This window comes from Botryllus schlosseri, chromosome 6 (genome assembly GCF_051294905.1).
Source record: "Botryllus schlosseri isolate E-star chromosome 6, Bs_hap1, whole genome shotgun sequence".
NCBI lineage: Eukaryota > Metazoa > Chordata > Ascidiacea > Stolidobranchia > Styelidae > Botryllus > Botryllus schlosseri.
Genome location: NC_137241.1, coordinates 2,907,229 through 2,979,317, shown reverse-complemented (window position 1 = coordinate 2,979,317; position 72,089 = coordinate 2,907,229). Strand labels below are relative to the sequence as shown.

Sequence of the window (72,089 nt, the reverse complement as noted above, 5' to 3'; positions counted from 1 at the left end):
AACGCCGCTCTACATCGACTTTTTGCGTACATCTGTTTTGCGGGAGCGTATAGCACGTACCTATACATAGTCAAATTTAATAACGGAATTACCATGCTTAACATTGAATCCCAACTCTAAACTTGATACGTAGTTGTAGGACATTATGGCAATGCACCATGCTAAATTTCATCACACATCTAATGATGGAACACCTTTAAAACTGACGCAGTCGAATACCGACTTTTACGCATATCTGTTTTGCGTGAACATAGCATATACCTATATGCATAGTCAATTTTAATAGCAGAATTACCGTGTTAAACATTGAATTCCCACCTTGAAAGTTGGTACGCGGTTATAGGACATTATAACAATGCACCATACCAAATCCCATCACACATTTCATGATGGAACAACTTTAAAACTAACGCAGCTCTACATCAACATTTTGCGTACATCTGTTTTGCGGGGGCGTATAGTACGTACCCATACATAGCCAACTTTAATAACGGAATTACAATGCTTAACATTGAATCCCAACTCTAAACTTGATACGTAGTTGTAAGACATTATGGCAATACACCATGCTAGATTTCCTCACACATCTAATGATGGAACACCTTTGAAACTATCGCAGTCGAATACCGACTTTTACGCATATCTGTTTTTCGTGAACATAGCATATACCCATACATAGTCAATTTTAATAACAGAATTAGTATGCTAAACATTAAATTCTCACCTTGAACGTTGGTACGCAGTTGTAGGACATAATATGAATGCACCATACCAAATTTTGTCAGGCATTTCATGATGTAACACCTCTAAAACCAACGCAGTTCTATACAGACTTTTGGCTAAATCTGTTTTTCCGTAGCGTAGCACGTACCTATGCATAGTAAACTTTAACAACGGAATTACCATGTTAATAATCGACTCCCCACCTTGAAACCCGCTACACAGTTGCAAGACATTATGACAATACACCATGTCAAATTTTGTTACACATTTCATGATTGAACAACTTTAAAACTAATCCAGTTCCATGCCGACTTTTGCGGAAGCGTAGCACGTACCTATGCATACTCAACTTTAACAACGGAATTACCGAGCTTAACATTGAATGCGCAACTTGAAGATTGGTTCACAGGTGTAGGACATTATGACAATAGAACATACCAAATTTCATCACACATTTCATGATGGAACACCTTTGAAACTAATTTTCGGTATATTTTTGCTAATTTTTCACGGTGATGATAAGTCATTCAGGACAGCGAAATGCATTGTAGGAAATAGATGAAACTGGTACAATTCATCAAGACCCCAGAAAAAAAAGTACATTACATTTCAACATTTTATTAGCAGGTAATCGAAATACCACAAACTGTGCCAACCTTTGGAGTTGCTAAGTAAAGAAGTACTCGTACTTTTTCAGAGTATACCAAGTAGGTTTTTTGCCTACATTCACCAAATACTCTCAAGTCCTTATGATATCGGAGTGCTTCAACTTCATGTTAGTTATAGTATTAAGCAGAAATATATCTTGAGTACTAACGTTTTACTTACTCGGAAATGACTACTTCTATCTTATTTTAAAGGATTCCTCGCTCGACGCGTAATTTTATGAGGTTTTTAATAATATCCAACATATAGGCTCACTTTGAAGGGTACTTCGTAAAACTCAAATATTGCACAGTGAGAGTTCGTAAATTCTCGATGTATTTTTGGTATTTTTTAATTGCGGTAAGTCATTCTGCGGCGTGATAATGCATCGTAGGATATAGATGAAACTGACACCGCTCACCAAGGCCACTGAAAAGAAGTACATTTCAACATTTTAGTAGCAGTAAATTCCTAGTAAAGGACAAGAAGTGATGATTTCCGAGTGAGTTAAAAAGCAAGTATTGAAGGTATAGTTTGCTCGAAAAACCGACAACTCTGAAATAGAAGTAGATGCAGTGTAAATAGTTAATCACTTGATTAAGTATAGAGTAAGTAGGCCAAACATATACTTGAGTACTCCAAAATGTGCAAGTACTTCGCTATCGACTCACTCCACGTAAAAAGTGACTAGGTTTTAGAGTACTTTATCATTTCTTGACAGTTTCAGTTTTAGACAAAATTTGGAATAAAAAACTAGCTCATTCACCCATTCGGAAATCTTTTCTTTAACCTGTACTTGAGTGTAGCAAGTAAATCTCATTTTATATTAATTCTACATGTACTTGTACACTTGACCATGTGTTAAGACTTACATAATTACTTTTCGCTATATTTGAAGTCTGTCAAATAGCAGTATATGTTACGGTGAGCTTCTCTTCGTTCTGTTTGATCATCTTGACTAACGATATTCATTCGACGAGCTCTTCAGTGATAGTCCGGGACTTGGAACAGTGTTATATGACATCATAGCGATACGAAGTTACGACAGTTTAAAATTATCTACCTTACGACACCAAATTTCGTTAGTTCATCTCCACCTTCAAATATCGTGTTATACAAATATTGTGTATACGGGACAAATACATATATGGCTATATTGTTGCAATCTTCAAAAAAGTACCTCCCTCAGTAAGCAATTTCTCGTAGGCTATACATACAAATGAGGACAGTTACATCAACGAGTGGTAACTTGTTGTATTATGTAGCTAGTAATTAGCGCAAGTAAGTCCGCAAGTACTGTTCAAGGCCTTTTCCTCGTTTTTACCAGGCATCCTCGTAAGGATAGACAGCCCCAATCAGCTAATATAAGTGTGTAGTGTGTATGTATGTATGAGGGGTCTTATGCCGCTTGACAAATGAAGTTGATCGTCCATTCTATTCCGAAATAATCAAGTTAGTGGTTTTTAACAGGACCTCACCTCGTAGAAACTTCAGTAGAATAACTCATAACTCCTCACGTTTACTCAAGTAAATCTAATTTGATAATCAAGTAGGCCTACAGTAGTGAGGATTGAATCGTTTGGTACCGTCCAATCAGAGAGCGTCACGTCATCCTAATTGCCACGCCCCTTTTCATGCCCAACCCTAATCACCACGCTTATATGACGCCCATTGCCACGCCTAGATATTCTAATGTTTTGTGAATTTCAATACCGATTTTCCATGTGTATTTAGCAATATGTATTGAATAACTTGCTTCCGAGAAATAAATATCATTCATTATACGTTAGAATTCAGCGCTTTTCATATCTTCTAACACTTTACTCAGTCTCCTTGAAATAGCATTGTATAGTGTACGAGTTCATTTTATTTCCTAAAAAGAGCATATCAATGATATCGTTGATCGTTATTGCGTCGATTCACTAGCTGAAATCCTCCAGATCGGTTGATGTTTCGAGGTACACCGCTTTGCTGCCGTCCGACACTGCGATCCGAGTTCTTGCGTTCGATCTGACCGTTTTGTTTGATGTAGCGATCACTGGCTTGTAGTATATACGATACGAGCGGAAGGTCGGGATTAGGAACAACTACGCTGGGCGAATAGATGACGAATTCATCAGCTCGCAGTATAACCGCTACCTGTATAATGTTTGCATGTCGAGTATAAGGGTATTTAACTCAGCACTAAAATGCCAACCGCTAGCCGCAGGGGTCCGGTTCTCGTTGCTATAATTAAACGAACACCTTCGCCGCAGGTACGCGATCACCGACGTAATAATGATAAGGACAAATTAGCCGCATGAAAGCGAGTCTAATGAATATAACGACAGACAACAAGTTAGTTGAAAAGTAAAACTAATCGTGACCGATGCAAGACGGCGTGAAACAGCGCTTTCGCTCGATTCTTGTAGTGACCACATTTCATACGATTCAGTCCTTTTCATGTCACTAGAATAAGGGTGAGTAAACCGACGGTGAAACGCCGCCGGCGTCTTATAACGTAATAATGTAAGCTGCGTCGGGTGCTGCTATAATGTTCGGAGCGAATATAGTAGAAAGTCCACGTCTGGACACCTGTATGCATATGCGCATACTACCGTAGTAAAACGCATAACAGAATGCAGGCAAAATTCGATATTGCTTTGTGATGATTTTGATGTTGTTCCATAGCGATTGGGAAGATAGAACTCCTAATTTCCTAACTAACTACAAAATCCCTAGTAACATAGTCGGACGCATAACGGAATTTACGCAAAATCGGTATTGCTCTGCGATAATTTTGACCACTATGTTTTGATAATAACTTGCTTCCGAGAAATAAATAACATTCATCATACGTTAGATGATACTTTTCCTTGATATTCTATTATGTGTATTTAGGGCTTATGCGACATCACTATGTTGGCGACAGGCCTGATTTGAACACACTAATTTTGCGAATTAAACTTATCGCTCAACACGGACACTCAATGAAGAGCACCCTGGAGACCCACATACATGCTCCACAATTCTTGACATATAATATACTGAGCATATAATAAGATGACAAAACCTATACTTGAGTACTCCGAAATGTATAAGTACTTTTCCTTTTCACGACGTTTTTGTAAGATGAATACTAATTTTATTGAAAAATGAAATTTATGTTCTCAAGTAGGTTTTTGTCTACACGCACCAACAACTCAAGTATTTATGACACAGGAGTGATTCATTAAGTATAGCGCAAGCAGGCCAAACCTATAATTGAGTGCTCCAAAATGTACAAGTACTTCGCTATGTACTCCCTCGACGTAAAAAGTGACAGATTTAGGCAAAAGTTGCTATAGAACTGCGTTAGTTTTAAAGTTGTTCCATCATGCAATGTGTGATGAAATTTGGTATGCTGCATAATCACAATGCCCTGGAGCTCATTTAGATACGTTTTTTTTTAATGTGGTTACACATTCTAGTTGTTTTGATGTAAGGAAAAAATCATTCGATAACTCGATAGTTAACACGCGTTGATGTAACTTTCCTCATTTGTATGCATAGCGTACGCGAAATTATTATTATGTCATGAATAAGTAGTTTACAAATTCATACGATTTTTCTTGTTGCGCTCCGGGATAAAATGTAATTTTTCGCTCTTTTTTATTTTTTCAATAAAATTAGAATTCATTTTACAAAAAACGTCGTGTAAAGATAAAGTACTTGTATATTTCGTAGTGCTCAAGTATAAGTTTTCAAACCATTACCGTGACAAAATTTTCAGAATAGCAACTTTTGCGTAAAGTCTCTGTCTTGCATTTAGTTGCCGGCTCTGAAAGCAAGCAAAGTTTGTGGTATTTGCGCAACATCGAAATTTGTACACTTCACGCGGGGCCTACGATACTTACGGCCTAATATGGCACATTACACTTGCTGGATATAAGAGGCCGACAGTCCCAACCAGACATCACGACTGACTCAATGATTGCTTGCGATCTCACTTCTCGATACCAGACGCCTCGCCATACACGTCTAATAAAGTATTATAACAGACAAAATTAGTTCTTTCATATGAAACAACCCATTCAAGAGCCAAGTGACAGCGTCGCAATGTATTTAATCGTTCAGGGAGACTTGAATCGTGATCCGGATCTCGTAACATAGTAAAATCGAGGTATGTAGTTTAATTACTCACTCACTACTCTATATGTTGGTGGTGGTCATACCCTGCAAACTTTTTTTGCTGCGAACGTAGTGTTTCACCTTACATCAGTTGGTTCAATGTATGTACCGGGTTGTGAAAACTGTCGCTGTTTTGACTATGTGTCACAATCAATACTAAATACGAGAATTCGTTACTCGTCGAAACGCCGCAGTCAGACATCGTTAACAGCGATTCCGTGTATGGCAATCTTGAGTTCAATTGCGGTTTTGTGATGTTAACCAAGCGGCTGTGTTTCTGCGGTGTGAAGACTGAATTCGTGTTGCTTCCCCGCAAGAGTGCGATGTCTATTTCACACCTAGAGCAATTATAAAACGCATCTTCGAAACTTTTGGTCTAGTTCATCCGCTTGCATTTCGAAACGGACCATCACGACAAGACTCTAACCCACCACATCCGAGGTTTCAGTTGATCATATCGAAGAATATCATGTCCATCCGTGTTACCACCCACAGATTTCGCCATCCCCACACGGTAGTGCTAAGACAAAGACAAGATGCGGTGGTGGAAATATTGAAAATGAGAAAGCAGACCTTGGTGTCATTTGATTTGGATTTTACACCCGATGAACCTACCATTCGTACTGCGCATTGGGATGAGGATTCTATCATTGATGTCGAGGGAAAGGAGATGTACAGATTTGTTGGTGTCGTGAATATTCAACGAAAGTCGGGGTATATGCTTGTGCATGGTTCGCGTATTTGTGAAGATATCGCTATACATAACGTGCTGTTCACCGTATCGATAGCACCAACGAATATCCGTGAAAGGGTTGTAATCTCGGTGAAATAGTGTGCGACACATTTTTCCACAATTCGAATGCATGTCGGTTCATACTAAGACCATGTTACGGTCAAATATGTGTGTTTTTCTGTCTCCAAGTCAGCTACCCCCACATTGAATGTACAGAGTCGGTGCATGTATGAGACTTCAGAACATGAATTTGTAATCAATGATGCTTGTAATGCCGGCCATGATGTTATCCATGATGTATGTAATGTCGCACACCTCGTTTACGCGAATACGTGGTATCTATGAACAATCGTGAAGTATACTGGATGTGTAATGTCTTGTTATTTTCATGAAAACACGGGGGTGTAACATGTTTGAATATTGTTCATTGGTTTGTCGATTCAGAGTTGATATCCGGATCCGGTTATTTGTAAAGTGGATAGAAAACTACACTGTTCCGATGCAGTAAAGACTCTTACACTCTGGATTTTGTGCAGTATATACTAATTTTACATTGCGGAGTATTCCATAAACGTTAATCCAGTGATCCTCCTTCTATTTTCAATCACGATCCGCTTATTATTCTAGGCTTTGAACCCCACACCCAGTACGTTTTATGGGGATTAATATTTTTAGATTAAATATAGCGTATCGAGACTTCGTGAAACTTACTTGGAAATAGTTATTTCTACCCTAATTTAATAGATTTCTCAGATATCGTAGCAACGGAACTGGCTTGAGCGAGCGGTTAAGGCGTTGGACTTAAGTTTCAATGAACAAGTGTTCTAAGTTACTCATGTTTTCAACACAACCTAAACGCAAAGTGCACTAATTTCCATATTGATCAAATACCACAAATTTTGCTGGCTTTCAGAGTTAGTAACTAAGCTCGTAACAGAATTTACCTAAAAAAGTCAGTACTCCAAAAATTTTGTAAAGTATAGCTTTTTGGCGTTGGACTTAAGTTCCAATGAACAAGTGTTCACATAGGTTCGAATCCCACACCCACTACGTTTTACGAGAAATAATATTTTTAGATTCAAATTTAGCGTATTGAGTACTTTTTCTGCCTTTTTCAGCGCATTAGAGACGTTTACACTATGGATTTCGTGAGCTTTACTTGAGTTTTATAAATTAACGTAAAAGTAGTCATTTCCGAGTAAGTAAAACGTTCGTATTGTAGGTTCATTTCTGCCTAATACTAAAATTATCATGGAGTTGGAGCAGTCCAATATCAAAAACACCCGAAAGTATTTGTTGCATATAGCTAAAAACCTAATTGAGTACCCTGAAGAAGTGCAAGTAGCACAGTTTGTGGTATTTCGATGGGTATTCGTTGAGTTGTACAAGCATAAAAAACATTCCCGCGCGCTCATAAACCTAATTTTTCCTAACCCTATCACCTAATCCTAAGACGCGCGCGGGAATGTTTTTTATGCTTGTACAACTCAACGAATACCCATCGGCCTGCTTACTACATTTTAGAGATTCTCTCCGCAATTGTGTATACAAGAATATACTTCTCTTAGTAACCAATTTCTCGTGAATTCTGAACCACATTGACGTGTGTTAACTTCTGGTATTGGGTGATAATATCATTTTCATGTCTGATAATGCCATGTCAAGGTAATAAAAACGTAAGCTAAGCAGTTTTTGATAATAGCACTTATCAAGGTGATACAAACGTAACCTCAAACTACTTTGAAATATAAAGTCCTAAAAGTGGGTAGTTTCTCCTGAAAAACCGGTAAGTAGAAGTGTAAATAACCTACGAACATAACCACCTATATCAATTACTTTTCAATCCCTAATTGTACTTGTATTCCAGCAAAATTACGAATCGTTGAGTGTCGAGCGATAGCCTCTATCATACTTGCGGAAAATAAAGATTTGGTACACGAGTATCAGATTAAAGTAAATTGAGTAAACTTGAGAGGTTATTAGTGATTCTGCTGGAGTTTATATGAAGGGAAGTCCTGATAAAACCTTGATTATTTCAGAAAAGAATAGAGGGCTTCTCTCGATATTTTGATAGTCTCCGTCGTACTGTAGGGTCAAGGCTGGTACTCAATGGTTCTGTTAGTAATTATATGGAATGTGTGGGAATCGAATTGGATCGTAAAGTATGCTCCTGTGGCATAGAGCCCTACGAAATGAGTCCACATACCCCGTAAAATTCCGCTCCAAGCGCTGTGGCTTAGCTCAAGCGAACAAGTATTTCGTACTTTAGGTGTCAAATCATCTTTCTTATGATTGATAAGCTTAGGGAGAATTATTCAGAAAATTTTGTAGAGTACCGTAGGCATCGATTCATTAAGTGAAATGGGCTTCCTTATCTTAAATTGAAACGGACAGAATAAATCGAAACAATTTGCAGAGTCCCGTAGGCGTCAAGACATAGCTCAGGCAGAGATTACAGCCTAATAACGCGCGGGAATCGAGTGGGATGTTATAGGAAGCAAGACGAATCATTGTAAAAGTGTTGCAACTTAATTAGGCCTACATATGTAATTCCATCACTAAAGTTGATCGGGCATAGGTAGCCTACGTGCTACGCTCCTGCGAACAGATTCACGCTAAGTTGGTATAGAACTGCGTTAGTTTTAAAGGTGTTCCATCATGAAATGTGTGATGAAATTTGATATGTTCCATTGTCATAATGTCCTACACCTGTGAACCAATCTTCAAGTTGCGCATTCAATGTTTAGCTTGGTAATTCCGTTATTAAAGTTGAGTATGCATAGGTACGTGCTACGCTCCCGCAAAAGTCGGTATAGAACTGCGTTAGTTTATAATTTGTTCAATCATGAAATGCCTAACAAAATTTGACATGGTGCATTGTCATAATGTCTTACAACTGCGTACCGAGTTTCAAGGTGGCGAGTCGAATATTAGCATGGTAATTCCGTTATTGAAGTTTACTATGTATAGGTACGTGCTACGCTACGGAAAAACATATTTAGCCAAAAGTCTGTATAGAACTGTATTGGTTTTAAAGGTGTTACATCAGGAAATGTCTGACGAAATTTGGTATGGTGCATTGTTATTATGTCCTACAACTGCGTACCAACGTTCAAGGTGAGAATTTAATGTTTAGCATGCTACTTCTGTTATTAAAATTGACTATGTATGGCTAGGCCTATATGCTATGTTCACGAAAAGCAGATATGCGTAAAAGTCGGTATTCGACTGCGATAGTTTCAAAGGTGTTCCATCATTAGATGTGTGATGAAATTTAGCATGGTGCATTGCCATAATGCCCTACAACTACGTATCAAGTTTAGAGTTGGGATTCAATGTTAAGCATGGTAATTCCGTTATTAAAGTTGGCTATGTATGGGTACGTGCTATACGCTCCCGCAAAACAGATGTACGCAAAAAGTCGATGTAGAGCCGCGTTAGTTTTAAAGTTGTTTCATCATGAAATGTGTGATGGGATTTGGTATCGTGCATTTTTGTAATGTCCTATAACCGCGTACCGACTTTCAAGGTGGGAATTCAATGTTTAACACGGTAATTCTGCTATTAAAATTGACTATGTATAGGTATATGCTATGTTCACGCAAAACAGATATGCGTAAAAGTCGGTATTCGACTGCGTTAGTTTTAAAGGTGTTCCATCATTAGATGTGTGATGAAATTTAGCATGGTGCATTGCCATAATGCCCTACATCTGCGTATCAATGGTGACGTACTAGTATAATGCACATTTCGGAGAGATTAAGTAAAGCAATGATCTCAGATAAATCCGTTAAATTAAGGCAGAAGTAGCAATTTACGAAGAAAGTTAGCATTCTAGGCCTATACTTCTGTTTCATACTGAAAATGTCATGAAGTTGAAGCGAACTGAAATCATAAACACTTTAGTATTAGGTCCATATACGCAATAAGCTACTTTAGTATTCTGATGGTTTGGGATAAAATGTAATTTTTCGTGCTTTTTTATTTTTTAATAAAATCAGTATTCATTTTACAGAAACGTCGTGTAAAGGTAAAGTACTTGTACATTTCGGAGTACTCAAGTAGAAGTTCTGGTTAGCTAAATTTCGATGTCATAGAAATACCACAAACTGTGCTACTTGCACTTCTTCAGGGTACTCAATTAGGTTTTTAGCTATATGCAACAAATACTTTCGGGTGTTTTTGATATTGGACTGCTCCAACTCCATGATAATTATAGTATTAGGCAGAAATGAACCTACAATACGAACGTTTTACTTACTCGGAAATGACTACTTTTACGTTAATTTATAAAACTCAAGTAAAGCTCACGAAATCCATAGTGTAAACGTCTCTAATGCGCTGAAAAAGGCAGAAAAAGTACTCAATACGCTAAATTTGAATCTAAAAATATTAATTCTCGTAAAACGTAGTGGGTGTGGGATTCGAACCTATGTGAACACTTGTTCATTGGAACTTAAGTCCAACGCCAAAAAGCTATACTTTACAAAATTTTTGGAGTACTGAATTTTTTAGGTAAATTCTGTTACGAGCTTAGTTACTAACTCTGAAAGCCAGCAAAATTTGTGGTATTTGATCAATATGGAAATTAGTGCACTTTGCGTTAAGGTTGTGTTGAAAACATGAGTAACTTAGAACACTTGTTCATTGAAACTTAAGTCCAACGCCTTAACCGCTCGCTCAAGCCAGTTCCGTTGCTACGATATCTGAGAAATCTATTAAATTAGGGTAGAAATGACTATTTCCAAGTAAGTTTCACGGAGTCTTGATACGCTATATTTAATCTAAAAATATTAATCCCCATAAAACGTACTGGGTGTGGGGCTCGAAGCCTAGAATAATAAGCGGATCGTGATTGAAAATAGAAGGAGGATCACTGGATTAACGTTTATGGAATACTCCGCAATGTAAAATTAGTATATACTGCACAAAATCCAAAGTGTAAGAGTCTTTACTGCATCGGAATAGTGTAGTTTTCTATCCACTTTACAAATAACCGGATCCGGATATCAACTCTGAATCGACAAACCAATGAACAATATTCAAACATGTTACACCCCCGTGTTTCCATGAAAATAACAAGACATTACACATCCAGTATACTTCACGATTGTTCATAGATACCAAGTATTCGCGTAAACGAGGTGTGTGACATTACATACATCATGGATAACATCATGGCCGGCATTACAAGCATCATGGATTACAAATTCATGTTCTGAAGTCTCATACATGCACCGACTCTGTACATTCAATGTGGGGGTAGCTGACTTGGAGACAGAGAAACACACATATTTGACCGTAACATGGTCTTAGTATGAACCGACATGCATTCGAATTGTGGAAAAATGTGTCGCACACTATTTCACCGAGATTACAACTCTTTCACGGATATTCGTTGGTGCTATCTATACGGTGAACAGCACGTTATGTATAGAGATATCTTCACAGTCAAATACGCGAACCATGCACAAGCATATACCCCGACTTTCGTTGCATATTCACGACACCAACAAATCTGTACGTCTCCTTTCCCTCGACATCAATGATAGAATCCTCATCCCAATGCGCAGTACGAATGGTGGGTTCATCGGGTGTAAAATCCAAATCAAATGACACCAAGGTCTGCTTTCTCATTTTCAATATTTCCACCACCGCATCTTGTCTGTGTCTTAGCACTACCGTGTGAGGATGGCGAAATCTGTGGGTGGTAACACGGATGGACATGATATTCTTCGATATGATCAACTGAAACCTCGGATGTGGTGGGTTAGAGTCTTGTCGTGATGGTCCGTTTCGAAATGCAAGCGGATGAACTGGACCAAAAGTTTCGAAGATGCGTTTTATAATTGCTCTAGGTGTGAAATAGACATCGCACTCTTGCGGGGAAACAACACGAATTCAGTCTTCACACCGCAGAAACACAGCCGCTTGGTTAACATCACAAAACCGCAATTGAACTCAAGATTGCCATACACGGAATCGCTGTTAACGATGTCTGACTGCGGCGTTTCGACGAGTAACGAATTCTCGTATTTAGTATTGATTGTGACACATAGTCAAAACAGCGACAGTTTTCACAACCCGGTACATACATTGAACCAACTGATGTAAGGTGAAACACTACGTTCGCAGCAAAAAAGTTTGCAGGGTATGACCACCACCAACATATAGAGTAGTGAGTGAGTAATTAAACTACATACCTCGATTTTACTATGTTACGAGATCCGGATCACGATTCAAGTCTACCTGAACGATTAAATACATTGCGACGATGTCACTTGGCTCTTAATTGGGTTGTTTCATCTGAAAGAACTAATTTTGTCTGTTATAATACTTTATTAGACGTGTATGGCGAGGCGCCTGGTATCGAGAAGTGAGATCGCAAGCAATCATTGAGTCAGTCGTGATGTCTGGTTGGGACTGTCGGCCTCTTATATCCAGCAAGTGGAATGTGCCATATTAGGTCGTAAGTATCGTAGGCCCCGCGTGAAGTGTACAAATTTCGATGTTGCGCAAATACCACAAACTTTGCTTGCTTTTAGAGTCGGCAACTAAATGCAAGACAGAGACTTTACGCAAAAGTTGCTATTCTGAAAATTTTGTCACGGTAATGGTTTGAAAACTTATACTTGAGCACTACGAAATGTACAAGTACTTTATCTTTACACGACGTTTTTTGTAAAATGAATACTAATTTTATTGAAAAAATAAAAAAGAGCGAAAAATTACATTTTATCCCGGAGCGCAACAAGAAAAATCGTATGAATTTGTAAACTACTTATTCATGACATAATAATAATTTCGCGTAGGCTATGCATACAAATGAGGAAAGTTACATCAACGCGTGTTAACTATAGAGTTATCGAATGATTTTTTCCTTACATCAAAACAACTAGAATGTGTAACTACATTAAAAAAACGTATCTAAATGAGCTCCAGGGCATTGTGATTATGCAGCATACCAAATTTCATCACACATTGCATGATGGAACAACTTTAAAACTAACGCAGTTCTACAGCAACTTTTGCCTAAATCTGTCACTTTTTACGTGGAGGGAGTACATAGCGAAGTACTTGTACATTTTGGAGCACTCAATTATAGGTTTGGGCTGCTTGCGCTATACTTAATGAATCACTCCTGTGTCATAAATACTTGAGTTGTCGGTGCGTGTAGACAAAAACCTACTTGAGAACATAAATTTCATTTTTCAATAAAATTAGTATTCATCTTACAAAAACGTCGTGAAAAGGTAAAGTACTTATACATTTCGGAGTACTCAAGTATAGGTTTTGTCATCTTATTATATGCTCAGTATATTATATGTCAAGAATTGTGGAGCATCTATGTGGGTCTCCAGGGTGCTCTTCATTGAGTGTCCGTGTTGAGCGATAAGTTTAATTCGCAAAATTAGTGTGTTCAAATCAGGCCTGTCGCCAACATAGTGATGTCGCATAAGCCCTAGATACACATAATAGAATATCAAGGAAAAGTATCATCTAACGTATAATGAATGTTATTTATTTCTCGGAAGCAAGTTATTATCAAAACATAGTGGTCAAAATTATCGCAGAGCAATACCGATTTTGCGTAAATTCCGTTATGCGTCCGACTATGTTACTAGGGATTTTGTACTTAGTTAGGAAATTAGGAGTCCTATCTTCCCAATCGCTATGGAACAACATCAAAATCATCACAAAGCAATATCGAATTTTGCCTGCATTCTGTTATGCGTTTTACTACGGTAGTATGCGCATCTGCATACAGGTGTCCAGACGTGGACTTTCTACTATATTCGCTCCGAACATTATAGCAGCACCCGACGCAGCTTACATTATTACGTTATAAGACGCCGGCGGCGTTTCACTGTCGGTTTAATCACCCTTATTCTAGTGACATGAAAAGGACTGAATCTTATGAAATGTGGTCACTACAAGAATCGAGCGAAAGCGCTGTTTCACGCCGTCTTGCATCGGTCACGATTAGTTTTACTTTTCAACTAACTTGTTGTCTGTCGTTATATTCATTAGACTCGCTTTCATGCGGCTAATTTGTCCTTATCATTATAACGTCGGTGATCGCGTACCTGCGGCGAAGGTGTTCGTTTAATTATAGCAACGAGAACCGGACCCCTGCGGCTAGCCGTTGGCATTTTAGTGCTGAGTTAAATACCCTTATACTCGACATGCAAACATTATACAGGTAGCGGTTATACTGCGAGCTGATGAATTCGTCATCTATTCGCCCAGCGTAGTTGTTCCTAATCCCGACCTTCCGCTCGTATCGTATATACTACAAGCCAGTGATCGCTACATCAAACAAAACGGTCAGATCGAACGCAAGAACTCGGATCGCAGTGTCGGACGGCAGCAAAGCGGTGTACCTCGAAACATCAACCGATCTGGAGGATTTCAGCTAGTGAATCGACGCAATAACGATCAACGATATCATTGATATGCTCTTTTTAGGCAATAAAATGAACTCGTACACTATACAATGCTATTTCAAGGAGACTGAGTAAAGTGTTAGAAGATATGAAAAGCGCTGAATTCTAACGTATAATGAATGATATTTATTTCTCGGAAGCAAGTTATTCAATACATATTGCTAAATACACATGAAAAATCGGTATTGAAATTCACAAAACATTAGAATATCTAGGCGTGGCAATGGGCGTCATATAGGCGTGGTGATTAGGGTTGGGCATGAAAAGGGGCGTGGCAATTAGGATGACGTGGCGCTATCCTGTAGGTGCGGCAATGGGCGTCATATAGGCGTGGCAATTAGGATGACGTGGCGCTCTCTGATTGGTGCGTACCAAAATTGCTTAGCCTTACTACTTATAATATCCTAAAACAAGTTACAAAACGACTGGTGGCAACCGGACAAGATTATGCGGCGTTGTACAAATTGGAATAAGACTGTAAGTCTAATTGGGACATGCCCAGCGTTTTCTTCTCGGGTTGTGCCTACCTAAAGAGCAAATACACAATAAAATGGGAGAAAGTAATAGAGAGCAAACATGCAGTCCGATGTATGCGATGATTTGAATATAGGTCAATGGTCCGCACGCGCGGCATTCATCACAATAATGGAGTATAGAATTGTAACTTATTCATATCGCCATATTTATCCAGCTCTGCGCTTTTTGATCGAATGTCATCAGTTAAGCGACTATTTTTAGACAAAATTTGCCAAAACTGCAGCGTTAGGTTACATTGTTTACATTGTTTACAAAATCAGAATTGGTTTTCAACCCGAATTATTTTTGTGTCGTCGAGGTTGCACTGTATACGAAATTCTAATTTTACATTTTACGCCTTTTAGCCTACTTTCTACAATTGTAGACGGTACATTGTCAATATACAGTGAACCGTTAAGTCCAATATCTGGGTCGGCATGGTCTATTGATCAACACACCTCGACATATTTTTCTAATTCATTTTGCGGCGAGGGTATGGAGCGAAAGCGCAACTATTAACCATACTATGAATTTTTTATAGATTTCAATATAGTAGTCTAAAATTCCATAACATTTTCAATATAACGCAATTGTGTGGTTCTTTTGAACCGTAGGAATTTCAATAAATTATTGACTAAATTACTTGAGTATCAGCAATTGTAACAAATTATCCCTAATTGTACTGCAATAATTGTTTCATTTTTAGAGCAAAATTTACAGGAGCAATTTCTACCCGACAAGGTAGAGTAATAGTGAAGCGTCCGGCTTCTTGATCGGTAGGTCGTGGGTTCGATCCACGGCCGGGTCAGACCAAAGACCTGATTAGTAACACTGGTATCCATGATTTCCCTGTTTGGCGCTCATGCATTACTGGGACAACGTGGAGAGGTGGCTATATCTGCACCTTCTTTGTCCAGCGGCATATGCGCATCATGCACTCATGGTATGCATATGCAGAGATCGTGTGTATGTATATCATGAGTCGGTGTATATACCGCAAAAACATCACGGAAAAAACTAAACTACGTCCTTTCCTTTCCTTTATATATTGGTCGAAAACTCATCTTCCTACCCATTAGAGTTAGTATACGCAGAAAACAAAATTCGGAAAATAGATAGGATTTTGCAGCTGTGACGTATCAACGACGAACAAACGATCTATGACAGGGGTAGGAAACCATTATTCAGAGAAGAGACATATTTGCCAAATACTTTCAATCGTAGCTCCGTATTGGCATGGGATTCGTAGTGTGCGTCATATTTTTCTTCCCACATGTGTAGGTGGAGCCAAACATGGCACATGTCGTCCTGGATAATCGAGGGAAATTGTGGAACCTTCAATGAATATTGGTATTTTATATCGCTGTTTATGAAAGACCAAATTTTAAACATTTATATTCTCAAAATCACGGAATTTTCATATTTAGTGTCCAAAAATAAAGCGCGAGAGGGGTGGTAAGACACAAACGATGCACAAGCGGGCCAAGACTCACCTGTGATAGCGCGACTCATTGTAAGTAGATTTATATAAATTTATATAGATTTATATAAATTTATAATCAATGATAATAAGCAAATGTAATTGTCGCGCTGATTCCGTAAATTCAAGTATTGATCGACTTTTAAAGTATTAGGCGTAACGTAACGTTGCGGTACACACCTATGTTTTTACGGCGGTGCTAGTAAGCTACTTTCGAATCACGAACATTGATAGCTATTGCATTGTTTTTAATTTTAATTTGTAATTGTGAATGTCACTTCCAAGGCAGTCCAATTCTCGGGCGTGGGTTTGGAATACAATGTGTATTAGAAAGCTGTATTGTCCTACCAGCGTTGCCATGTCTGTTATTCTCTCTGATCAACCAAGGTTTCGTGCAATCCAAGATTTCAAGGCGCGCACTGGTGGGTGGATCGAATTCGCGAGTGGTGTTGGTCGCGGGCGTGACAGAAACTTAAATTTGGGGATTTTGTAAAGAGGGCGGTACTAGCCCCTAATCCAGCATAGGGGCGATCCCACTGTCTTGACCTCTCAAAGTGTTTATGCTACCACAAGAATAATTATTCTGGCCGTCATATATAGCATTAAACGTGAATCAAATCTGCGAGCACAAACCTTACGTGTATTTCTCATGGGAAAATAGGTCTTCAACATTGTTTAGATTTACAAGAGCTAACTATCAGAATCGCGAATTTGGATGAATGATTTGATGTAACTCAAAATCGATATTACTGCTATTGGAAATTTCGGATGCGCGTGAATATATATGAGCTATCTGTAGGACTTTGCTACGTGTTGCTGGTACAGCCGTCCTTGCAGCTGTTTTCTTGTTTGTGATTTACCTCTCATTACTGTTGCTTTCCGGCAATCGTTCCTATAAACTGGGACTTCATGATCATGATAAAAGCAAATACTATTTTTAGCGTCTAAAAGGAGTCTATTTGTGTCAATAGTCTAAATCTCGGCACTGGTTACTATCCACACATCCGCATATAAATACAGTCTTGTCTTTCACACCACTCGTTTTCAAGCATCATTCAATCACGAAATATGTATTGAGGAGAGATTTCATAGTGATGCTTATCGAGTTGCATTCTGCTCCTGAAGACATTACTCGACCACGTTGTACCGAGAGATCTGAAACAAATATATAGGAATAATATCAGTATAGTTCATGAAATTGGTAAGTATTGCGTGGTCATTATTCATACATTACTTTGTTAACAGAACAAGGGAAATACGTTGAGTTTTAGTATATTTCAGGTATTTTATTGGCGTATCAATCTATCACATTGTAGAGATTCTTGTACAATGTACAATGTACATGGATATTTTGGATAACGTCAATTCAAACCTATTGTACACCAATGTCTTGAATATAAATGATCAATGATCAATGATGCAAGTTTCTGTTGTACTAAAATCCTGAGAAACTTGCACTTAATTTTACCAAGAGTTGCAGTAAAAAGTTGCATTTATATATATTTATATATTTAGTTATTAGGGTATACGAGATACGCGAAAGGTTCCGTTGTATAATCTAACAGTTTAAGATTTGCAGGGTGTCTGCTCGTTCCGCTTTCTTTCCGCAATTGGTGTCACGCACACTTTTATGTTCCTTAGGTTTGAAACCTACACGACAGCATTTCGCTGTCATACCCGGCAGAGCTGTAAAGTATGGCGGCACTTTTCCATTTCACGGTTGGTATGACGAGATCGCCGTAATTTACATTTCTTATATATATACGGAGCAAGAACATATTACAATACAGAAATAATTTTCCGTAAAAAGCCAAGCAACGAAGCGACGCACAAAACAAGCCATATACCACACCCCACAGCCCGAAGCTCTGCAAGATTGACTCTAGACATTGCAGCGAAACTCAGTGCGGACGGCCCTAACAACATCAATAGCCTGAGAAGGGTGGTCCAATGAAAATGTAATTTTCGGCGGTCTCGGCTGGGCAACCGTAACATGGGAAACTACCTAAATTTAGGTCTGAGAATAAATCAAGCGATATACTAGGTATAGTATGGGTTGTTTGACTTCTAGCTTGCAAGTCATTGCGCCATAGATAACATCCGGATGCAGCTAGTCCATCCCGTAGGTAGGCCTACATTTGTTATGCGTATCAAAGAGAATAAAATCATACTCGCAATAGTTTTTAAGAATGTTTTTACATTACTCCTTTACATTGTGCACAATACTTGATAAATGTTGCAGTAAACAGTTGCCAAAAAATCCTATAAACAGCTTGAAGCATCATATTAAATAAATTCTGAGTATTTGTAAAGCTGCCGGAGCCTGTAAAAGAAGTTGCAAGAGTTGCAAAAACCTTCTTTAAGGACTAGTGATTTAGTGACCGGTATACTTCAACTTCCGTACAACACGTATATCAAATGCTCCTATATATGTTAACACCTATCTAGTTCTATCGCTGTACTTTCGTAGGTTCAGGATCACGCTCATGTATTTTGAGTTTGAATCAAGTTAGCCAGATCCACAAATACTTACCCTAAAAACGAAACTCCTCTAGAACATATTTCCATCTCGACCGACGATAGGATGTCATCGAAATGAGTAGCAATGAAATCGCAGACGTGATATCGCTCCTTCATAAATCTTTCCAAGTGAATGGAATGGTAAATCTTCAAATTGATCTGAAATATCGCGTGGTGTCCGATATGTTAGCGAGCTGCATGCATGGAATACCATGGAATAATGGATGGTGGTATCAGAGAATGTAGGTGCGTTACAGGAGAATTTGAGGCGGACAAATGTATTCTATTATTGCCAAATCATTCTATATCCTATGCTTTTGGGGTGACTCGACTTTCGAGCGAGAGAGCGAATGAACAAATGAACAGATTATTAAACAGACTCATGAACACCGTATGACAACCCAGGGATTCACAGTACTGGTTCGTGGACATTTGGACATGCGACACATAAGCATGTAGGTTAACATTCCTGTTAGGAGTGTGTTGGGGTTAGATACTGTATAGGATGAGGTTAGGGTTAAGATATATATAAGGGTACATTTAGGTATTATAGTTGTGGTAAAGGTTATAGTTTGGGAGTTATAAAGTCAGATGCGGAAAGGTGTCCCATGCTCCAGGGCTATGGAGCCGGTGAATTTCACCACCTACTGTAACTCCGACTCCTAACATTTTCCGTATAACGACTCTGACTCCTACTATTTTCCTCACAGAACTCCGACTCCAACTACGACTGCAACAGTGCTACGAATTTATTTCGAAAATTCTATGCCACAGCGATGATTTGATGACTTTCATGTAACCATTAAACACATGCAAACATATTATGCACGATGACATGCAAAATTGTTAACTTCGTGGCACATCTCGAAATACTGCACGATTACCATGCAAGTATTTATTTCGAAATGTCCTTTCATTTTTCATATCTTAAAAGCTTATGTATCATAGACTAATATATTCTAATACAGGGGTGTCAATCCCAAGTGACGTCGCGGGCCGGATTCAACACTCCATATCGCTCAGGGGCCGCACCAAAATTCCTCAATCTCAAAATACCTCAAAATCCATGCTCTTCTTTTTGATCTGAATACTTCACTAACTAGATTATATACACAATAGTACATTCCATTCCATTACAGATCATAAGTGTTATATTCTAGCTGCAGCTTTGTTCGCAAACAGTAGAATTGGCGATAATACGATGGGCTTCTGGATACAATTATAAACCGATAAAGTGGCTCTAACGAGATGTAAGTTGGCATATTTCTATGCTCACTTTGTTTTAGTAGCCTGTATACTGGTATCAACCATGCGTATGCCTTGTGAGGCTTGCAATAGATTTAATTGTGAACGCGGGCGTTGGAATTCGCTTCATGTCATTATAACGCAGGGGTTATTAAAGTATGGGTCGCGTAGGGTATAAATTTGGGTCACGACCACACCACAGCGATATTTTAATATGTCTGTTATATCAGCTAGATTTCTTCTCGTTTCGCGCGATCTCCTGTGGTTATTTTGTACAGTTCAACAGTCACTGTCAATAAGTCAATAAGCGAGACTTGCTGCTTACGGCAATATGTCTTGATCATGGAAATGTGCCGATCCTTGAACTACACTAATCGGCTTGCTGCTATGATATTATTTGTCTGACATTGGCTTCTCTGGAAAGCCCATACTTGAGCGGTATAACAGGTACTTCGGGGCCGACCCTTTCTGCGTTAGGGCACTTGCGAACATAAAGTTTTGTGACCAACCTGCGGCAAATCAAAAAATAGGTGGCGATAAAATCTTGACCCAAAATGACGGTAGCTGGTTACCCAAGACCTTCGATATTGATATGTCCGATCGTTGAAATGGTTCACAAACGGAAAGCTGGATATTTCAAGAAAATTTTTGTAACAAAGCAAGTAAAACTTTGAAGATTGTCAAGGTGTATGCTCGTTTAGTGTTAATTTATTATGCTGCCAGTGCCATGCATAGAGTGGCCCGCAGTTGAAATACAATAAATTTGAACCAAAGATCTAATTATGAAATGAAAATTGCAATTTACCAAAACGGTTCACAGTGCAGAACCTACCAAGGTTCTGTTGTGAACGCGAACCTCTAAATTTACGAGGTTCACACACAGAACGCGAACGTGAACCGCCCGTTGACACCATCCCTACTACTAACCCGCATACTGGACAATTCTTCCGCGGTATCGTTGATGAACCGCAGATTCGTCCTCGGCGACGCAATGTACAAGCTGTGAATTTTGAAATCCCCATTCATCAGTAGTTTCGCTTTCGTGGCTAATCTGTCGGCGAAATTCTGACTCGTGTAATTCCGCGCTCTGTCGCACCTCTTCTTGTTCAATTCTTTCCTCTGACAGTGTTTGCTTGAATAAATATAAATTAGTCTCGTAATCTTCGACGTGTGATATCATGCGTAAATCAATTTTAGCGTAATGCAAGAATGTAGGTCATTGCAAAAAGCCTGTAGAATAGTCGCGTTTTATGTATTTGTAGAACAGTAAATATATGCCACAAACGTCCAATACGAATTCAAACCATTCAATCTTCAATAGCAGAATCACCAAGACGGGAAACAAGATAGGCTTAAGGGTGCAGAGAGTAGATAGACACGAGTCGTTCAGATCACGGAACACATGGTATAAGTACGAAACGAATCATAGATGTATGCTCGATCATTATAGAGCCGGGGTCGCGAACTCAAATTTCCATTCGAAAATTTTGCACAACCCCAACCTCAATTTAGCATGTTGATTATCAAAAAATCGTCAGCCCAAATTGACTCACGTCCATTAAGGGAAGCTGGTGACTACACGTGCGCAGCAATATCAACTATGCAATTGTGAGCGAGTCTACATCTGTGTATCCAGCCAAGGGGTTCTCAACCTTTTCAACCTTATCAAGCTCGACACAAATTACGCCAACCATGATTTCGGAAACGAAAAAGAGGATATATAAAGGGGAAATTTTATAGAACTAAACTATGATCGCTGATTAATTGACTTGAAAAAAGCCATTTTTCGACATTACTCTCAGAAGACTCACGTATAATCGGTGGGAGTTCACCTTTTTTTAGTCAAATTTCGAAGAATATCCAGAACAACCCGCTTTTCCCGTGCATTTCGTGCCCCTTAGTTAAATATAGATAACATTTTCGCCCCCTCCGTACGCTTTAGCCCCAATCTGTCATTCTTTATTTTGGCCTCCCTGTCTCTCAAAATCGCCCACTGTATGGCGATATCACCAATGTTAGGAACCATTGATCCAGACTATAGCACCGTCTATAGGTATTTAGGAAAGATTTCAATCTATATCCAATCAAAGTAGTGAGCTATAGTGCTACATTGAAATTATGCGGCACGCGAAATAGTCCTATAGACAACGATGCACGAGTTATCTAGCCGCGCCGACCGTGACTGAATGTATAATGTTAACACATAATACCGGTCGCCTGTAGTTCTCCTGAAAGCAGAAATTCCCGTTCTATTAATTTTCAGGCACCCGACACTTTAATTTTCATTGTGACGAGCTGCCCAAACACCAACCGTATTAGTTATAGTAAGTTGCGCTTTAAAACGACGCTTCGACTGCATAATCTGATACCTTGTTTGCCGGGCTCGCATTCCTCAGAGGTTATTTGTATTCTTCATTTTGAAAATTAACTAAAATGTTCAGAGATGAACTGCCAATAGCATCTGGACCCTAAGAGAATACGCGACCGACCCCTAGGTATAGGTAATCTCCGTTATAGAGAATTCCTGTTTTGGCAGATTGTTATTATTGGTTTCTAGCACAAATTGTGGGGAAAAGAGTACATATGTTTTGTGATACTGATAGAGTAAACTTATTGATACTACCACAGTAATTATAAATGTTGTTGTTCGGGTATTCATGGTGGTTGACTACTATAGTCGCTATCATTCCTCTTTTTCCGAATTGTAGCAGGGCTCACTGTCGTTATATAATAGAGGATGTTCACATCGGTGTTTTCTTCCCTGTCGTACGATAAAGTGTCGGTTCCGTACTTACTGTTCCAAAAAATCGCCTTCATTGTAACGCCAGTGTGCACCTAAAAATCCTTTCCCGCCAATCAAGACATCAATGAATTGAGACGCGATGTCCCGTACGTATGTTGGCCTTGGTACATGCCGAAATATGTCAGCCATTAGTGCAGTATCGGGCGGCACATTTTCACCTATTGCAAAGCAATATATGATCAGTGATCACTAAAATACGATATCAAAATTCCTGTATGCATGTAGCTGAGAGCAACAAGATATTAAGAAGTGATTTAAAATATATCGAATAGTAATGGTGCAAGAAATGAATGCGCCACATTACCGGGAAAGATCTTTGTAGATTTAGTTGGTCAAATAAATTCACGTCCATGCCTCAAATTACGCCATCGGTTGCAGCTGCATATACAGAATGAGTGTAGGCTGCATATTCTAATACCCATTGCGATAAATTTTGACAATGATATCATACATATCCTGCCCAAGAGGTGCAGACGAGGAAGGGGAAGAGTAGGGCATCAGGTATACCCAAGGTCTGTGAGACCAATTTCAAATATTTTCAGTGGTATTATACAGATTTCTTAATGTAGTTTTTCATTCTGTCGTATCCCCAAATCACACATTTCTATCGTGATGATCTTGCGGAACAAAAGTGAATCGTGGTTAGTCGATCGGCTGATTGAGATTTGAATGAAACTTTGCAAAAAAAAAACAATAAAGCTGGTCTAAAGATCGATATACCTTGGAATGCATTTTCGTCGAGTGTGCTTTGCAGTGCACGTGGCAATCCATCGTCCTCTTTATGCATAACATCGTAAAACGGGAAAGGATGAACAACGCATCTTGCCTGCCAAATGAACATATATATGCAGTATGGGAACTATACCTGTAGCGGACGCACGGGATACTATTGTCGATTATAATGTATTCTAGGTCAGTGCTGTTCATCATTGGGATGGAGAACCTGCAAAGTTGTAGCGTTACCTAATGCACCACTCTCAGGTCAAGCTACTTCAACTGCACGTGTCAATTATAAAAAAAAAGTCATCTGCCTGTGAAATTGTGTCAATATATCTTTACCCGACTAAATAAAGGCCGTCACTTTTATACAGAGGTGGTCAAAGTAGTCAAGAAAGCTACTCAAGTAGAAGTAGAAGTAGCGACGAAAAAATCTACTCAAGTACAAGTAGAAGTACTTCCTCCATAAGCAGCCTGAAACTACTTGAAGTAGAAGTAGAATTGACTGACTTTAAAAGTACTCAAGTAAGTAAGTAGTTGTGAAAACGATCCTAATTCGTTCACATGGATTGTAAAAAGGTGTAAATTGAGCTAGGCGTAAGGTGACGAGCTTGATTCATATTGATGCATACCAGCAGGTATCCAATTTTCGATAGCATAAGCATTCGTCCACATCATGGGATGAAAATGATAGTATGGATATGAAATTGCGATACTAATCCTCTTTTTTCTCGAACAGCACGTTTTAGAAAATAGCATGGTATGGCGCGCTATTCCCCATATTATAAGGCCCGTAGTTCAGTCGAAGAGCAATACGGAGAAGTTGTATAGCATACGGTGTAAACACTTTGCGCGATTAGTAAACGTTAATAAAAAATATGGTGGACCGTAAAAAGGCCATGTTGTGTAGCTTTATTTCCGGAAATTAAAGGCATTACTACACTTGCTTTTATACTTCAACATGTATGTTATCCAGACAAAATAACTGATATTAATTATAACTTAAAGTATATGATACTGGGAATTGAAATTGAAACATAAATACTACTTCTAAAAGTGAAACATGTATTTCATGCCTTTAGTCCAGAAAGTTTCAAAGGTGGTATGCTAATACAGCTCTAAAACTAACAAAAAAAGTCAGAGTCCCCTTTTCCATGTTAGGACGCGCCATGGACATGATAGATTACGATATGACAAGTGAATGCTAGATTGCGAAACATCAGATTCGAACGTTATGATGAGCCACATATACTGTGATGAATTATTTCAAATGGGCGAAGGGCGACAATGTGGTGTGATCGAAACCACGCCAACCCGCTACCTGGATTATATTCATCAATACTTTGGTGAAATCATACTGATCACGCCGTAACCTCTGCGCGCGAAGCGCGACGAAAATTCTCGGCTTTACCCAACTTCTATGAAAATTAAATGTTGATGCTCCGTGAAAACAGACTCAAAATTCCTCAGGCTATCTTCCTGATTAGAAGATTGAACTACTTCTACTTGACAAACTGAAAATAGCGAAAAGTAAGTAAGTAGATCACAAAATATTACGAAGTAGAAGTAGAAGTACCGAAAAGCAGATCTACTTGAGTAAGTACCACAAGTAGAGGAAAACTACTTGAGTACTTCGAAAAAGTAGAAGTACTTCGTTACTGACCACCTCTGCTTTTATATAGCTGCAGAATGGTGGTTAACTATAGAGGCTGACTATTGAAACTAGTGCGCCGAACTCGCGAGATTCACCCGCAGGACATGAACCACGGATTTCAAGCGCAATGGTTCATATACTTGTTTACTGGTGTACCCTATGCCGATTTTCATGCACCCTGAGGTACATCGTGGACACAGATTTTCATACACCCTGACGTACATCGTGCACAACGATTAGGGAGCACTGTTCTATGGGTCGTATGCGCTCCGGGCAGTCATTGATGATATACTCCAATGCGCCAAAACAAGCAGCACTTTATTCGTAATTTTCCACCCAAACACAGCTGCTCCATGCAGAAGTGGGAATGTCAGAGTCTGAAAATGATTTAATGAATAAATCCTGTTACACTGTTTTGTTATCCTAAGATAGGGCGATAACGTGCGATATTTAGGTGGAAGTGCATGTATATTATATGTGCATTAACACACTGCCACTTGAATGAGTGGCTAAGTAAAAGTGATTTTCGTAAATATACACCTAATTTCATTGGGTTGACAAAAAAACAAGGGTAATTTTTCCGATCCAACTCCCGAAATACCCGCCCCCTACTCATGTTGGGCGAGTTGACTAAAAAGGATATTTTTAGATTTCGACTCTCGAAATATACATTTCCCGTCCGCTTGGCACACCTTTTGTGGTCTTTTGAGGTATTTTAAGCTTGAAAAGTGGACCGATTATTGACAAAAAGGGGGATATTTGGTCGAAGGGAGGACATTTCTTGAAAAAGGCGGTCACGCCAAAAAAGAAAAGTGGGGTCGTCATCCGAAATTCCAACAATATTCGGAGCACTGAATATTTTTTCACGGAGTCCGGGGTGAACTCGTCTTTTTAGTTTGTGGCGGGGAAGGTGCCAGTGGAGCAAATTGAAGTCGGTATTATGACAAAAACATTACGACAATCGGCTAAGAGAGGGCTACTTTCGGAAGTAATTCTTGTTTTTAATTAGCAAGGCTATTTCACGAATCTGCATACTGCTCGGAAGGCAGCTATCAAGACAAGCTTCGTAATATGGTAAATACATTCATTGCATTGTCTTGGAAAAACGTGTCTATGGGTTTAAAAAATAGTTTAAAGTGTATCTTACACACACCCCTGATCTATATAATTCATCTTACTTTGCTGGTGAAATACGATGGTATTTCGTCGACAGAAAAAGTGAACTTGAATCTCATACGGGATGTTGCGTTCTTAGGAATTAAAATATCGTCAATGGAACGATCAACGATCTGCAGGTTCATCCCGGAATCTTGTTCAATTTTACTGACATCTTTTTCCCTGAGATACCTATGAGCGGATAGCGTTAAGCAGCATGCTACTGAATCGTCGTCCGAAATTCTCATACTTTTACCGTCACGCACAGGTGTATTTTTACGTTGAAACGCATGTATATTTGGTATTCTCAAACGGATGCATATATTTAAATGATAATAAATGACCATCTCTCCATACAATATCTGCTGTTGAGCTCGTATATACCTGGTGTTAAGTACGCCATCGATTTCGAAGTTGCACGCACGACGGAACTGGTCAATTGCAATACACGATACGTATTTACACAGGGAAAGTACGTCCACGCGATGAATAGGGCTGATTTTATTACTCAATCCTCTTTCAAAGTGTCTGGAAAACGACATGCAGCTACTAAGGACAAAATTTGGTCAGGGTCGATTGCAATGATTCGAGCATACTCGAATCCGAACCGAGTTTTAATTCTAATGGTTCGAGTCCAGTATAGTAAGAGATGATTTTGCTGAGTACCGAACCTATACGCTCTCATTGCTATTAAGAGGTAATTTATGAAGTAAAATGATAACCATTTCCACTATGGAGGAATACGGCATACGAAACATAAAGCTAGCTACGCAACACGTTATTGGAAATGGATTTCTTTGAAATCGTGATCAACAACACAGCATTGCCACAAAGTGCAATGAAATATACATGATCGAAAAAATACCACATTATCATTAATGTGCATTATTTAGAACTGACATGATATTTTCGGCTGCCTACAGGTACATATTTGAACTTTTCTCGCCTTCGATACTATCATGACGTCATAATGAGTGACACTCGAATACTCGTCTTGAAGCCTAATGCTCGTTTCAGAATCATATGATTCAGGTAATCAGTCCTATGCAATACATCCTATGACCTCTAAGGTCCGCAACGCGAATTATTCGGGACAGTCATACTACTATGATTTTAAAATGGTCAGGCATTTGATACATGTTTATACCAGGTTGCTATAGTCGGGTAAGATGATAGTAAATTCGGTCAACGAGCGTTATGCAGTAAATCTGTTGTAAGGGCAAGCTCGTCTGCGGCAGTAGCCCTAATCAGAGAAAGGGTCAATATTAAATAGGTGGATCTCGCGTCTAAGCCAGGGTTGTAACCAAGTCACAAAGCTCCGAGTCACAAGTCAATCTCACTTTTGTAGTTTTGAGTCGAGTCAAGTCCAGTCATTTTCAATTCTCTACCGAGTCCAATCCAATTCAAAGTCAATGAGCAGAAGTTCGAGTCCCAGTCATGGTATTATCGCACCAAGTCATTGTGTTAATTGCTCAGTTTCCAGTTAAAGTCTTGTTAACCCCACTTTTTATAAGTCTGTTTGGTGATATCGAATGGTTCGCCTTCATAGTATACTATTTTTCCTCACTCTTGTCAGTTTCTAGTCGCATTTTGAAGTACCATATAGTACCGATAGACGAAATCTCAATAGTATGGTTACTTTACTATTCTTCGAAATTGAAATGAAATGTCTTGGCCGTCTGAGTTTCGATTCATGTGACTTGGTTCGGGTCATGCGCAACGACTCGAGTTGAGTCATTTCCGTATTTTGAGTAAACGACTAGAGTCAAGTCGAGTCATCAGAAAATCGTGACTCGAGTCATTACAGCCCTGGTCCAACCTATACTAGAAATCGGCTTGCTGTTGATATATGACAAACATAATTCGCAATGCTCAAGTGGTAAATTATACCTATCTGTTTTGTGCTTGATAAAGCTTGGCAAGACAAGCGTCCTGTTCAACTGAATCGCCATAAATATGCTGTCAAGAAATCCAAACAACTGATTGTTCGGCCCCGCGTCCAGAGCAGGAAGTAAATATGATTGGATATCCAGCTTTAGCTTCGGGTCACTGCACAGAAGAGCGGGTATGTAGTTCTTCCCGTGATTTATCTGCCTCTGTGCTGCCAACACCGTATCGTTTGCTTCGTAGTTGGTAATATTGAGAATGAACTCACTCCATTGTAGGTTACATTGCCTACTGGAAGTTATATCAATGCTTGACGATTGTGTTGTTATATTTGGCTTCGCGAAAGATTGAAACCGGTGTAGGCAGTCAAGTGAGGTATCAAAATAAATTCCTTTTTCTGTAGGAGGACACCTGGAAGGATTCCTCCTAATGATAATTATTTCACGACCCCATGCGTCGTTTGATTTTCCGCGAAATACATTCCGGCCAGTCCAAAACGCTGTCATCGTCAACACGCATACACCCAGAGTTAAAATCTTGGCAAGTTTGCGATATTTCATATCGGGGCTGCGAAAATTGCTTGTAAATCTAACCAGGCTCCTACGTGACTTGCTATTTTCTTTTCGCAATCAACGGTATGGTAACTGCAGAGAAGTAATATCTTCAGTAAGATTGGCAGAAATAAATTAGCCAGAATTCAGAAAGACTCATGACTTTAGAGAACATCGGTAATACTTCAATCGGTTTACTGCATCAATAAAACTGCACAATCTAGCCTACTCGTGGATACCGTTTTTCCTCGGCCTTTTCACGATGTGATGACTAAAAAATAAGGTCAACTATCCCCGCGACCAGGTCATTCAGTTTAAACTTTCCGTATTTACATCTGTTATTTTTCCCCGCAACCACAAAATTTGACGCCAAGAACAAAGCGTCCACAATGTGGGTTCTGAAAATATGATACGTCTATTTACCATTTAATTGCTATTTTCATTTTCTGTTCGCTATGTCTTTAGGGGCTTAGTCAGTATATCAGGGGATCACATAATGCAACGGACGATGTCAATAAAACTTTGAGTAATGGTTAAGCTCTATGTAACCTATACGAAACTTGAGAGTAACAAAGGCGGCGTTTTGTCAGTTTTCGAACAATGGTAGATCTAAGCAAAACGGATGCGAAAAATGATGAGCATGAACCGGAAATGTTGCGGATTGTAAATTAAATTGGTTGCTACAAGGAGCAGAGTCGAAGGAGTGTATGAAGAGGCGAGATATTCTTGAGGATCCCGGAGCGCTACTTCCCTCTGTTGCAAATCACGACATATTGTGCTGTGTAGAAGCACATATTATTGGGCACACGCTATTAGATCGAAACTGCCAAACTTGTGCCTAAATTATTCAACATATTTCTTGTATAGGCTGTTAAGAGCTAAAAGTAGCTCTAGCGTTCTTGCTACCGTCTGCTGCACAGTTTAATCTCGCATGAAATCACTCAGTTGGTCGTTCAAGGACTCTGTTTAATCGCAGTAAACTGGTCAAATCGAAAAAATCGACATCCTTCGATGATGTCATCTGATGCAGTGATTCCCAACCTATTTCGACTCATCTCCCCCTCATCTCGACACAAATTTTAGCCCCCCCCCCCATATTTACGGATCCGAAAGAGAGAACATGTAATCGGGAAATGTGTTCACTAGAGCTGTTCAAAAATAACTTATTTTTCGGATTCCAGCCATTCACTGAATTACATTGTTACCCTAAAAACCGCTGCACACCAAATTTGGTTCACCCATCAAGGTTAATCCGAGAATTATCAACGAAAAACTCAAATAACTCCGCTTCTACTAGTTGGAATTGAGTCAACCCAACAATTTCATGGGGTTGACGGCAAAAAATTAGGTAGGTGCTCGGAAAACCGGGTTCCACGTCTTGTTGCCGCTTAGTTGGCCATTTTTCGCGTCGTAATGAGAATAGGCAGTCTTCAAGAGCATTTTCTGACCATGTTAATCAAATATATCTCACCGAACGTTCTAACATTATCGCCCCCTTTTGTATTTTCGTCCCCTTTGTTCAGAAAATCGTCCACTGGCGGGGGATATCGCCCACGTTAAGAACCACTGTTGATGAAATGAGCGGCTGATTGTACAATACATGAATTTGGAACCCGCAAGCATGAAGTAATCGAGCTATGTATTTTTACAATAGTGCAGCTAATTCAATATTGGCTATGCATAGCCAAGGTTATACTAAGCTTCCTAATGCTGACCACTTCGGCCACTTCAATTTATAGATTAGGTCGATACAGCGTCACTCTGATGCTTTCTTTGGTATGCTGCGCTAATGAGTCTGCGGATTCTAGGAAGTAAAAATAAAATAGCATGAGCTGAGAGAAATAAAATCGAATGAATTTTGCATCGGAAATGCATTGCGATACGATGAATAATAAGTAGAGCTTTATCTTCACAGGCTAAAAACCGGTGCATTCAGGATGATTGATTCATCATGAGCATGTCAATTAGCATTGCGCACTACCCATAGTACATCGTCAGAATCTATGCACGTACACGTACACGCAGGACATATGAATCAATGGAAGTATGCCAAGTATTGATGTGTTCGACATATTATATACAGATGCTCAATGCACTCTCAATCAATTGTTGATTTTTAGTCGGCAACATTTACAGCCGCCTAATTTTAAATCGGTGTCTGAATTCGGTAGAAATCCCATTACATGAGAATATGCTGGCTAAAGAATTCACTCGATGCAAGTATTCCATGGATAATTTTTATTACCTTTAGCCAATTGGCACTGTTTGATTTGTGTCATCATTTGTTACGTCGACAGGATATACACGGGTGTAGAGGTCCATAGTAAGAACCTCCCAGAACCTAGTCACAACCCTATCTACCCGCTTATAAAGCCTGACACAACGCAATCTGTTTCTCATGGAATACCCAGCCCGCCGCGGACACACCATGTTTGGTTATGCCTTCAATGCCATGTATGGGATGTCATTACCACTGTCGTGTGGCGACCTGTTTTGTTTTCCCAGACGAATTTTTCTTCGAGTCAAAACATTTGCATATCCGCCTCACATTGCCGTGTATGGTCGCGAAATTGATGTAATTGAAATAATTTCATACATTACACAAATAGAAATAAAGATGGATTGAATACTTTTATTGGTCATGCCAGTCAAGTATTGGCTCAGTTCAGTGAGAATAAATGAACAGATACTTTAAACTACAAATAACATACGGAAAAACAGGTAAAGTTGAATACAGAAGAAGATAAACTGAACTGATTACCCATACTATACCTACGCAATATAATACAAAACTCACGTGGAAACGAGCTTGGTCTCACCATTACAATAATAAAATGTCTTATATATATTTGGTACCTAAAGTCTCTGAGTACAGAGGGTAGTATATACGCATCGGTCACCGACTAAATAAAGACGAGGAAGCGGACATGACAACTGAGCAATAAATTTCTAGAATTGATATACGATAACGTTTTTATAATAGATCAGGTAAATCTGTGTTCGACTGAAATCAAAATTCAGTCAATGATGAAGCTAAACCACAACTGAATTCAGGCAGGTAAGGTGAATATTTTCCCTACGCATCGCTTGACTTCTATAATATTTCTTCTGTTGCTATTCCAAAGTGGGCGCGTCCAAAAACCAGTGTCACACGCCTTTTGTTGGCAACAGTAAAACTGATCCGATACACAATGTTTCCAAGGTACCGTCAAGTATTTCATGGGAATCCTGTACCGTTTACCGTTCGCGTTTTCAATCACCCCTGCGAAATGACCATCGAACCCCACAAATACGGACGGTTTCGTGAGTGTCGTACGGACATCGTCGGCGACTTTGAGACTGAGCGAATGTTTGCTAAGAAATTCCGAAGGCCCGAGATCGGGAATAACTGCAGATCCTGGTTTTATATTCTCAGTCATTGATTGGATTTCGTAGTGACATTTCAAGTCTTCAGCATCTGCCAACCGTAGATCATGGATAGGTACTTCCAGATGTATATCACAGCCGAATCGAACGCGCACATAATCACCGTCTACTGCCGATTCAATTACTGCTGTTTGGGTGAACAAAAAAATATTTTCTAAGGAGGTCGGAAGGGACCGAATAGTGACAATATTTCCTGGTAAACACAGGGGATATACACGAATTCGCACTTGTGTTCCATCCCTCTCTACCTCATCGATTTCTATTAAGAAATCCTTTCCGATACCGTGCTGCACGCGTAAAAAGTCACCATTCCTGGAAATGTGGATGATTTTTACCTCTTTCCATTTCGTGACGATAAGATTTTGGTTAGAGATCGAGCGAAACGGAATTTCAACGGACTGTCCAATACGTAACCCCTGGCAATGAAATCTCTCTGGAATCTCCAGTTCAGATGTGTCTTCGCTTTTATCAAGTATGGCAGAGCTAATGCGTTTACTGGTCTTTTCGTTGAACGTCACGTAGAGGTGTGATTCTGCCAATGCCGTTACCCGACCCCGTCTTTTATGATATCGAGAGGAGATAATATCGCTATTTTTACAATCTATCTTCTCACCGTTGAATTGAACGTAGTCGTTGACTTTAAATTGTAGCATTGCAGATGATGACTCATCGTCAATTCCAGAATTCGATATCTTTTCCAAAACTCCGGAGTAAACTTCGGAAATGGAGTCAGTCGATGGAGTGTAGATTGTGATAACATTTTGAAACGAGCTCAATCTACAAATCACAACAGACTCGCACGAATGAATCTTGCTCAGGTGTGTCTTCCATCTTACAGTCTGCAATTGTATGCTTTTAAATTCCGAGAGAGAATACCTAATTCGAACTCGGTCTCCAAGCTTGAAACCCCACGTGTCACTCACAGGCACTTCAGCTACTACGGGAGTATCGACTAATTTTATGTTCTCGTTTACTTTATTTGAAGCAAGTCTATCAGCTATAATCCGTATCCTGTCAATTTTAGCCTGTTGATAAACAGCAATTGTTGTGCTCCCTCCCGCTGTATCACTTATGAACTTATGCATGGACTGCCCCATCATGTGATATCTTATCGGAGAAGATATCTATACCGTGGTTTTAAAATCCGCAATACTACTGGCTGTGCCACGATGCTACACAGAGCAATATCGTTGTATACTATATACTGCCTCTCTACACGCATTGCATAGTTTTACGTGGGCTATTACACCATCTATATTCAGCGATATACAACCCTGGTAAAACCCCGAAACTTGGTTGTTGGTATTGTAAGGGGATTTCTAAATTGCCTCTGGTCACTGTTGAAATCTTTTGAAATTGTAAATATATTTCAACAATAAACAGTAGTAATATGTAACAATGGACACAATAGATCATTGATATATAAAGCCAGCTCGTCACTGGAGTATTGCTAAATCGACACGTTTAAAGACCTCGCATACTATTCCTAATATAGACAATATGTCATAAACGGCTTGAATCGTTTGACAGCAGATCACCAGGGAGGTATTACGCTATTAACGAATCTTAATAATTTTGCCGATTTCGCCTAACCTACGGCATATCATCACTGAACTAAACGTTTCTATATTCAAGCAGCAGGAGTAAACTTTCGACTCAGTACATTTCGAGAGGCCCGCGACGTATCGACTAAAGTTGCTTTAATCTCTGCTCTGCTTAATGTAGAAGATGTTGAAAACCTAGCAAAGTTTCGAGTTTTTCAAATTAGATTAGATTTAGAATTATAGCTACACGTTTTTCTTCAAATTAGAGTAAGAATAAGAATTATAGCTGCGCCGCCGTTCCCGGAAACTTGAAAATTGAATCAAGTTCAGTTCGTATCACATAATAGTTCCTTGTCATATGCACGAGAATAAAATATGTCATTCCAGTAAGCTTGACTCGGTTCGCATTATAATGCACTCCTGTAACATTGTCAGGAAAAGCAGAAATAACATGAGAATTAGAAATATCTGACAATGTGTATCGCATCATTTAATGAATAGATGCGCTTGGTTTTCGCACTAAAACCGGGACTCACTTCTCGTGTAATAGGCCTAGGTAAGGTTTAAAATGTGGTAGGCCGACCACGTTCCCAATTGAGAAAGTAGTATCGAAATATTCACCAAAGGGTTTCGCTAAAACCACATGCCATATAAAACCAAGGACAATAAAAATACTACAATAAGTGAGACAAAGGATTTTCACGCCGTGAGGAATATGTTATCGTAGTTTTCGATCCATTGAATGGTCCATACATGTGCTCATTGTTTACGTAGCGGTGATCTCCAGGCAATGTAGGCCTAGAATCTATACCAGGTGATACTGATTTCTTGTATTTTGAGATAGGCTATAGAATGATTATTTAGTAGGTCGTCGCTTACGTTCAAACCACGAATTTCCTGTTTAGCGTCATTTATGCCCATTTTCACTCTATAATCTATCCATCGTTTTTCTCAATCAGGTCAAGTTTTTTCACCACGGCATATTCAATTATGCTAACTTTTGGCCATTATTCTACACCAAGAAAGTAATTTCTGTGTTAGCTTGACTGGTTATGCAAGTTGTAAATTTTTGCAAGATGGTATTTTTATTTGACTTCAAGGTTTTTGCCATGACAGCCGTTTTATATACTACTAAAATATGATAACACAGTTGAAATAAAGACACTTACAACTAAACAAGAAAGCATAATTTTGTTCAATGGCGCTCAACCTAACAGACTAAGGTATAAGTTGATATGTTACACTATAGACACGTAAACACTTTTAACATCACAAATGTGTTTTAAATCCAAAATCCACGCCAACATCAATATGGAAAGTGTGAAATAAAAAACGAAGTATTCAAAATAGCTTAACGAAGAAAGCGTTGTGCGGAACATGATGATAAATTAAGCTGATACTGATATTCCAACGATAAATACAATAAAAATATATGATGTAAATCAGTGGTTCCCAAACTTTTTCGGTGTCAGGGCCAAATTTAGAATTTCAGAGCACGGCCGGGGCCGCACGAATACCAGTACAATTAAACGAACCCAAATGTCATCGAAATATGAAAATTGGCATTGTTCCGATCACTCACTTGACTGCATTGGCCATTGTTATGATCATTGTGTTGCTGCGCTCCCATTGTTCAGAACAGTCGACCTTTGGAGGCTATTTCGGAGTTTTATTGCACTGGCGAGATTCCAATTTGCGTTTTTGGAATCAGTGCGAAACTAGCTTTCGATAAAGACCGGACCTATCAAAGTATGCGGACGCTTCGGTCGTGGGCTATAGGCAGGGTTACCATACCGTCCTTATTTCTCAGATTTGTCCTTATTTTGAAGGGCCACGTCTTGAAAAACTCCACTGTCCTTATTTCTAAGAAATGTCCTTATTTTCGACTTTCATCCTTATTTTGTCTTATTTTGAACCGTTCAACAACTTTGATCGTTTTCATCTGGTTATGTTGCATAATATTCTAAAATTATGCTTTTACGTTGAGATTCCATGATATCATGAATGATAGGAATTCTCGTGATTTACATACCACAAGATTTAATTCTAACTGGTTAGAGCTACGGCAGTGATTTCCTGAGTGGCGGTATAGCAGTTTCGTCTGCACCAAGCTACCGCAGCAGGCGTCATTTTAGCACTTAACATCAGTACCAGGTTCCGGCTGTTCGGTCTACAGCAGAATAAGCTCAAGCTGCGGGGAAGGCCGCATTTATTGCGTAGTGAAAAAAGGTGCAGTGCAGTTGACACATTGGTTAAAAAGTAATAAAGCTATAAATCCTTGATAAATTTTTCCAAATTATATTGCACTTTTGCATATAGTTTTAGCCACTAATAAGGCTAAATCTGGTTACTTAAAAATGAGCAGGCGCAAAAACGTTTTTCGTGACGATTATAGGAGAAAGAATTCAAAGGTATCAAACAAAACTTGAAAGGTTTCGCACATTTTAATATCTGCAATTGTGACATTAACCTGGAGGTCATAAGAGAGACCGCTATTTCAACTCACATTGATACCCCAAAACACAAGAACTGTGTCATAATGATTAATTTGAGCCAGTCGATGAATAATTTTGCCACAATTCGATCAGCACCAACGACCTCAAACTACAAGGTAGCTGCTGCTGAGGGTACCTGGGAATTCCATACCGTCAAACACCAGCAATCATTCCTCACCAACGATTGCACATCGCAATTGTTCAAAACAGTATTCCCCGACCCCAACGTCGCAAATAAGTTTTCTAAGGCCAGGACCATCAGTACAAGCATTGTTAATGGAGTTCTTGCTCCATGCGCTTAAAAATGGGTTTGTATAAACTTGGTGAACGGCATTTTTCCATCTTGGTTGACGCCTCGCCCTACGAAGGTGAGGGATGCAGTCCTGTTTCGGCCCAAGTAAACCTAGACCTATGAGCTGTCGTGAGATCCATGAAGCACTTTCTAATAACAAGCTGGTGCTGGAGCAGATTGTTTCTGGCGAAAAGTATGGAATGTGATATGCCACGGCTCGAATAAATACAACGTATATGTACAAAAAAGCTTTTTCATGCTAATCTAATTTTTGGACTGTCCTTATTTTTGGGTCAATGTCGATGGCAACCCTGGCTATAGGACTACCAATATGCTGCTTTCGGGGCGATTTAGGGATTCAGGTTTTATCGCCTGGACGCACGAACTGCGAAAATTTTCTGTAATTCATGATTGAATCGGTCAATATGATCGAGAATTGCATATATATTACCATCAATTTTTATCCTCTCTCTGCTCACGTAATCAGTTTTACAGGTAGAGCAGAGGGAAGTGTGTTTGAAAAGGTAGGGCTCCTCAATAATAATTAAACATCTTCGGACGTATATACCCGTTGGCAGGAACGAAACAGCACTTCGTCAGCCCCCCCCAAATAAAATAGTAAACTTGGGTCTTGGTCTTCCATAGGGTGATAAACCTATCCCTATCACCCTGTTCGCTTTTCCCACGAAACTTTTGTTGTATTGTAAGTGAGCCAGCGCGAAGCGCAAAAATTTCCAATAATTCATGATAAAATCGGTTAATATGATCGGGAATTGCCTATATATTGCTATCAATTACTTGTCCCCACTGCTCATGTAATCAGATTTACTGTTAGAGGTGTCTTGAAAACTGTAGGGCCCATTAGTATGATTTCGTAACATATTATTTCGTGACCTCCTGTCTGCTATATCAAAAAATATAGAATCGCCCAATACCAGCTTCTAATCTAAGAGACGCACACGATTTCAAATTGGTATTTCTTCAGTGGAATATAAATTTTCCCTGCGGGATATGGTATTTGTCTCGTGAGGTTGAAATTTCCAAGACAGTATTTTGTATATATAACGACATTTTCGGTCATCATGAGGGCAGTCCTGTCCGGCCAAGATTTTCTCGCTTGGTGTGTCGTAGCGCGGTAAAGGCTAAAGCCGATATGCCCATTACCCATTTCTATAAATCTCGCGCATTTTTCATGGGGATGCATGAGTACCCAAAAATCAAGATATTTGGCAGCATGAAATCACGCCTAGAGCAAAAAAAATCGAGAAAGATGCATAAATTTTCCAAAAAATACTCTATAATTCATGCTAATTCACGAAATAATTTTAAGCCCCGTTCGAGCTCCCCCACCCCTTCATTTGGGGTTTGGCGTGCGGCAGTTACAGTCCTGTATTTACCTATATCTACAGCTACTGCTCGTTTGACTGGACGTAACGATAGCAGTCTACTCACGACTTTCCTGCAATCTTAATTGAAAACTCCAGACTCCATGCCAAGCTAGTGTATTTTATAAAGATAAATTAGTTTTTTCTCATAACTCGATTTCTTAATATCTTTGGGGGCCGCAATAAGGCTAGCTGGGGTCCGCATGCGGCCCTCAGGGCCGCACTTGGGAATCACTGATGTAAATGATTTATGTTGACAATAAATGTCCCTGCAATGATTTTATTCTGTGTGTGGAGTTATGTGGATCTGTCTTTAAGCACCAACGGTGATCTGCAAACATGTTTAAGTCCCTGTATGCTTAATACCTTTGCGAAAGTCTTGGTGGAATCTCTCTCCTTGTTATTCGCTGTAATCACCACAGTTGACTGGAGAAGTAATCCTAATGAGAAGTCAGAAAGTGCATTTTCACAGACATCAGGGATTTATCAACAGCATCTACCAAGGCTTAAGTACGGACGCCATATATCTACATTTCATGCTTGCAGCATAATAGACATCGGTGTAGCGGTTGCTTAAATTTAAATTTCCCAAATGTTACTGCATCTTCCGTTCAACTTCAGTATCTATAGGGTAGCCGGGCGGCCATAGGCTACAGCAGTTATATTCACGAATATCTCCAGGCATGCCAGGATTTATGCCTAAAGTAGGGAATTCTTCCACGTTATTTTGTACTCCAGGTTTGTTTTATAGCAGGGGTTTAGATAGCGATATAGTGGTGGTACAGCAGTGGTACACCTATGGTTTGCTGGTTCGAATCCGACCGAGGTCGACTCCAGAATTCCTCCCTAAGTGTAAGAGATTTATCCACACTATTCCTCGCCATCTTATCCGCGTGAGCGATGTCGTAAAAAAGCCTACAGAAGTTGGCCGTGCTGCAAGTCAGCAGCACCGAAATCAAGATAAAGAAAGTCGGACTGGTGTATATGACCACTGTAGTCGACAAACACCAGAACGACCACAAATAGCAACACAACGGGGCTTTCGAAGTTTTGTGGTCGCGACCCCAAATTTCGATTTGAAAATTTGACGTGCTGATTCCTAAAACCTGGTCTCCAGAATTCCTACCTAAGTGTTGGAGGTTTATCTAGGCTCCTCTTCGCCATCTCATCCGTGTAAGCGGTGTCTTATAAAAGCCTAGAAGTGGGTCGTGATGCAAGTCGGCAGCTACGGAATAAAAATGACGAAGAAGGCCTATTGTAAATTATCATAGTAGTCGACAAACACCATGAATACCACAAACAACAAACTAGAAGCTGGTCCGCACTCTCGCCCAAACTTATTCACGTCCTATGTCGGAAAGCTGCATATGGCGACTATATATGTTCGCAGTGATAGCAATCACGCAATTGTGAACTCGTCAACCTACATCTTTAGATTCAGAATCTCAATTAAGACTATCGCAACGTATTTTGGTACTTTTGGAACTATTTCCAGTTACATGTAATCTAAGTACTCAAGTTGTCCTACTTGAAATTCTGGGTCACGCGAAATTCTGCGTCGCGCGGAATACACCTAACGACCTATAACTTATTCAACCACGCCGTGCACGTATATCATGTGTACGTATTACCGTTAACACATACCACCGTGGTTTCTATGTACCTGACACTTCAATCGTCATACTAGTGACCAGAATGGAAGAAAACTATTTGTGGAAAAGTTAACAACAATAACTTAGCGCTAAATTGGCAAAACACAATCCTTCCGTGGGTTAATACGCCCCGACATGAAATCATTGTTGCTTGCTGTTGCATGGTTAATTATTGTTGCTCCTAACGAATTGCGAGCGTGTGTTCGAGTTAAGCGGAGAATTTTCCGAATTAACGGGAGTTTAATGCATGTAATATTGCAAAAATGTTGCAAAGACCCACCTATACGTCTTTGGTATTCTGACTCGTGGTTGATACGGCGCTGATTGTAACGCAATGTGATCCACAGTTTTATCAATTTAATCGATCTCGGTAGAGCACCGGACGTATTGCGGTTTTTTAAATGCATGAAGTAATTCGTAATGGATAATCAGCATGTTTTTAAAGAGATGACGCAGAAATAGTGGTAACTCGGACTCATACACTATTCCGTAGTAACAGCAGCCTATCAGAAACCTTTCAAAATACTAAAAGGATATAGCCATTGGATGCGCCGTTGCATTCGGCGTGGATGTCTTCTGGTAAAAGAGTTTGGCGAGTGGATAATTATAGATATTCAATTAGCGGGGAATGCCGGTAATATAGTTTCAACCTATTTGGGAAATATTTGACCCTCTAATTAAAATTGTAATCTGATTTCAGGAATCCATCGTTATTTACTAATGAATCCAAGAAAACTATGGAAACAGAACATAAACAGAATGTAGAGGCTTCTGGCATCGCGTCACTTGAATACAACCAGGACGAAGTACATTTGTGGTCGATCCAACCACAGTGCTGCTTTCGCTCTCGTTGGAACGCGATGTGCTTGCCAGCCTGAACCGCATTTTATCTTTCTGTACTATGGCAGTTTTTCTCAACTCCCAATATTCTTATACGAATGCATTGAAAAACATTACTTATGTTGGCCTACCTGATTTATAAAAGATAAACAAACCAGACACCGTCTATCTGATGAACAACGAGTACAAATGCGAACCGTAGCGTCAAATGATGCACCCGTCAAGAAATAAAAATTTGAGAATCATGTGCGTCTCACAAAAGAAGTGTTTTGTTTCGCTTTCGGGAGATTCCAATATCTTTAGACCAGGGTCTCTTATTCATTACCAACCTGAATTACACTCACTTCAATTTGCAAGCCTTCTGCGCAACACAAAAATACTCACAAAAATGTCTTGTGCGATATACCTCGTACTGCATTTTGCGGGAGATAGTGCAGGGGTAACGACCAGCGCCAATCCATCGAGCGGAGGTTCATCTGGGCTTCTCTTCCCCCGCGTCGCTGTTATTATGGCAACAACAAAAGCCCAGAAAAAGACCTCATGAAAGAAAGCATTCACAAAGAACGGAAAGAGCTAGAAAGAGCAACGGCATAAGAAGATCAACGTCGAGAAAAAACTGTGACATCAAGCACTAGGCCGAGTTGGATAGCAGTTTATCGCATTGTACAGTGTGTGTGTCGTGTTCATATGAAAATATATTCTGACGATTATTGATTATATAATTATTGATTGACATGCGATAATACAATACTATGCATTATATATTTGAATAGTATATTGATGTTCTGTATCTCAGAAAAGCTCTTTACTATACATTACTGCTGCACAAACTGAACTCTATATCAACAGAGAGGAGAGAATAAAACCGTTAAAATATGATTGGCACATAAACTTGAAACATTACAATGGATATTGCCACAACACGGGCAAAGGATCACTACTTTAGACTATAATAAGGGCTCATAATAGTGCAGCACATTCCTAGTTGGTAATAAATGTTTGGAACCTGTGAATGAGTACGATGCGTGGCATTGTATAGTTTCAGCGAAGCAATCGTTTCGAATAATGGACATGGACAATTGGACATGCAATGCCTCCGTTAGTAACTGAGGTTGGTTGTTTCCTTCTGTTTGAATGCATCAACCGCAAATCCTGATACCTTAATGCTTGCCGTGGTATGAATCCAGTGGACGTCCTCGTTCCGGAAATGATTGGTTGATGCGATCCATTGCTACAGTGACGGTAGCAACGGGCGTGAAAACTGATCAGGAAGTATATATTTCGGTGGTGCACGCGGGCTTGAACATTTTACGAATATTTCGACCATAGACCTGGACGCGAGCGGCACTATAACGTTTCAAGTAATTTTCGGAGATAGCAATCCGCTTCATAACGAGAAGCATAGGACAGTATTTAGGTGGACGTGACTTAAATTCAATCGATTTCTGAACATAGAAATATATTTTATGGCAATTTAGTAAAACCAGCAAATCAGTCCAAAGCGCTAGTATGATCGGCAAACTTCACTTTTACGAGTGGAAATGTCCTGAGAGCCGAATGAAGTAGCCTTCGTCGCTGTGACTGCATATATATTTTCGAATATTCTACTGATTCCTTTTGTCAATAGTCATATTTGTTGGAAGCGTGGATACATCTTGTGATGGGAAATGTAAGATATACGTCCAGTTTTACTTCGGTAACACTGGTTCTCGTCCTCATTGCAACCTACGTGACAGAAGGTAAGATCACTTAAGTAAGCGATCATTGGTAATATTATATTGTAACTTGACCTATTAGTGCCTATAGATGTTGAAATAAATGAAACAAAAAGAATATATGTTCCGTGGGCTCCGAATCGTCAATGCTCACTTGTCCCCTTTCCTCGTGAAATCTATCGTTGTTGTAAGCCTTACAGCGTAAGGTTTTGGGTTATCGCAATGCAAGTTTTCACAAACATTTCGTTTCCCAATGTTGTTGTTATTAGTATTGTAATATATGGCGATCGGCTGCTATGGCCTTTCACGCCAGGTCTAAGAGTCTGATAAATCCATCAGCGTCACAACTGTCTGCCTGTGAGGATGACGAATTCTGCCACTGATAGTAAAATCCGCGGAGTTACATAATGTTGTTTTGTGGCAATTCAGAAACCCCAGGTACTTCTGAATGGTTCACATGTTGTCGGTGGACCAGCGTGACATACACTGAGAAAGCGAAGTTTTAAAATTCCGAAAATATCATGCGGCTACCTCATTCCGGCAATGCAGAGACTGTTCATCTCATGATCTCATCAACATGGGAGCTGAAATTGAAATCGAGCCACATCTTTATTTGCGACTGTTATGTTTGCGCATTTACGTTGGTATCGTCTGACTCTCATTTGTACATGAATACTGATCGCCGTCAATCAGCATGTCACACGTACCTTGCTTCGTATATTTATACCACCTGTTCTACCATTTACTGGTATTTCCGTAACTGCGTGGTGTGTAGTGATCGTCGGTCTCGAAGTATTTCTGCTGTACAAAATTATTTGCGTTGGTTTGATGTTGGAAGTTCGTCGTAGTATTTATTGTTTTGGAAAGACTGAAAGCAATTAGAATTTAGTGGCATTTAAGCAATGATATATAAATCATTGTACTTAGTGGGATGGTGTGAACCTCTGAAAGGTTCAGGTCTGTGTAAACGCGAACCTTTTTGAAAGGCTCTGTGTTAACGCGAACGTGAACCACATGACATCACGTGACGTCAATTTGCTAATTCCAACCCTACATTTCAGTGAAGTGGTAGCCTATGTACACGATACCTAGCGACGAATCGGGCAACATAATGCCACAATGCTGAAGTACATATTGGCGTTTTAATCGTCGCCAAATGTATCAACGGGGACAATAAAATGATATATTAGTCCCATAAAATCAATATCTTTCGTCGCTTTGCCTACAATTTCGACGAGTACTTGTAAGGGAATATAAGCTTACGCCTTAACGGTCCAGGCCAGACCGGATAATGTATTCGGTGTCTGAGTATTGCTACGTAGATATTGAGCATAGTGTAAAACGGGTTTCTATACTTGGTACCGATATTACCCCAATAACATGTTATACAGCAGTAGCCAACACTCCAATAGCACGGATTTGTTTTTTATGACACAATAAACATATGAATTCAAGATTGACCCAGTACGCCTGCTAGATCTTTATTTTTATATATCAGACAACGATATCAATCTCATTGATTCGTTGGATAAGCATAATTCGCTGACTACCTACATGTGCATTTCGCTTTTGACGTTGTGGGATTGCGGGCCAAGCTAACACCAGAGAGTGACAAAATATTTACAAACGGTAAGCTGGATATTTCGAGCAAACTTTTGTAACAAAGCAAATAAAATGTTTGAGATTGTCAAGGTGCATGTTCGTTTGGTGTTGATTTTTTATGCTGCCAGTGCCATGCATAGAGTGGCCTGCAGTTGAATTGCAATAAAATTCAACCAAAGATGTTATAATAAAGTAAAGATTGTTATACAGTGCAGAACCTACCAAGGTTCGTTTGTGAACGTGGACCTCTAAATTTCTGAGGTTCACACATAGAACGCGAACGTGAACCTGAAGTTCACGTCATCCCTGGTATGTAGGCAACGCTCTCGAGAATAACTATTTTTGGGGAGGGACGGTCTGCCTTTGATTTACTTTTTAATCCGCTTTCTTGCTGTCTTGTACATACTACAGGATTCATTCACGAAATGCACAGCTGGGGAATTAGAACACACGACCTTTGAAAATCTGGAACTATAGCTAACTAAAACACAAATAACTAGATTTGATTCCGAAGCATCATAATAATTTTTACTTCATCGGGATCGGATAGGCTTTCCGCAAGAACACCAGTACTGGCTAGGAATGGATAATTTTCTATTCCCATGCAAAACCCGCCCCCTGACTACGCCATTCCTAGCTAGCAATGGATGCAATAAAATCGCACAACATAACAATGTTATCTGGATTCCTGCCAAGCGACGATATTAGTTTTGTGATTGTTCTATAACTATAATTCTTATAAACGCAGTAGGACCGAAATAACTGAGAAAAACGTGCAGTTAGTTGACCGTAATCTTAGTAAATTAGTAGTTTGTTGAAATCTGCCCTCTTGCTGCCCCTTTGATACAGCTAGTGATATGAAATTATTAAACTTCAACATATTTTGATCAAAAATAATGAGGTTATTGCGAAATTTCACTAAAATGTTTGCAATGTCGAACTTGCCAAATTTTTTTGTTCGCATATTTCGCAAGTTTGCATTTTGAACACGAGCTTTCGCATCAGAGCTATAGTGCTATATTTACAATTGAGATGTATATGTAGGATTCCGCAAAAACCTTCAATGGCGACGAAGGACTTATGGATATCAACGTGGAGCAATTATCGACTATAAAGCTCTTTCCGACTATGCACCTACTTCATTCAATTTCGATGGATCGCTCGATACAGGGTATGGAGACTAATATAGGTAGTCAGCGATTTGTGCTTATCCAACCAATCAACTATTGTCATCAACGAAATTGATATAAAGATTGCGTCGTCGTCCATTGTAAAAAAATTATCAGGCGTAGAGGATCTATCATGATTTGGCATGTTTATTGTATCATAAAACTACTATCAATGTAGCAATAGTCTGAAGCCTGGCCATGTCGCCCGGCGATGTCGGGTCTAGCCAGGCCGTTTAGTCGTAAGCTTATACATACCGTGCAAGTACCCATGAAAATTGTTGGCAAAGCGACCGAAGATATTTATTTTATGGAATAATTATAGCATTTGTTTGTTTCACTTGATACATTTCGTGATTCGTGGAAACTCGGCGTGTATTTCAGCATTGCGGCATGTTGAGGTCTGAGTCGTCGCTAGGTATAGTGTGCGTTACTTTGATGTACTATTTCGCGGAAACGCAGGCTTGAAATTAACAATATGACACCACGTGACGTCATAGGTTCGTGTGCACGTTCGCGTCAAATTCGCGTTCAAATATAACCTATCAAAAAGGTTCGCGTTCAAACGAACAGGAACCTTTCGGGAGTTCATACCAACCCCACTGTTGTCATTAATCATAGAAATCAATAGGACGGGCAAGTTTCCTTCGAGGAAAATTTATTGTTATTGTTCCAGTATTTATAATGTTTCGACTACACCAAGCCTGTATTTCTCATTATGATTATTCTCTTGCTGAACAACTGCAACACGTAGAAAAAAATTGTTCGTCCTGTGAAAAAGTTTGAAGTTTAAATGGCACGCGGTCCGCGCCATTGGTTATTGATTTTAGCGTGAGTCAAGCTCAAGTGGGACAACAAAAGGGATTAGACACTCAAATCGCAAACATATCTATAAGCTATCAGCTAAATTCATTAGTAAATTACATGTTGATGTGATTGAAACAAACATAGATAAATCAATCAATCTATATAGGCTATGTATAAAAGCTCTCTGTTACGTGTTTCTATTCTATATATTTTTAGAACAGGCCCGCCGTTACTCATGTGGCCCTCGCGGGTACCAGACACTCCCACCCCCCGCGGGCACCCCTGCTCTAACATTCCACACTTCAAGAAACTGTACAATAACAGTTGATAAAAATAAAAATGCATGTGTATTACTGTAATGTTGCGTATGTTTTACTCTTTAGTTTCATGTGTGACTGCGTTCGCATATAAAAATACACGATATTCACGCATTGCCATATAAAGTCATGTTTTCCAAAATATAAAGTCATATTAGGCCCATTGATTTTTTAGGGTCATAAATAAATGGCCACTGATGTTTATGCGCCTAAGTCGTGAGCACTGTCGTACCCGCAGGGAACGTTGGTGTTCGACATCAAAACCCCATCCTTCTAAAATGCAATCTATATCACCAATATTTACATGCTCATTTGCAAATAGGCAATTGGTATCACGGCATTGCCTTTCCGTGGAACAGTGCGATGACGCTGTCTGAGGTGACGCCTCGAATTTCTTAACTAGCGTATTACAAGGAAAGGCCGGAGTCCTACTGATTTTCAATAAATATTTATGTTTCGCTGTGTGTAAAAATTATATGGTATTGGTTCCCCCTTTTAACAGAATGGTATTTGATGTCGGCTACATTGCAGGGGGATAGCGGGACTTTCAATAGCTGGAGTCATCTTATTTCTTTGCATTGTGGGTTGGTGTGCAAAATATTGCCTACGCGAAGAACAGACACAGCCAAGGACTGCTTCGACGCATCGCACTGCACCGACCATTGCATACGGTAAGATTAAGTCCGTAAATTCAAGCGTGAACACTTTTACGGGTATTAACTGGAATCTGATATGAAACAATGCCAAATAAATTAGACACGCTTGTGTGTGCTTCCAGACTCATGTCAGCAATGTTTATTCAGAATTCACTTTAATAGAAACGAATTTAAAAAATAAATCTTCTTCCACCGTACCCGTTCATAGAAAGAATGTTACCCGTCCTCAATATAAGATCTTCGGGGCTTCATAATCTTACTTTGACGCATCGGAAAATATACTTCATATATTTCACCCTAATGGGTGGGCTGTCACTCACACGCCCCAGTTTATGAATTCCTGCTTTCCCTAGGCTACATGCTCTTCTCGATTAAAACATGTTCTTTTTGAATCCCCACTAACGTTTTTATTTCATAAATCTCAAATTTCAAATTTCTTAAATGTACCAATTTAGATATTTTAAATTTTTATTTGTAACAGTTTTTAACTGGTTTCACAAAAACTAAAATGAAACGTGCTCGTTGATGACAATTCGAATGAATATTATGCAGGCTTTTTAAACAGGTGTTGCTAGTTGGAATCTCGGAATTTAAGGGTCTGAAATGCTAGAGTCCGAGATGTTAGCTGTCGCGGATTGTACGCATATATACCAAACTCCCCTTTAGCGCAGGGGTGCGAAACCCGTGCCCCGCAGGCTATTTGTTGAGGTTTAACGTCAGGGTATTAAACCTCAATATCACGAAACCCGTGCCCTGCAGGTTATTCGTTGAGGTTTAATATCAGGGTAGCGCCAAAGTAATTAATTACAAACGTAAATTCTGAGAAGGTGGCATTTATTCGTTGCATTCTTTGTCTATTACTTTATAACAGTTGTTTCCATCCTGTCATGCATTTCAATGTGTTTCCTTGTCCCATCTTTGTAAACATAGAAATATATATTACATGGACACCAAAATATTGACTTCATTGATCTCATTTGCCCATCTGATTTAAAGGGGTGACGTTCAAAACATTTTCATCTCCAAAATTTCGCAAAACATTGTAATTAGAAAAAAATGTCAGCGGATCTCAGGCTATGAATTCGGCGTCGAATATTTTTCCTAAATATTCACTATATGGAGTCTGAGTCATGTAAATTTTATGAAAACTCTCTCGAGTCGAAGTGGGAGAGACGATAGTGACCAAGGTTGAGGTCAGAGTTTGTTAAAATGAATTGAATCTATATAACCAAATGTTCTCAAATATGCCTAAGTGTTATTCTAACACAGGGGCGGGCAACGTTTCCAGTCGGCGGGCCTGATCTGGGAAAACGAAGTACTTGGCGAGCCGGACTCTTGAATCGATGCCTCAATCCGGAAATTATTCACCTATGCAAGGAATAAAGTGTATTCAATGTAAACTTCAAGTTTAAATCATTGAGACCCAAAACATTTTAATTATACCGTTGTTGTTGGTGTTGTTTGTGGTATTTATGGTGTTTGACGACTACAATGACCATTTACACCAGGCTTATTTTCATCATTTTGATTCGGTACCTGCTCGCTTGTAGCTAGGATTGCATTCAAAACAAAAATTAAATAATAACAAACATGTTTAACTAAGGGCCCCAATTCAAAACACGTTTTTACTGCTTTTGTTTTGTTTTGTTTTTAAATCAATGACGTCACGAATATTCAATTGTAACGTCATAATGGATTGGTATTGACAATTGAAAATATAGGGTAAATACAGCTACTTTGACGAAATATATGTACTATAAGCCTATAACTGTTGAACCGACTATTTGGAGGGTTCCAAACATCCCATATCAATATACGTCGGCTAAATCGGGTGGTAATTGTCCGTAGGCTCATAGAACATGTTTTTTTTTTAATATTTACACAATTATGGCATAATTTTACACCTTAAAAAATAATTTTGTTTTCAAAGGCCTTTGTTTAATACACTGTTTAAAACAAAGTGTTTTAAAACACCGTTTGTTTTGAATGCAGCCCTACTTGTAGCACGGCCGGCTACGAGGCATTTCAGCACACCACGGATGAGATGGCGAAGAGGAATTTTTATCACCATAATGCACTGCAATTGGTTGTCGCAGTCAATGAGACATTTGTGGTCGATCAAAGTTGTCAAGAGGTTCTTCGAACTCTGACAGCGCGACGGACGTAGAAACCCTTAGTGAAGACTGCGCCTGAACATCAGTTAGATTAGAACGTAGCTTTGATTTGGTAATGTAAATGGTCGAAAATATTTGCCCGCAAGTGTCTGTGGACCCGAACAGAGAAAGTAGTTTCATGGCCATATTTCTTAGATTGTAACAGACTTTAGAGGCGGGCCGCATTATCATGTATGGCAGGAAAGTGTCTGAGCGCCGCTCAAAATCCCGTCTCTTGGAAGACAGTAATTATTGAGGGTTGAAACAGCGGCTCGAGTCTTGGAGCGAATAGGATGAGTCGTTTTTTTGTGTATATCTCTGTGTGTAAATCTGTGTGTGAACCTCACAAATTTAGAGGTTCTCGTTCACAAACGAACCTTGGCAGGATCTAGACCAGTGGTTTCCACCGTGGGCGATATCGCCCCCCACCCAGTGGGCGATTTTGAGAAACAAGGGGGCGAAAAGGCCAAAGAGGGCGACAGGGGGGCGATGGGGAGTGAAAATGTTAGAACGTCAGGTCACGCGCAAATGATAGACGAAAAGACGGCTTGTTTCACATATGACACGAGAGTTGACTAAAAAAGGTCATAACTAGAGCGATGTTTTCTGACATGTTAAAATATGTCAAAGTTTTGTTGATTTTTGTCTAAAAAAACTTTGCCACCTGCATTCCGTTTGCATCGTAGATGTTTACACTGTCGGTGAGCTCAGGACCGTAACAGCACTTCGTCAGCCCCCATCCGCCCACAACGTTGGTCTTGGGCCCCCACATGGTGATAAACCAAACCTCTGGGGGGCTTCGCCCCCCCACCCTCCATCCGTCTCTCCGTTATTGCACCGACAGTAGTTATACTGTTTGTATGCTGCAAATCAAGGCGCGAAGCGCGAAAATATTATCGTCGCTCTCGCGTATTTGATTTGCAGTTCTACGTGTGCGTGAGTGATACAAAATCTTTTGCATGTATATTTAACTTTATAATCGTTATTTGATTCAAGAGAAAAGGCCAATTAATCTGTTATTCACCCAGTTGGCAAAATGTAATGACTTTGCATCACAACTCATACTTCGAAAATTCAATTCGTAACTTGACTCGTGACTTTGACTTGACTTGACTCGAGTCACCTCCAAAAAACGTGTGACTTGACTTGACTAGAGTCACGTTCGAAAATCGATTGACTTGACTTGACTCGAGTCGAAATGTGCAATGACTCGAGACAACTCGTGACTCAAAGGTAGTGACTTGATCCCATTACTGAATCGCACAACATTGAGAACGGAATACACCACATGTATGTATAGTGCGCGAATGATGCTTATTACACCAATCAATGAAATTGATATGAAGAATACATCGTTGTCCAATGTAAAAAATCAAGCAGGCCTACGGGATCCATTTTGATTTGATATGTTTAGTGTATCATAAAAACCAAATCCATCCAATGGGGCGTTGGCTGCTGTATAAATTGTTTATGGGGTGGTATAGTAGCCCATTTTACACTATGCGAAATATCAATGTAGCAATAGTCAGTAGACTTATAGATTATCCGATCTGACCTAAATCGCTAAGGCGTAAGCCAATACCTTTGTAAGTCCTCGTCGAAATTGTTGGCAAATTGATTGTATGGAATTATTATAGCATTTGGTTACTCTATTTGATACATCTGGTGACGTGTTAAAAGTTATCATGTACTTCAGCACTATGGCCTGAGTCGTCGCTACGTATTTTGTATAGGCTATCACCTCACTGAAATGTAGGGTTGGAATTATCAATATGACGTCACGTGACGTCATAGGTTCACGTTTGCGTTCACATAGAACATTTCAGAAAGGTTCGCGTTCACACGAACGTGAACCTTTCAGGGGTTCACACCATCCCTGGAGTCAGTATTGTCATCCCAGTTATACATAAAGTTCAAAGCACGTATCAGACTTGATGTGTCAGCTGATATACGCTTCTCGCAATGATCGGCTTAGAATACAAGGTCGTGAATGATCATTTGAATAATCTATTGGATTATTCAAACTTGGTGTTTTACATTTAACGTTAATTACCATACGTCCGCTTTTAGGGGGATTCGTCCTCCTTTTTCAGGTTTTTGAAAATGTCCCCCGAGGACGCCTAAATGTCCTCCATTTTGGTAATTTGTTCTCCTTTATCCCTTTGCGACCGGCGGTCTAGTATACTAGACCGCGACTGTTTAACACAGAAAAGTCGGTATTTAATCGAAGATAGCTAGACCTGTATTGGTCATAAACTATTGCAATCGGTTTGTATGGATAGCTCTTATAAATACGCATACATCAGACTATGTATAACCTATTATTGCAATGTATATCCTGCTTGAAATGCAGATAAAACACGCAAAAACGTTTCCCGCAAAATTGAATTTATAATGATGTTCGCGTGAATGACCGCCTGAAATATAAACCATTCCCAGCAAACACTCGATGTCCAGTTGACTTCCGGTGGAATAGCTGGCAGGACATCCGGTTACTTCCGGCCGTTACCTCCCTGGAGTGGTTTTGTCGACAACTAGAGACGTCCTGTCCACTCGCTGAGTACGTCCGCAATGACGTGCTGTGGACTTGGAGAGACTCGTCATGGACGCGTCTGACCTAGCCTGGACGTCACGTGGTTACCTATGGACGCGCCTGACGTACTGTGGACATGACGCCACTTCCTATGGACACGCTTGACGTACTGTGGACATGACGTCACTCCCTATAGACACGCCTGACGTACTGTGGACATGACGCCACTTCCTATGGAAGTGTCATTCGCCCCCTTTATCACCTCCACTCCATACCTGGTTCAACACCTCACGACTAACAACATGGGATACAACATCATATCAGCTCACACACAGCGTATATTGGGTGAGTGGGGAATGAAACTGGCAAAATACAAATACGATATTGGTTATTATTAACGAAACTACAACTATCTAATTTACGAAACACAAAATGTGAAATAAGGCGAGAACAACTACCACTAAACACAGTCAAGGCTGAAGTAAAAAATCATACTGCGACAAGCAATCACAGAAAATGTGTCACAGTAGTTTAGCAAACAGCAACTGCTAATACCACTCAAACTAATGACAAATAGTCAAAGTAAAAAAGCATTATATACATAAAAAAAGGTGTCACAGGAATATAAGACACTGCAACTGTTGGGACAACTCGAAGCTAATGGAACAGTCCATGTGCAAAAGATTGATGAAATGAAAGAATGGTATCGCAGGAATAAAGTAACCGCAACAATTTAAAACGAGCATTACAAAAAGCGTTCCGTAAAAATTCAACTCTGCAAGAATTAAATCAATGCACCGTTTGCGGATGTCGAGTGCCTATTCTTTTTCTTCGTCAATCACAAGTGGCTGCACCAAAACGTTTTTTCTCGGCGCTTGTGGCTGAAATATATACAGCAATGTCAGTGAATTCCGTATGTTGCCTATTTCTGCTCGAAGTAGTTATACAACGCCTTGGAAAGTGCTACATATGCTTCACTACAGATTTACGTTACTTACCGGTACATGTCTGCTTGAGAACTAACTCCTGTTCGACGAAGACCACTTCTCAGTACTTATCAACTTATATTTCTACTTCCACTTGAAATAATCTTGACATACCTTGAAAATTGCTACTTCTACTTCAGTTGAAATTTATGATGTTACTTCTACTTCAGCTTAAGTACCAAAAACGGCTACTTTTTACTTTGGCTACCCATGTTCGCACCATTACATGGTAAAAGAATGAAACATTACAACCAAATCTACCATTTTTAAACAACTCGAGTACCTTTCAACTTCAATTTCAACTTGGAGTAGTTTTAACATACTTCGTAAATCATTACATACTCCAGTATAAATTCCTGTTACTTCTACTTCCACTAGAGTCCCAACGTTGAATACTTTAATTTGTTAAATGCCACTTATATGCAAAAATCAAGCGACACCTCGACCAAATTTACGACATCACACTAACGGCTTCCTTGAGGTAGGTTTAACATGTCTTGTAAACCACTACATATACTTCACTAGAAATCATGTATTACTTGAGCAGTACTGACTACTTTTACTTCGACTACCCATGTTGGCAAGAAGCCAAATTCCATTACATCAGGGCTGTCAAACATACAGACCGCCCAGCAATTCTGCATAGATTGCTTGTTTGATGCAATGCAACGTTTGAAATTTCCGTAAGAAATACTTCCATAAATAATCCCTCAACACTGCAAATATGGAGTGCGGAAAAAATGCATATTGCGTTCCGAGTTCTATGAAAAAATTACCAAAAACAGAAGCACAAACGCCAAAACGGAACTGATACATGCAAGTTACATGGTGAAGACAATAGTTTCACAAAAATATAATTACAATATCTGTGGTCGCACTAGTGCAGGGCTGACCAACCTTTTCAGCCAAAGGGCCACATTCGAACGCCGAAATATTGCGCGGGCCACTAGCCGCGCGAAAAGTTTTCGAAGTTCATAGCTCAATAATATTGTCACTTGACTATATTGCGGGCCTGCAGTATATCGCTGGGCTCAGTTTGCCAGGACTGGACTATTCAGCGCCTGGACATATCAATTTCGAAAGCTTCGACCCACATGCATCAATTATTTTGTGCCTAGGTTTCATAGTCGACGGTCTTTCTGCGAGCGCAAACGCTAGGTCGCATATGTTGAACGACACTTTGTCTCGTAATCGAGAATATAGTTAGACTCAATCTGATACATTAGGCGTTCATTCATTTTCAAAAAGGGGTAACAATATTAAAAGCAAGAAATCGAATGACTACATGTTGCGCGAAGCGTGTAGAAAATATTTACTTTTCATAAATTTATCGCAAATTATTCTGCTTTGTAGTGTACGATCTACCAAAGTGCGGCTCATGGAAATGCCAATGCGTCGTAACTGATATTTTAGTCATCACATCTCAAGTGTTGCGGCGAGACTAATCAAATATTTGGTTGGCCTTGCAAGTTCACAATCTGTGCAATTCATTTTTTTTATAACATTACCAAGTTCGGAAATTACCTCGCGGGCCACGGGTTGTCCGGCCCTGCACTAGTGCATCACAAAAGACTCAAATGATCCCTGGCCTTGAGGGAAACCTGAATCACTATTTAAGACGATGAAGAAAATTTCAACGTTCGCGTTTACAGCAACATACTTTGTCTACCTCAACGCATACCCAGGTTTGCCGCAGTGTTCGAGTAAATTATAGGTAGCATAGAAAAATACCGACTTACATCATTGTTAGAAGAGCTACTGTTTTATTGATTTTTACTGTATTTTGCCGCCAAATCACCATATTATTGACAATTCCATTGTTTGTGAATATAGGTGCAGCTAGAATAGAACCTATATGATCCGAAATCGCAAAATTTTTTCAAAGTTAATGAATGAATTCTGGCAATAATAATGTTGCATATATTGTGGGTCACCTCTGTATACCGCTGGGCTCAATTGACCAGATCTGTGTACCGCAGGGCTTAATTGACCAAGACACGAATAATCGAAGATTTCAGTGAACATGTGTCTATCATTTTGCGCAAAGGTTTCATCAACGACTATTTTTCAGCGAGTGCAGGCGCGAAGTCGCATGTAGGACAACAAGTTCTCACATAATTGCAAATATAGTTGAGCTCAATTCCGTAGATTGGGCGCATATTTAATTTTCATGAGAGGGAAACAATACTATAAAAGCTAGAAATTAGGGCTGGGCAAAATCGAGTACCCGAGTGATTCGATTCTGAATCACGTATTATGCTTCGTGTCGAGTCGAGTATTCGAGTATCACTCATTATGACGTCACAACAAAATGTAATATGTCACAGTTCAAATATGTACCTTTCGTGCCACCACAAAGAATATAATGCCTGTTATCCATCACACTGAAGATACTGTGGTATTTCTTCGGCCCTACTACCGATTTCATTGCACTTTGTGACAATGTTGTGGGTGGATCATGACTTCGGTGATATTTTTCCAGTAACGGTCGTAGCCTTGTAGTATATGTTTCGTATGCTGCGATACTTGCCAATCAGTTTCAAGGCTTCCACAGTGGAAAATAGTATCGAAACCATAATTATCGTTGATAAAATAACTTTCGGTAGCGAGGAGCATATAATTTCAGTACTCGAAAAATTCTTCTTTTACTACTCGACTCGAATCATCAAAATAATGACTCGATTCAGATTCGAGTACTCGAATCATTGTGCCCAGCCCTACTAGAAATCGAGTGACAATAAATCGCGCGAAGAGCTAAGAAAAATATCAAGTCAAATAAATCTGCGACAAAATATTCTACTTTATGTTCATATACGAAAATGTGGATGGCCCCTGGCTACGCCAATGCATCGGAACTGATATTTTCGTCATCAACATCTCAAAGTTTGTGGTTAGGACAATAAAAATTTTCGTTGGTCTTGCAAGCTCACAATAAATTACCTGCCTAATTTATTTTTTGATATGCAATTTATTTCGATAATTAACTCGCGGGCCACTGAAAACCTTCTCGCGAGCCACGGGTTGGCTACTCCTGACCGAGATCAAATCTCCTCCATGAAACAAATAACAATATTTCTTTTGAACTCAATTTTCTGCTTGTACTGGAAGCAGCTTTTACATGCCTTATAGATCTCTACATACACTCGATTAGAAATTTGATGCTTTGCTTGGGTTCCAGTGCTGATCATCTTCAACATAAAGATACGCGCTAGTCAACATGGATATACGTTGACTGCCTATATTCAGAAATAGTCACGATTTCGTGGCAAGATGATGGTAAAACCTTGACCAAATTTACTTCTCAAAATTTCTTGAAGACTTATCAACGCAATTTTTTATTTCCGCTTGTAGTTTCAACAGAAATTTAGGATATTACTTCCACCTTGACTATACCTATATTCGGAAATGGCCACTTACGATTACACTCTAAAGAATTCCACAATTCAGGCTAATCTACTTCTTGATGCTCGTGCAATTTTCTCAATTTTCTATTTCCACTTGAGCAATCGCTCACTACTGCTACTTGAACTTGAGCAGAAATGTATGATATGATGCTACGACTGATTGAGTACCAACACTAAATTCTTTAACCACCTTCGGTTTTTGCAAATTGTATCCAAGCTATTTATTTTACCATCGTTTGCTCTCCAACTTTCATGCCTGGGCCTGGCGCCACACTTCGCATTGTTGATGAATGGATTTCGCATCGGGTGCCTGAAAATAGATTCTGATTTTGAACATTGATTTTCGCATATGATAGGTAGGCCTACCATTCAACTTACAGAAAATGATATTATACGGGCACCACTTGTTCCGTGCACTTTTTTGTCGAGTTGAAGCCCATGCTGTATTTTAGTACTTCATTATGTTGACGGTACACTACCCACTTTATAATGCATTCTTCGTGCAGTCTGCTTGACGTGGTCATCACCAACGGCGGACATTGCTGATATCTAGGTAAAAAATTAGAATGGTTGTATTCAAGTCATCTGACAGTACGAAAAACAAAAACAAACCGATGCGGGTGCAAGCATGCTGCCTATAGTACATTTACACACTGATCAGTTATCAGGTTACTGTTGGCGAGAATATTGGCTACTGTGAATCACCCAGAATATGATTACGTCATCAATGGTAATTCGATAATTCATTTTGATAGCCGAGATTCGCTGGGCGATATAGGCCAGACCGCGGCTCTGAGTTGAGGGTTTGATTGCGGCACATGCATTTCCTCAACCTGAAGAGGGAGTCAACATAATTTTAAATAATGCCTTCTATCACGTTTAGACAATATGCTTGTATATTAACATCAGTTGTCACGCGAGCATTTATATCTGATCACGCCGATTAATGAATTATGCTGACGTCACAAAGCGATATCATAGTCCAGATGCAGAATAAGGCGCTTACGCTTTACAATGAACGCAAGCAACCGTGGCATTTGCGCAACAGCGAATATACAGTGTAACTTTAGTCCGGTGTATACCAGGTCTATTTCAGCACATATTGTTGTTAAAAAGTAATTCAGTATCGAATCAGAGCGAAAAAAATTTCCGCCACGCGAATGAAATTTTTCAATCACGCGAGAAATGTGTCTGTCACGCACAACATGTTGTCGAAAACAACCACCGATTCCAGTCTGGGGTGCGGCTATATATACAGGGTGAATTTGGCCACGGCAAGAGCGTATCATGTACTACAAAGGGGCATAGTCATTAATAATGAACTACATAATAATCAATCATGGTATCCTATCAAAGTATAACTTGCACTTGTTCATAATCAATTACTCATATAGGTTGTATATGGGACATACTTTTCAGCAAATGTACTCATTTTATCAGGTTTTTGAAGGAAAAGTCAGCAGAATATACTTTCAGCAAGAGTTGTTAATTGGGAATAATTCACAATGGCGGCAATCAGTCTCAGGCGCAACCAAACTAGTACAATCCATATAGAGTTAGCCAGTGATCAAGCAATATATAAATGCCTTATTACATAAATTACTATGGTATGACCGCGCAAATACATGAGATATTTTTATCACTATCTTGAGGAACATTCAGTCTACCGACCAGCATAACATTGCTATTGAAATGAATCAGCAAATAGGTGTTTATGGCGTTTCAATCATACTGCAGCGTGTTCACACTTCACAGTATGGCGTATCTGCATTCCAAGAAATAACGAGGCGTAACAAACAATGAGTGTTCTACCATATATCGACATTGAACACAAACTATCAACGAAAAAGGAGAAGCTAAATTACGCTCACAAGAAGTGTATACGGTGGTTAAGTCTATTTACGCATCATTCTATATCATTATTAATTAGAACTCTTACCATTTCAAACTGTTTCAATGTCGGAGCGGTTCGGGTAGAGTTTCTGAATCAACAACACTAACAACAGACAGCAAGTCTTCAGCTTTCGCTTCGTACAGCTTCTCAATCTAATCAATGACTAATGACTGTTTTGTCTGCGTCCATTATCTCTAAGAAACTCGTCGCATCAGTCACACAGACATCAACTCAGATTCAAATGCCAGAAGCACGCGCCGTCGCGCTGGACTGAGCAGGTATCACGTGACGGAGAAGGAAGAAGGCTGTCTGGGCCGCGATTGTTGAGATACCAGACTTGACGTGTTGTGTGCTACGAATGGTCAATTGGTCATGGCGTATCATGCTTACTGAATCACGTTGTGATGCCGCCACATGCATCACAATTTCACCTTGATGCTCACATTTGTTCTTGTATTTCACCATATTGGGATAGTATACATATTCAGAACACTTATTTCGCCATGATGTGCACTGTGCAGTTGTGCAGGTGCAGGTGCACGCCTGGGTCTTGCTATATGCCTCTTTAGGCCTATAGTTCAGCTTATTAACAATTTCATTAAATCAATACAAAGCAGGATTGCGATATATTTAAAAAAAACAGTACACCAATAAATGGCTATATAGCCTATATGTCTTACGATTTCGTCCGCGAGATGTGCATGTGCATCCCCCGTGGGGATGAATAAGGATAATATGCCATTTTGAACGGAGAGAGAGAGAGAGAGAGAGAGAGAGTCTTTATTTTGAACAAGCCAGCTGGACTCCATGAAAACGATATCCAAGTAGGGGTATCCTGATGAACTCCCATGTACGTGGCATCCAGGTGACTGACTACCATGACATCCTTTGGAATATTCATTGGTGACGGTAATAGGAAGATTCTAAAAATTTCTTCCACCGGAAGTCACCTGGAGTTACATAACTGGACGTCCAATTTGTGACAAACTGAGCAAGTCCTCAGTAACTAACCTTGGGAGGTGGGACGAGTTGGAACAATTGTGGACATACCAGCAAATCCATGGGATATCGGGTGTTTGCTGGGTTGTATCTTCCGTTCTAGACGTGATATAACCAATTACAATTATCTTCTATGACTTGTTGTTGGTCATACTATTCTATGAAAGTCCTTATATCGAAGATTAGCACGTAGAAGATGTTTCAAATTGACGTGAAAGAAGCATAGCTTATTACGTGAAAATCATGGCTGCGTAAGATCACCCGACTCGCTGCAGTTTCAAACAGATGTACAATTGCTTCATGCAATAGCAAATTGTACGTATGGTTAGCCATTATCCTGACATATTCATCAATATCCCTATCATGAAGCTTAGTTTTGTATAAGAAAGCCAACACCAGCCCTAACACTACACAAATAAGCGTGCGAGTTAGGCTATTTTGGTACCCGAGCCTGTAATAACAACATCATATAGAGGCAGTTATATATCAGTCTTAGATGACACACGAAGTTACTGTTGGCTTCTATGAATACTGTTGATCATACATGGAACACTAGCCGTGTAGAATACAGTTCAAATTGATGTGAAATAAAGCAATAATGTATCACGTGAAATGACTTTTCGAGCGTATATGGGAGCTGGGCAGTGCCGAATAAGGCAATATGTGTATACTTACGGATCCCTTATGCAGTTGCAAGTTACATATAACAAGCAACTGGGGTTGGATAACACTTCAATAGCATGGAGATATATACAATCTAAGGGAAAATTGCGCAGGCAGTTACTATGTTATGTAGAGCTGCACGCGCGTTGCCTTCAGCGAGAATACGAGATTACGTAATCGATTACTCATCGGCGGCGGCCGCGTGATTGTGCTTATCATCCCTACCTTTCCAAGATCGTAGCGCTGGCAGTGATGAGCGGAGTCTGCTTTTCGAGACTCCGAGTCCCTCCGACAACTTTGGTCTCTGAGGCAAAGTCCCTCCGACTCCGGGGATCTCAATCCCAGACTCCGAGATAACCCGAAGAATCTTGTCCAGTCCCCGAAATATATTTAGACCATTGTCGAAGAATCCCAATCGATGTTTTCGATAGCCTGTCTGATATTCATACCAGTTTTTTTAGTATCCGTGAATTGCCGAACAGTCGCAACATTACTTCTGAGAGTCAAGTTCTCTCCAACAAAATGGACAGTCAAGCTAACGATGACTTTCTCTCGTACTTGAGTCCTGGCCCTCAGAAATCCATTTTTCTTGAGCCGACAAGTGAAGGAGAAGTTGCGATCATATTATCTGAAATGAAAAGTAACAAAGCAGTAGGACCCGATCTCATCCCAACACACTTTCTGAAGCTAGTCTTTAATATTATTGGTGATGTTATATGCATTTTCTTTAATGAGTCGATACGTCTAGGCATTTTCCCAGATGCACTGAAAACTGCCAGAGTAATGCCAGTGTTTAAGAAAGGCTGTAAAAAGCTAATTTCGAACTACCGACCAATCTCTGTTTTGCCAAATCTTGCCACGGTTTTTGAGAAACTGATTGACTGCAGACTCAAGAATTTTTTCGAACTGAATGCAGTACTGTCCCCGACTCAGCATGGATTCAGATCAAACCACAACACCAACCATGCAATACTATCAATAGTAACGGACTATTACAAAACCATCAAGCAAAAAGAAAGTGGCTGCAGCATTTTTATCGACCTCCGCAAAGCCTTCGACACAGTTAACCACAGAATCTTAAGATACAAGCTAGAGCACTATGGAATCAGGGGTATTGCAGCAACTCTACTTGGAAGCTACCTGGCAAACCGCAAACAATTTGTTAAACTGGGGACATTAAGAACGACTACCAGAGATATAACTTGTGGAGTGCCACAAGGCTCAGTCCTTGGACCGACTTTTTTCCTCATTTATATTAACGACATTGTTAATGCATCTTTATTCCGCACAACCCTATTTGCTGATGATACTCACCTCTTCATTACCTCCAACACTGTCGATGATTTGCATGCATCTGTGAATAGGGAACTCCCAAAAGTGTCGAGATGGCTGCAAGCAAACAAACTAAGTTTGAATGCAGATAAGACCGAGATGCTCCTTTTAAATAACGCTAGTCATAGTTTCACTGTGGACATCAATCATAAACAAATCTCCATATGTGACTCAGCAAAATATCTTGGCGTCACCATTGATGCCAAAATGTCCTGGAAGCAGCATATTGAATGCACAATATCAAAACTAGCTCGGTGTGTGGGAATAATGACCCGTCTGCAATCTTTTGTTTCCAGATCAGTACTACGAACCATCTATTTCTCTCTTTTCCACTCTCACCTGCAATATGGAATCGTAGTATGGGGAAGTGCATGCACAACATTTTTGTGCAGAATTCGAACCCTGCAAAACCGTGCGATACGGCTGATCTCATCTGTACCTTTACGTACCAAACTATCGCCTTACTACCGTAAGCATCGAATTTTGCAAGTTGACAAACTATACCGCTTCGAAGTATCAAAAGTCATTCACAAATATTTTTCCAATAGTTTGCCTCCTGTGTTTGATGACTTTTTCATACCTGCCAAAAATGTCCACTCCCACTACACGAGATCCTCGTCTAAAGGAAACATCTACTTACCCCCACCCAATAGCAACCTAACTAAGAGATCTATCGACTACTCGGGACCTATCATCTGGAATGCATTACCACCACACATCCGTGAATTGCCTTATAATAGATTCAAAAAAGCCCTACTTGATCACCTCTTGTCGTTACACTAACACTGTTGCCCTACCTCGCCCAGACATTGCTTCATTGATCATTTGCTACCATCGTTTAATTTGTCTTCTATTTTATTTTTTTAACTACTGTAACCTTTTTTACAGCCAGACTGCTTAGAGTCAAGTGTACCTGTTTGATGCTGGTGTGATCAGACTAGATGACCTTCACGGTCTTATCGATCATTCCTATCTAATACCGAATACTGTGCAAGCATATTTTCTGTACCACCATCACTGCCGTGTGTTATGTATTTTGGTTGGATGAAAATAAAGACTCTCTCTCTCTCTAATAGAACTGCGACCCTTTAGATCGGTCCACATATCTGTGGTGATGCCAACCAGCCCATAACACTTGATAGCAACTCTTAGTTCCTCTGACAGCTTCTGCTTCAAAGATGAAGCCTCCTCATCGAACTTACGTTTCACCGTAAATCTGGATGGCAAAACGTCTTCTGCACAACACCACGGCAAACCGACACTTCTTCGGTATTCTCCACCCGGCGATCAGTGTTCCCCATGATCACCTTCTCCTTGGATTACTCGCTTACTTGCATTTCAACTGCGATCAATTCTTCTTACAAGCTTCGATATGTCTTCGAAGATGCGACGTACCACTTGTCAACTTGTGATGCTTTAGCTGTACATTGCAATTTTGACATATCGCAAACCCAGTATACTGGCCGTTATTATCATGCAGCATCAGAGTGAAATCCTTCCACACGTCACTCTTTTTCTGCGTCTTAGTGAGTAACCCACTTGACGTCGACGGTGCTTCAGCCATTATATTAAAACAACGAAGGAAGACCAGTCAGTTCGAACTAACTACCACTAACACCACTGAAATCGACGATCACATCATAGGTTTCAGTAAATTAAGTTCCGCATCGCCATGAAACAGTTGATGGAACTGCACTACACTAAACATACATTGATGCATCACTGACGCACCGATCGACGCTCCTTGAAGTTGACTAAATGACTAGTGACTTCCAATTTTGAAGCTGATACATGATATCTGGAATTTGGAGTCTGAGACAGACCAGCAGCAGAAACTTGATTGCGGTGCTGATTTTTCATATCACATCAAAGTCATTTCTCAATCAAACCAAACATTACATGACGAAAATTCAGAAGAGTTCTGGATGACTGATTACGTCAATCAATATTGAAGGAAGCGTAGTTGAGTTGATGCGAGCAGAGCAAAGCAGACGGTTGTAGTTATTTACTGTGGCTGTTCAGAAATTCGGAATATTCTGTTTTTACAGGGTAAGATCAGCTTACCTTAGTGATTTATGTATTCTTGAAATCTTTAAAGCGGGCTTAGATGCTGGTATGCCTCTGTGAGCGGATCTTACTAGCGAAAATTCGTCGCAATGTCATTAAATCATGTAACACATTGCATAAGTTATTATTGTTTCCATTCAGATACTTGCTTGTTGTATGTATATTTCTCACAGATATAAAGGTAATATTGATGTAACACTTATTATCGATATCTCTCACTGCAAATTGCAAGTACGATGAAAGTTGCGAAAAGTTATCACAAAAGTGGTATCGGATATTATCTTGTTTCAACTGATACCAACGTCGGGAATACATTTTCACAAAATGGACCTATTACTATCTTGAATGTCATCAGGATAATGGGATATATTCCGTTATGATCATCAACTTGCTGGAAGAATCACGGTAGCCAAAGGCTGTACCATAGGGAAGCCCCGCTGTGTGTTGCTGATTGAAGTGATTGTAAATGTTGCACAATTACTGGGGTAGCATGGAAATTAGTCACGAAACAAATACGCAAGGAGGAATATGATGTGACTATAGAAGACTGCAATGACAGCAACGTGGAAGATTCTGGAGATCTTATCTCATAATATGGTGACATTCAGCAGTGGATTCAAAGACTGCATCTCATTGCAGGGAGAAAATGATGCGCTGCGAACGATATTGGGTGTCTTCAAGTTTGTGAACTACAGACACTGCTCAGCGGAAATGCCTTGCTAGATCACTAGGTTACTCTCCAGTCCCCAATTGCAGTGCAGATGGCTGATTTTTATGCACTTGTCAATCATTTTTGCATGTTACCAGTCATATCACAACTTTACAAGGTGTCAACTGTCTGTGTTTTGGTTTGTAATCAATAGTGTCTTCTGGCCAAAGCTATCGAAAGATATCGGGGGCAAAACTCACAATACTCCGTAAAACTCCGGAAAAATATCTGTTGTAAACTCCGACTCCACTCCGGGTATCACAAAATTGGCAAAACTCCGCTCCGAATCCACTCCGGCTCCGCTCCGGTGCTCATCACTGAGCGCTGGGCTATGAAGCGCTATAGTAGCGTGTAATGTATCATTGGAACGTAGAGATTCATGCGGAAGGCAATCAGGTGTCCATATACCAAAAGAGGGCCTAGGTATGACGTCAGGAGATATAGAAGAACAAAATTATATTTTGTTTTCAATAAAATCACAAACATTTTCTCGCATAACGTTATTCCCTCTAGCGTCTGAGCCATGAGAGTATCTCAGACCGCTAGGCGGCTACTTCAGGTTTACGGCAATATATTGGGCGTCGATTTAAGCCATATGGATGACATTTTATCGTTATTTTTTGTGGATGCAGTAAAATTTTGGTCAGTAGGCGGGCCGGTTACAAAGGGCTAAAGCGTATAGATAGAGCTAAGATAATGGACAGATTCGAGTGTACAAATAATGGGCATAAATGGCGCTGAATAGGAAATTCGTGGTTCGAACGAAATCGACGACCTTTTTTTCTTAGTCAACCAATCACACAGTCATGGAAAATTTACCATTTTTCCGGATTATGTGCGAAAATTTTGAAAAAGTGTTCTCTTTTTCCCGATTCCCAAATATGATAACCCTAACGGAAATGACCAGCCAACCGTTTTCAAACAAATTTGATGGGCCACTACCAAATGAAGGTTGAAAACCCCTGTTCTAGATACGGCTAACGCATGGAAAATGCGCATCAAGGCACTTTGCAATGGAAGTTGTTGTTCTTGATTATTCAACGAAAAGATTTGAAGCTTATAGAAATCCAGTTAGACGTTCCGCATTAAATATCAACACTAGCAAATTCGCAATGAAAGTACATCTTCTTATTCGTCGATATACTTTACCTGAAGTTAATCTGGTCACTCATCGCAACCGTATAGCATAACAATAACCTCAATTTTTCAGTTTGATAATTGGTAGCGCCAGCCATTTTGCAATGTTACTACAATATACACGACACATTTGTTTCAGCGTGCACCGATGAGTACTGTGCATTGGCTTCGAGTATATTTGTATATATGTATACAGTCGACTCCGCCTAATTCAGACACTTTGGTTCCGCCGAATTAAGCGGAGAAATTTATTTGTCCGAATTAGGCGAAAATCAAATTTTCGCTTCATGGTCATGCGTAAAGGCGGGCAACGCTTTAGAAATGGTGCACTGGCGAACAATAAATGAATTGCAGCTAGGCTGCAGTAATCAGCACAGACCGCATAAAACGCACAAGAATTATGTCATAAGTTCAGTTGTATTGTTATATATTGCGATACCAAAGGACTCAATAAATATTGTATACTGTATTACTGTGTAATAATCACATATACAGGGTTTCTTTGTGCAGTCAAAGGTATCTTCGCTTGATATAAGCATACCATAAAATAAACCATAGGTATAACAATCTAAATCATTTTAGAATGACAGAATATCATTTATGGAAGAGCTAACAACGCAAACTGAAGGCTTATTACTAGGGCCATTTAAAGTCATTAAAGTCATATTTTTTTCTATGCATCAGTAAGTCGTGAAATCAATTTTAACGCAAAACCGCATCTCTATGGGGTATATTAAGAAAGTTATAAAGTCATATAAAGTCATATTTTGCTGGTTAGGTCATAAAAAGTTAGAAAGTCATATTTTTAGTATAGTTTAAATAAAAAGTACCAATTTAAGCGGTGAAGCAATCAAGCACTAAGAAACTAAGGCAGTTACTCGTTGGGGTAGCTGGTCGAATGCTGCTCAATATTATGCCGAGACGTAGGAAGGTGAAGTTATTGTAAAGAGCATCAAAAATTCAGTCAACGATCCAAAGTTGAATATTCAGCCAATTTGCCTCAACTATAACAATATTTCAAACTTAATACTGAAAATGGAAAATTATAGCCTACGTACACCGTCAACCTGATGTGATGTTGTAATGGAAAGTTATAGCCTACGAACACGCCCATGCTGATCTAAATGCCCTTGATTTCGGAAAAGATCCGCTTGAGCTCAAAAATTACATTGAGAAGCAATTGGACAAAAACGATGTGAAAAAATTATGGAGCTACAAAGACGAGACATTTCACCATCGCTTTATGCAAAACTGCAGAAGTGTCAACCCACATCAGCGTCTGTGGAGCGCTCATTTTCCTTACTAAAGTCATTTTACGTCCAAATCGTAACTTCAAAGACTCTAACATTCCGCACTACATGAAACTGTACTACAACAGTGGCTTCAAATAAAAAAGGATGTGTTATGTTGCGTATGTTTTACTCTTCAGTTCCGTGAGTGACGTTGTTAGCATGTAAAAATACACGATTTTCCCATAAAGTCATATAAAGTCATATTTTCCGAAAAATAAAGTCATATTATGGATTTTTTAAGGTCATATAAAAATGACTCTACTTATTACATACAATGTTTAATCTAATTTTGTTATGTTCCCGAGCGTTTCGGCAGAATAAAGCAGCTGTTCGGGTTATCCGGTGTCCGAATTAATCGAATGTGACTCTCGAATAACAAATGCACGCTTGATGTTCACAAACAACTTTTCATAACACAGCCCGGCAACTATGGCAGACGAATTCCATCAGTCATTGCTGACTAATCGCATAAGCGTTATAGCAGTGGAGGATCACACGAGTTAATCACAAAAAAATTCGCCTAGCGCATAATCGCTGGCTATATCGCATTCATTAAGCCAAACAAATGATGTAAGTCGTAGTCAGACACATGTAGATCATAACACACGATACTGGCGTGAGTTAATTTGACCGCGACTCAGCGATTCAAGTTAAAAAATATCTTCGAAATCATATCGCTCGAGGGAAAGCGGTTATACTTCACATGGTAGTATCGAGCAACTTAATAGGGTTCGATAACGCTTGGAGATATTGGAATGACCGAGGCCACCATGTGGGATTTCCATGCGTGCTTAGGTTGATTTCTATAATGCCGTTTTAAATATTATTATGAAGAGACTATTTGAGATACAGAACTTCAATTCACAACCGAACAGTGTATTCATATTGAAATAAACCTGAATTCTTCCAGCTGACACTCTTCGGGGTTAGGCTTAATCGTCAGCAGCTAGTAGAGAATTGGAAAGAACGTTTTCTATCAACAGCCGTATCACTGTCGCCGCACTGTTGTTATACAAAGTTCTTTTGTTGCTATCGATTACTCCTGATGACGATCAACTGAAAGTATTCGGGTTTATTTCGATATGATTATATTAATCAAACATGAAAATAGTTTTGGTGTTAAAGCTTTATCATATCGCTGCAACATGCAATCAACACTATTGACCGTAGCTGTTGTGTTATTATGCTCATTCGTCGGAATTGAAGCCGAAAATGTCACTGCATGCAACTCGCGGCTCTCCGCTGTTCAAGAAGCTCTGCAGGGATTCAACAGAGTTAGTGAAAACGATGTGTGCACGGACTGTCTGGGAAAGCCCGGAAAAAGAGGGGCGGCCGGACCTCCCGGATCAATTGGAATTAGTGGGCCGAAAGGGGAGATTGGGGCATGCAACTGCAGCGAGTTCGGCGTGAAAGAATTAATGGAACAGGTTCGGGCTTTGGAAGGTATAAATTTCATGCTGTAATTCCACATATGTTGGTAGAGGTTTCAAGATTTAATGGTGGGATATTTGCTAGTATTGCGGCGTCTCCAGAGTGCAATATATGCAGGCGTGTTTTTGACGGCAGAGAAGTACGCAAATAAAATCAAAGTATAATACTTCAGTCAAGTTTATGCTAAGTCTGAGACATATGGCCAATTTAAATTGCTTTTGCTTGTAATGTCTCAAAAACAAGTTCTTCCGATACTAAGTTGGGCTGTGGGTTAAATTGTTGAATTGTGACTGGGGTTTGTACCAGTGTTGGGATCAAGTCACTACCTTCGAGTCACGAGTCATTTCGAGTCATTGCAGATTTTGACTCGAGTCAAGTCAAGTCAAGTCAAGTCACGAGTCAAGTCACAATTCAAGTCAAGTTGCCTTTTCGAAGTATGAAGCATGCTTACGTCATTGTATTATGCTAGCTGTCTAAAAAACAGATTAAGTGGTCATTGATTCTGAACCGATGAACGAATATAGAGTTAAATATTCACGCAAGAAGGCGCTGTATGGCTCACATATACGTAGCAATGCTACAACTACGTAAATAATTACATAGCCTCAATTTAATTACCAGCCAAAATAAAAAATAGAGAAACGAATTAATAAGATGCAATACACTACCCATTTACAAATTGATATGAAACAATTCGAAACTGCGCCAATGGTCGCGAACTATATAAACTATATTCGAATCCAATTTCAATAAAACAAGAGGTTCGGTACAGATAACAGAAGTATACATTTTGCCGCTAAATTACTCTACTATACTAGTGCGTAAGCTGTATGCTCCGGTCATTTCGTTTGCGGTCTATTTATTTGTGAGAGAACAATGGAGATTCAGTAAAACGCACGATTATTGAATGATTGGTCGCTTTCACGGGTTACACCAGCGTTTCCAGAACAATCCGACCATAAGCAAGATAGAGTGATTTTATCGACATCGTTTGCTTGATGACTTGAAATTGACTCGTGAATTTTGCTTCGAGTCACGAGTCAATCCGCATTTCTGATACGCCGAGTCAAGTCAAGTCAAGTCATTTTAGCAAAGTGACTCGAGTCAAGTCAAGTCATACGAAAAAGGTGACTCGAGTCTGACTCGAGTCAAGTCATGACTCAAGTCATCCCAACACTGGTTTGTACCAAACATTTAGATAGCGGGCGTGTGTGGCCACAATATTGAATTAGGCACAGGCTACTTTGCATCTTTCATATCTACTACGATATACAATATACCAATGACAATATATGGTGATGACTGGAAGATCCTAACACAGATATATACTGACGGTTGTCATTTAATAAAACTAAAGAGCATGTCCGAGCTACGCGCAATTTATGCAATCGAAATGAAATTGGATATATATAACCCGTAGCCATTAATTTTAGATTGTAGTTATCAAGTCAAAAATCAGTGATCATTGATCGATTTTGTAATTATAAACAATGAATATTGAACATGCATAGTTTGGAATAGATAGGCTTTTATATAGCCTTATTAGTGCAAACTATACCCCAAAGACAGATGCAGATATGTATCTAGGGTTGCGTTTGAAACAAAAATCAATTTAAAACAAACATGTTTTACATATATATATTTTCAAAGCCATGATGACGTCACGAATATTCAATTGTGACGTCATAGTGGATTGACATAGAAAGTTGGATATATAGGGTAAATATAGCTCCTTTGACGATATATCCGTATATCCGTCCATTCCATATCGATATACTTCGGCTATAACGGGTGGTAATTGTCCGTAGGCTCATGCAACATGATTTTTTCAGTGTATTTACGGAATTATGGTGTAATTTTACGACTTGTAAAAATTTTTTTTTTTTTAAAAAGGCCTTTGTTTGAAACATTGTTTAAAACATGTTTTGGAGAAAGTGTTTTAAAACACCGTAAGTGTTAATTCAACCCTACATGCATCCATATTCTCGAATGGCCTACGTACGATCGTCGTGAGCTGAGAGAGAACTGGTGCGCTAATGTGCGAATTTGGCAATTGAAACACGGATCAGTTATGATAGAAATTGCCTATTGGTAAAATATTCATACCCATACAGTATATTCTCATTTCCAGATTTTCAACAGAAAGTATCCGAGTTCAAAGGTAAGATCAAAATTGAATCGACACGCAATTTGTGGAATCGATTTCCGTTCACCCGTCTCAAGCACCGGTGTTTATACACCGCCCTATTCCACTCCGCCTATAAGGTTCGGCAATAGTCTAAATTTTACTTATATAACGTTATGAATTGTAGTCGAACACCCCGAACTGTGAATCACTTGGAACAGCCAAAATGGTTACGTATTTCAGATGGAAGTGTTCTCCAGTTGTTTGTTCATCGTGTAATCTCCCATTGACACCTGTATCGTGATTGTTTGCATGTTTTTACTTAAAAAAATGTTTTCACATGTACCCAAATAGCGATGGATCATGCTGAATACGTTTTATTTTGTAGGAAATATAATGTGACCCTGGACTATATTTGGTATCACGCAAGTGGTGCATAAAAACCTGTCTGTTATGAACGGCGCTCTCCAAAAAATAATACTAACAATGCTGTCGTGATACATGCGGTATATTGAATTTTCAGATATTTGCAATGCCGGAATATCGACAGGGACTATCCCTATCAATCACGTCTCCGCCACTTCGACTCATCCATCCTGTTCATTTTCGGATATTTCCCTTGGAACAAGCGGTGCATGGTGCGCCGACAAAAGTAAGCTTCGTCACAAAACATCGTCCAAGAAATTATTCTAATAGCACGCAATATAATACCTGCAAATTTGGCAGATGATGCGAATCAATACGTTCAAGTCGACTTGCAAAGACCCACATACGTCTTCGGCATCCTTACTCGTGGTAGATACGGCGCCGATCAGTGGGTGAGAAGTTTCCAGATTTCTTACGGATTGAAATCTGCTCGACGATTGCCGTTCTACCGAGTAAAGGGGTCTCTAAAGGTACGTGTGTATACGTATGTCACCCGCTATTAGGCAATATTGAACACATCTGCTTGACTTCTCTCGATGATAAATGGTGACCTAAAATACAGTTAAATCCGGAAGTTTCACAAAACTCTATTCGACTCGAGTCACTGCGAAAAACGTTGCATGACTTAACTTTTGAATTGACTTTTCAAATTTAAAATGACTTCACTTAACTCCTGTCAAAGATCGCGTTAAGTCGAAGCGTTTTGCGACTCTTCGGCAATGACTTGACCCCACATATATGGTACAACTTTATGTAATTGAATGATACCCAAGTGTTGACTCTTTACGGCTACAGTAATTATGTAAAGCAGTATGGCAAGAGATACATATATTTTTCAATTCTCATTTAATTATAAATTTATTGTACAGTATTTTTGTATGGCTTATTGAGTAGAGAACCCCCTGACACAGTATTCAAAATGTCTGTAGTCATTGGAAAACTACATTGTACGTGAGTGCCAGGCAGCTAGGGTCAGGCTATATGCTTTCAAAATTTAATTTAACCTAAAACAATTATATTGGAAACAACGTTTTACCGCTAAAGGTTCAAATCAGTTGATGCTAAGCTAGACAAATGCGATTTCTTGGATGTTAGCAATATGCCGTGTTCGAATGAGTATAACAGGTGTAGATGATGCCAATTTGCTTTTCAGACATTCAAAGCTAATGTCGATACAGGAACAATAAAGAAAAACAAGTTTGCAGAACCAATCCAAGCCCGTTTCATACGAGTCCACCCTGTCAGATTTAAAGGACACATGAGCATGAGCTTGGAGCTGCTTTTATGCTAACTGGAAAATGCCTACATCTATCCGTTTTCCAATCATAGATGTCGAACACTTTACCGCGTTTGTAAATATGAAAATCGCCACGAAACGACATGGAGAAGAGCTTGATCCTATATTTCCGAATGCAGCATCGATTTATTTCACAGCATATTCAACTGTAATAAAGTTGATTGTTTGATTTCTTAGTTATATCTCGTGGAGCCGAATAAAAAGGAGCCGTTATAGGAGTGTTACATGGTATATGGTAATGTATGTAGACGTTGAGCTTTCAATTAATGACGAAAAATATTGCTGATGCAGTAAATTTTTTTAATGCATAGACACAATTAATATGTTCAGCTTATATTTATGTCAATTGGAGAAAATCGTACCATTTTGTAATAGCGTGGCAGAGGACCAGATATGGGGAAGTTGGCAGAGTTATGTAATCCATGAAACACCGGTTCAGGTCTCAGCTCTTGGAAGTGTCGGGGGGTATCTGGGTCGTTGCACCCCTGTATCTCTATTGTGGGCCGGACACATTGATTC

The 72,089-nt window shown here is 39.5% G+C and overlaps 2 protein-coding genes and 1 long non-coding RNA gene across 8 annotated transcripts; 1 reads left to right on the top strand and 2 right to left on the bottom strand.

The window, feature by feature from the left end:
• Positions 1 to 17,747: 17,747 nt before the first annotated feature.
• On the bottom strand, positions 17,748 to 31,019 carry LOC145440926 (uncharacterized). 3 transcript variants are annotated; one of them, XM_080318703.1, is made up of 9 exons: positions 30,697 to 31,019; positions 28,678 to 28,836; positions 27,172 to 27,315; positions 26,811 to 26,979; positions 23,982 to 24,087; positions 23,254 to 23,419; positions 21,386 to 21,590; positions 19,227 to 19,372; positions 17,748 to 17,848 (listed from the first exon to the last, which is right to left on the bottom strand). In XM_080318703.1, the coding sequence occupies exons 2-9, from the start codon at positions 28,737 to 28,739 to the stop codon at positions 17,749 to 17,751; spliced, it is 1,098 nt and encodes a 365-aa protein (XP_080174829.1). In that variant the 5' UTR covers positions 28,740 to 28,836; positions 30,697 to 31,019; the 3' UTR covers position 17,748. The 3 variants fall into 3 exon arrangements, 2 of the variants coding, with proteins under 2 accessions (XP_080174829.1, XP_080174828.1); XR_013915653.1 differs by lacking the exon at positions 30,697 to 31,019 and having other exon boundaries at positions 19,227 to 19,334; positions 28,678 to 30,628; XM_080318702.1 differs by lacking the exon at positions 30,697 to 31,019 and having other exon boundaries at positions 28,678 to 30,315.
• An 11,449-nt stretch (positions 31,020 to 42,468) lies between these two features.
• Positions 42,469 to 71,739, top strand: LOC145440940 (lactadherin-like). 3 transcript variants are annotated; one of them, XM_080318727.1, is made up of 7 exons: positions 42,469 to 42,598; positions 45,221 to 45,347; positions 46,998 to 47,137; positions 69,854 to 69,883; positions 70,371 to 70,499; positions 70,574 to 70,743; positions 71,427 to 71,739. In XM_080318727.1, the coding sequence occupies exons 1-7, from the start codon at positions 42,520 to 42,522 to the stop codon at positions 71,562 to 71,564; spliced, it is 813 nt and encodes a 270-aa protein (XP_080174853.1). In that variant the 5' UTR covers positions 42,469 to 42,519; the 3' UTR covers positions 71,565 to 71,739. The 3 variants fall into 3 exon arrangements, 2 of the variants coding, with proteins under 2 accessions (XP_080174853.1, XP_080174852.1); XR_013915654.1 differs by lacking the exons at positions 42,469 to 42,598; positions 45,221 to 45,347; positions 46,998 to 47,137 and adding an exon at positions 66,971 to 67,734 and having other exon boundaries at positions 69,854 to 69,987; positions 71,427 to 71,561; XM_080318726.1 differs by lacking the exons at positions 42,469 to 42,598; positions 45,221 to 45,347; positions 46,998 to 47,137 and adding an exon at positions 67,008 to 67,734.
• Positions 52,129 to 58,609, bottom strand: LOC145440960 (uncharacterized). Of its 2 annotated transcripts, none has more exons than XR_013915656.1 (4): positions 58,138 to 58,609; positions 56,577 to 56,747; positions 56,429 to 56,508; positions 52,129 to 52,689 (listed from the first exon to the last, which is right to left on the bottom strand). It is a non-coding gene; the product is annotated as an uncharacterized LOC145440960 (long non-coding RNA). The 2 variants fall into 2 exon arrangements; XR_013915657.1 differs by lacking the exon at positions 58,138 to 58,609 and adding an exon at positions 56,811 to 58,131.
• Positions 71,740 to 72,089: the final 350 nt, after the last annotated feature.

Excerpts from the sequence above, each read along its gene's own strand:
- LOC145440926 (XM_080318702.1), bottom strand. The coding sequence starts at position 29,234 with ATGAAATATCGCAAACTTGCCAAGATTTTAACTCTGGGTGTATGCGTG. Across the intron at positions 26,980-27,171 it reads GATGGCGTACTTAACACCAG|GTATCTCAGGGAAAAAGATG; the intron begins GTATATACGAGC and ends ATCCGCTCATAG. Across the intron at positions 19,373-21,385 it reads AAGAATTGTCCAGTATGCGG|ATCAATTTGAAGATTTACCA; the intron begins GTTAGTAGTAGG and ends GCGATATTTCAG.
- LOC145440940 (XM_080318726.1), top strand. The coding sequence starts at position 67,374 with ATGATTATATTAATCAAACATGAAAATAGTTTTGGTGTTAAAGCTTTA. Across the intron at positions 67,735-69,853 it reads ACAGGTTCGGGCTTTGGAAG|ATTTTCAACAGAAAGTATCC; the intron begins GTATAAATTTCA and ends TCTCATTTCCAG. Across the intron at positions 70,744-71,426 it reads GAGTAAAGGGGTCTCTAAAG|ACATTCAAAGCTAATGTCGA; the intron begins GTACGTGTGTAT and ends TTTGCTTTTCAG.